Genomic DNA, 72,089 nt, shown 5'->3' with positions numbered 1-72,089 from the left:
ATTCGAGCCGTTTCTATTTGACTTCATTCGATTGAAGTGAATGCCGTAACCCAATTAAATGTAATTCGCATCGGAATACACATAATAGCCTACACTGTCAACGTGAAATAAAAATATATAGAGGTTTAAATCGATCCTGTATTCGGACATTTGTTATGATGGCTGGTGCAACGGGCATTTTCGGTACCGTTGACCATAATCGAATGCTAGCATTTATATCATTACACTGACCAAGTCCTGTTAAAAAGCACATTTTTGGTTCCTTTGTGGAAACAGTGAAGTTGTCTACACAATCTGTTCTACTCACAGACTAACTGCGTCGCTGTAACTTCCCCCCATTTCTGATACGGCGATTCAATTAATTGGCAGAAAGTGGTACTTTCATTTTTTTCTTCCTTCAAGTGATTTTTCAACGATAGGTTTTTGTTTTTTTCTAGCGAGCCAGTAGGCATAACGATGTATGATTTACAGCTGCAGCCTACGTGACAAAATGTATTGACAACACCCAGCCCGACGTTTCTTTGCATCTATTTTCATTACATGAATTGAATAACTAAAATAAATATGAAAGACATTTAAAGACTTAAAGACAGGCTTTAACTGGCAGGAGAGTATCATATTTTTAAAAGATTAACACATGAAGTCAAAAAGAAACTTTAGCGTCTGAGGTGGCTCTGCTCGAACGCTGTGTTAACAAGAGACCGTTTTGTTCAACAAAGGTATCACATGCAGGTCGTTGCGAGATGACACGCACGGGCTAACAGCAGCCAGTCCACTGTCTGTGTGAGTCAAAAAACAGGTCAGCTACGTTGGTTTACATGAATAGAAAACTTTCAGTTAAATCGCCAGCTATGTTAGTTTATTAGGCTTGTCATTAAACACGAATTAAGAGAACATACAATTTCGCTAGGAATGGTAAATTAATATGAAAATACTGTATTGAGGGCAGAGAGTTGGCATCTCTTTTAGATTTGGCTGAACAAATGCGTTTCAGGCAGCATAATTACCAGTGAAATGGAAAAGAATGATGCTGGTTAACTAGACGTTTCGTGCAATATTATCCGACACTTCGTAGAGAAATTATTAAACCAAGATAAAAGGAGACATTTGGCCAATAGATGGCGTACGTGTATAAGAGGGCAGTAGAGCTTAATGGTTCAGACAGTGGATTAAGACATGCAAGGTCCGCGGTTCCATCCCCGGTGCGGCCACAATAAAGTTGAATAGTTTCTTTACGCCAATGGTTTTATTTTGAGTGCATATTTATAACCGAATGACTTCTCAAGCGTAAATTCTGCCTCCCGCTGTAAAATCTATTGAAATTAATTAATCTCTGCTCTCTATACAGGACTGGAGCATATTATTACAATGTGCAAGCAAGAAGTAATTTTTGTTTCATTCTACATTGTCTGATGTGGCAGAAACTTCACACATGTTCATTTTTGGAGTGTAATCTCATCCATATACCAAGAAAGGCTCAATGGCATAGCGCCACCATCTGGCAAAAGGAAGTGGCTTTAATTTTACTTGACATCTTCCAATTTGGCTGAAAATGTACAAATATGTTAATTATTGGAGTGTAATCAAATCCATAAACCATACACGGCTCAATATTATAGCGCCACCATCTGGCAACAGGAAGTGGCTTAAATTTTACTTGACATCTTCCATTTTGGCTGAAAATGTACAAATATGTTAATTATTAGAGTGTAATCAAATCCATGAACCATACACGGCTCAATATTATAGCGCCACCATCTGGCAATAGGAAGTGAGGCTTATATCATTGATGCATTCCAATAGCAGCAGCAACATCTTCATTGATCAAAGGGGAATTCCTGTGCACACTATACGTTGTCCAGGAAGGTGATTATTTCCAAAGTGTGTACATATTGTGAAACATGTCATTGGCACAACTATGCCACCAAGGAGGTTGCGCCCATGGTGCTTGGGCCCGTTCATTGCTGCTTGCAGCTATATTTAGGGCCCAAGCACCGTAGGGTGCGAAGGACCCTATTGTTATTGGAAGGATTATTATTATTATTATTATTATTATTATTATTATTATTATTATTATTCTTTCTCTTCCGTCAAATGAGCATTTTTGAGGGCCTTGCCCTGGCTAAAAAGTCTTGAAATTTTGCAGACACATCAGAAGTGGTGGCCGTCAGGATGTATCAGATGCTCAGACCTGGGTTTGGCCGAGGGACTCCACAGCGCCCCCTATTGCGCTAACCCCCCCCCCCCCCCCCGCATTGTTGTCTATTGTGGGCAGGCACTTTGAGCTACCTTCACCAAATTTAGTACGGATATAGCACTCCTCGGACCAAACACATTTCTAATTCGCATTGATGCAAATATGCGAACAGGAAGTCAGCCATTTTGAATTTTGTGCGTTTTCACATGTACTACACTTTTAAGTACTCCTCCTAGGCGGTTCATCGCATTCACACCAAATGGGGTACGAATGGTCTCAAGATAGTCATGATTCTAAATTGCCAGGATATTTTTGATATCTCAAACGGTATGGTCATGGCGAGGCGTACAATTTTTATGTCACGCCGCGCCAAAAGGAAGTGGCCATAATTTTGTGGTTTACATTGTCTGATCTGGCTGATATTTTACAAATATTTTCATGGTGTGAGTATACTCACATCCATGTCCCAAGAAGAAGTCAATGTTATAGCGCCACCATCTGGCAACAGGAAGTGAGGTTTTTATCATATTTGTATGTGTTCCTGCTAGGGTATTCATCACATTCACACCAAATGAAGTCAGCATGATCTCAGGATAGTCCTGACCCTAAAAGCCAAACGGATTTTTGATATCTCCAATGGTTTGGCAATGGCGAGGCGTACAATACACACGTTACGAGCGAAAACAGGAAGTGGGCTTAATTCCGTTCTACATTGTCTGATTGGGCTGAAATTTTACAGATATATTCACTGTTGGAGTGCAATCACATCCATATCCACATACATCTGGGCGTGGCTACGCAGCGCCCCCTATGGTTCTTTTCTAATATTGTGGACATATACTTTCACGTAAATTCACCGAATATGGTATGCATATGGGTCTCCTCAAGACACACACATTTCTCATTTGCATCCCTTAACGTTTCTAAACAGGAAGTGAGCTATTCTGGATTTTGTGTGTTTTTAAGTTTTTTTACACGTACCAAACTCTGAAATACTCCTCCTAGGGAGTTCATCACATTCACACCAAATGTGGTGAGAATGGTCTCAGGATAATCCTGATGCTAAATTGAAAGGATATTTCTGATATGTCAAACGGTACGGCTATGGCGAGGCGTACAATTTGAGGTCTCGCCGCGGCAACAGGAAGTGTTCGTAATTTCATTCTAGATGGTCTGATCTGGTTGATATTACACAGATATGTTCGTTGTGGGAGTATAATCTAATCCATATCCCAAAAATTACTCAATGTTATAGCGCCACCATCTGGCAACAGGAAGTGGCTTTAATTTCACTCGACATCTTCCGATGTGGCCGAAAATTTAGAAATATGTATATTGTTGGAGTGTAATTAAATCCATATTCCAAAAATGACTCAATGTTATAGCGCCACCATCTGGAAACTAGAACATTGAATTGACCTTAATTTCACTCAACATCTTCCGATGTGGCTGAAAATTTTGAAATAGATTTATTATTGGAGTGTAATCAAATAATACACGGCTCAATATTATAGCGCCACCATCTGGCAACAGGAAGTGAGTCTTATATCATTGATGCATTCCAATAGCAACACCAACATCTTCATTGATAAAAGGGGAATTCCTGTGCACACTATACATTGCCAAGGAAGGTGATTATTTCCAAAGTGGGTACATATTGTTAAACATGTCATTGGCACAACTATGCCACCAAGGCGGTTGCGCCCATGGTGCTTGGGCCCGTTCATTGCTGCTTGCAGCTATATTTAGGGCCCAAGCACCGTAGGGTGCGAAGGACCCTATTGTTATTGTAAAGATTATTATTATTATTATTATTATTATTATTATTATTATTATTATTCTTTCTCTTCCGTCAAATGGGCATTTTTGAGGGCCTTGCCATGGCTAAAAAGTCTTGAAATTTTGCACACACATGAGAAGTGGTGGCCGTCAGGATGTATCAGATGCTCAGACCTGGGTGTGGCCGAGGGACTCCACAGCGCCCCCTATTGCGCTGACCCCCCCCCCCCCCGCATTGTTGTCTATTGTGGGCAGGCACTTTGAGCTACATGAACCTAATTTGGTAAGCATGTGTGGCTCCTCAGTTGAAACACATTTCTCATTCGCATTGATGCAAATATGCGAACAGGAAGTGAGCTATTTTGGATTTTGTGTGTTTTACACGTACTACACTTTTACGTACTCCTCCTAGGGGGTTCATCGCATTCACACCCACTGTGGTCAGAATGGTCTCAGGATATTCATGATGCTAAATTGCCAGGATATTTTTGATAGCTCAAACGGGATGGTCATGGCGAGGCGTGCAATTTTTATGTCACGCCGCGCCAACAGGAAGTGGCCATAATTTCATGGTCTACATCGTCTGATCTGGCTGATATTTTAGAAATATGTTTAGTGTTGGAGTATAATCACATCCATATCCCAAGAACGGGTCAATGTTATAGCGCCACCATCTGGCAACAGGAAGTGAGGTCTTTTTCATATTTGTATGCCTTCCTGCTAGGGCATTCATCACATTCACACGAAATGTGGTCAGCATGATCTTACGATAGTCATGACCATAAGCTGTGAAGGGATTTTTTATATCTCAAACAGTATGGAAATGGCGAGTCGTACAGTACACATATTTCGTGCAAAAAAATGACTTTTTTTTCGACATCGTCCGATCTGGCTGATATTTTACAAATATGTTCACTGTTGGAGTACAATATGAAATATATACATATCAATCGGAGCGTGGCTAGACAGCGCCCCCTATAATTATTATTCTCTTTTTTTTCAATGTATTTTGCATTTTTGAGGTGCTTGCCATGGATGGAAACTGACGGAATTTTGCACACACATGAGAAGTGTTGGCTGTCAGGATGTATCAGATGCTCAGACCTGGGCGTGGCCGAGGGACTCCACAGCGCCCCCTAATGCTTTGTCTTCTATTGTGGACAGGCACTTTGAGCTACCTTCACCTAATTTGGTATGCATGTGGGGCTCCTCTGGACAAACACATTTCTCTTTCGCATCGAATCAAATATGTGAACAGGAAGTCAGCCATTTTGAATTTTGTGCATTTTACACGTACTACACTTTTAAGTACTCCTCCTAGGGGGTTCATTGCATTCACACGAAATGTGGTCAAAGTGGTCTCAGGATAGTCATGATACTAATTCCAAAGGATATTTTTGATATCTCAAACGGTATGGTCATGGCGAGGCGTACAATTTTCATGTCACGCCGTGCCAACAGGAAGTAGCCATAAATTCATGGTCTACATTGTCTGATCTGGCTGATATTTTACAAATATGTTCACTGTTAGAGTGTAATCACATCCAAATACCAAGAAGAAATCAATGTTATAGCGCCACCATCTGGCAACGGAAGTGAGGTTTTTATCATGTTTGTATGCGTTCCTGCTAGGGTATTCATCACATTCACACCAAATGTAGTCATCATGATCTTAGAATAGTCCTGACCCTAAATGACGAAAGGATTTTTGATATCTCAAATGACTCTCCCATTTCTAATACGCGACTGCCATCTACTGGCAAAAGTTGGTATTGTTTCTCTTTTTCTTGGATGAAGTGATTTCTCAATGAAAAGTTTTGTTTCTTTTTGCGAGCCAGTAACCATAACGATGTATGAGTAACAGCGGCAGCCTACGTGACAAAATGTACTGACAACACCCAGCCCACAGCAACGTTTTTTCTCATCTACCTTAATTATATGGATTGAATAACTAAAATAAAAGACAGGCTTTTAATGGCAGGAAAGTATCATATATTTAAAAGATTAACACATATAATGCATATCTTGCAATGACGTTCAATGTTATTTGGTTTTAAAAAAACCGTGTTGTAGCATTTTAAGGACTCAATACAAAACAGCTGTTCGGAAAGTTGGCTTGAAAACCAAGAAGCGTTATTAAGGAATTCGAGCCGTTTCTATTTGACTTCATTCGATTGAAGTGAATGCCGTAACCCAATTAAATGTAATTCGCGTCGGAATACACATAATAGCCTACACTGTGAACGTGAAATAAAAATATATAGAGGTTTAAATCGATCCTGTATTGGGACATTTGTTATGATGGCTGGTGCAACAGGCATTTTCGGTACCGTTGACCACCATAATCGAATGCTAGCATTTATATCATTACACTGACCAAGTCCTGTTAAAAAGCACATTTTTGGTTCCTTTGTGGAAACAGTGAAGTTGTCTACACAATCTATTCTACTCACAGACTAACTGCGTGGCTGTAACTTCCCCCCATTTCTGATACGGGGATTCCATTTATTTGCAGAAAGTGGTACTTTTATTTTTTTCTTCCTTCAAGTGATTTTTCAACGATAGGTTTTTGTTTTTTTCTAGCAGCAGTAGGCATAACGATGTATGATTTACAGCTGCAGCCTACGTGACAAAATGTATTGACAAGACCCAGCCCGACGTTTCTTTGCATCTATTTTCATTATATGAATTGAATATCTGAAATAAATATTAAAGACATTTAATGACAGTCGTTAACTGGCAGGAGAGTATCATATATTTAAAAGAGTAACACATGAAGTCAAAAAGAAACGTGAGCGTTTGAGGTGGCTCTGGTCTTACTCTGTGTTAACATGAAACCGTTATGTTCAACAAAGGTATCGCATGCAGGTCCTTGCGAGATGACAGGCTTGGGCTAACAGCAGCCAGCCTGTCCACTGTCTGTGTGAGTCAAAAAACAGGTCAGCTACGTTGGTTTACAAGAATAGAAAACTTTCAGTTAAATCGCCAGATATGTTAGTTTATTTTGCTTGTCATTAAACACGAATTAAGAGAACATACAATTTTGCGAGGAATTTTTGACTTAATATGAAAATACCGGATTCAGGGCAGAGACTTGGCATCTCCTTTAGATTTGGCTGAACAAATGCGTTTCAGGCAGCATAATTACCGGTGAAATGGAAAAGAATGATGCTGGCTAACGAGACGTTTAATGCAATATTATCAGACACTTCATAGAGAAATTATTTAACCAAGATAAAAGGAAACATACAACTTTTGGCCAATAAATGGCGTACGTGTATAAGAGGGCAGTATAGTTTAATGGTTCAGGCAGTGGATTAAGACATGCAAGGTCCGCGGTTCCATCCCCGGTGCGGCCACAATAAAGTTGAATAGTTTCTTTAAGCCAATGGTTTTATTTTGAGTGCATATTTATAACCGAATGACTTTTCAAGCATAAATTGTGCCTCCCGCTGTAAAATCTATGGAAATTAATTCATCTCTGCTCTCCATACAGGACTGTAGCATGTTATCACAATGTGCAAGCAAGAAGTTGTTTTTGTTTCATTCTACATTGTCTGATGTGGCAGAAACTTCACACATGTTCATTTTTGGAGTGTAATCTCATCCATATACCAATAAAGGCTCAATGGCATAGCGCCACCATCTGGCAACAGGAAGTGGCCTTAATTTCACTCGACATCTTCCGATGTGGCTGAAAATGTAGAAATATTTTTATTATTGGAGTGTAATTAAATCCATATACCAAAAATTGCTCAATGTTATAGCGCCACCATCTGGCAACAGGAAGTGGCTTTAATTTTACTCGACATCTTCCAATTTGGCTGAAAATGTACAAATATGTTAATTTTTGGAGTGAAATCAAATACATAAACCATACCCTGCTCAATATTATAGCGCCACCATCTGGAAATAGGAAGTGAGGCTTATATCATTGATGCATTCCAATAGCAGCAGCAACATCTTCATTGATCAAAGGGGAATTCCTGTGCACACTATACGTTGTCCAGGAAGGTGATTATTTCCAAAGTGTGTACATATTGTGAAACATGTCATTGGCACAACTATGCCACCAAGGCGGTTGCGCCCATGGTGCTTGGGCCCGTTCATTGCTGCTTGCAGCTATATTTATTATTATTATTCTTTTTTCTATATGCAAATGGGCCTTTTTGAGGTGCTTGCCATGCATAAAAAGTCTGGGAATTTTGCACACACATCAGAAATGAGGACCTTCAGGATCGATTAGATGCTCAGACCTGGGCGTGGCCGAGGGACTCCACAGCGCCCCCTATCGCATTGTCATCTATTGTGGGCAGGCACTTTGTGCTACCTTCACCAAATTTAGTACGCATATAGCACTCCTCGGACCAAACACAATTCTAATTTGCATCTAATCAAATATACAAACAGGAAGTCAGCCATTTTGGATTTTGTGCGTTTTACACGTACTGCACTTTTAAGTACTCCTCCTAGGGGGTTCATCACATTCACACCACCTGTGGTCAGAATGGTCTCCGGATATTCATGATGCTAAATTGCCAGGATATTTTTGATAGCTCAAACGGGACAGTCATGGGGAGGAGTACAATTTTTATGTCACGCCGCGCCAACAGGAAGTGGCCGTAATTTCATGGTCTACATTGTCTGATCTGGCTGATATTTTAGAAATACGTTTATTGTTGGAGTATAATCACATCCATATCCCAAGAACGAGTCAATGTTATAGCGCCACCATCTGGCAACAGGAAGTGAGGTCTTTATCATATTTGTATGCCTTCCTGCTAGGGCTTTCATCACATTCACACGAAATGTGGTCAGCATGATCTTAGGATAGTTATGACCATAAGCTGTGAAGGGATTTTTGATATCTCAAACGGTATGGAAATGGCGAGTCGTACAGTACACATATTGCGTGCAAAAAAAAGACATTTTTTTTGGACATCGTCCGATCTGGCTGATATTTTATAAATATGTTCACTGTTGGAGTACAATATGAAATGTATACATATCAATCGGGGCGTGGCTAGACAGCGCCCCCTATAATTATTATTCTCTTTTTTTTCAATGTATTTTGCATTTTTGAGGTGCTTGCCATGGATGAAATCTCACGGAATTTTGCACACACATGAGAAGTTTTGGCTGTCAGGATGTATCAGATGCTCAGACCTGGGCGTGGCCGAGGAACTCCACAGCGCCCCCTAATGCTTTGTCTTCTATTGTGGACAGGCACTTTGAGCTACCTTCACTTAATTTGGTATGCATGTGGGCCTCCTCTGGAAAAACACAATTGTCATTCACATCGAATCAAATATGTGAACAGGAAGTCAGCCATTTTGAATTTTGTGCATTTTACATGTACTACACTTTTAAGTACTCCTCCTAGGGGGTTCATTACATTCACACGAAATGTGGTTAAAGCGGTCTCAGGATAGTCATGATACTAATTCCAAAGGATATTTTTGATATCTCAAACGGTATGGTCATGGCGAGGCATACAATTTTCATGTCACGCCGCGCCAACAGGAAGTAGCCATAAATTCATGGTCTACATTGTCTGATCTGGCTGATATTTTAGAAATACGTTTATTGTTGGAGTATAATCACATCCATATCCCAAGAACGGGTCAATATTATAGCGCCACCATCTGGCAACGGAAGTGAGGTTTTTATCATGTTTGTATGCGTTCCTGCTAGGGTATTCATCACATTCACACCAAATGTAGTCATCATGATCTTAGAATAGTCCTGACCCTAAATGACGAAAGGATTTTTGATATCTCAAACGGTTTGGCAATGGCGAGGCGTATAATACACACGTTACGCCCAAAAACAGGAAGTGGGCTTAATTCCGTTCTACATCATCTGATCGGGCTGATATTTTACAAATATATTCACTTTTGGAGTGCAATCACATCCATATCCACATTCATCTGGGCGTGGCTACACGGCGCCCCCTATGGCTTTTTTCTAATATTGTGGACATATACTTTCACGTAAATGCACCACGTCTGGTAGGCATAAGGGTCTCCTCAAGACACACACATTTCTCATTTGCATCCCTTAACTTTTCCCAACAGGAAGTGAGCTATTTTGGATTTTGTGTGTTTTTAAGTGTTTTTTCACGTACCAAACTTTGAAATACTCTTCCTAGGGGGTTCATCACATTCACACAAAATGTGGTCAGCATGATATTATAGCCCTGACACACAACTATCAACTGATTTTTAATATCTTGGAATGGTATGGCTAAGGTCAGCCTTAAAATTAACTTGTAATGCTGCCCAAACAGTTCATGTTTTAATACAATTATGTATTAAATAATTTCAAAAAGGTATTAAATTCTACATTGCCTGATTTTGAGGCTACAACTTTTCACATATGTTCATTGTTGGAGTGTCATCACATCCATTAAGCAATAATAGTTCACTATTTTCGCTGGAGACTCATTATATCCAGTCTTAAAACTTCAACTCAAGTCGCAAATGACTCTCCCATTTCTAATACGCGACTGCCATCTACTGGCAAAAGTTGGTATTGCATATATCTTGCAATGACGTTCAATGTTATTTGGTTTTAAAAAAAACCGTGTTGTAGCATTTTAAGGACTCAATACAAAACAGCTGTTCGGAAAGTTGGCTTGAAAACCAAGAAGCCTTATTAAGGAATTCGAGCCGTTTCTATTTGACTTCATTCGGTTGAAGTGAATGCCGTAATGCCGAATGCCGGAATACACATAATAGCCTACACTGTCAACGTGAAATAAAAATATATAGAGGTTTAAATCGATCCTATATTGGGACATTTGTTATGATGGCTGGTGCAACGGGCATTTTCGGTACCGTTGACCATAATCGAATGCTAGCATTTGTATCATTACACTGACCAAGTCCTGTTAAAAAGCACATCACCTTTGTGGAAACAGTGAAGTTGTCTACACAATCTATTCTACTCACAGACTAACTGCGTCGCTGTAACTTCCCCCCATTTCTGATACGGGGATTCCATTTATTGGCAGAAAGTGGAACTTTTATATTTTTCTTCCTTCAACAGATTTTTCAACGATAGGTTTTTGTTTTTTTTCTAGCGAGCCAGTAGGCATAACGATGTATGATTTACAGCTGCAGCCGACGTGACAAAATGTATTGACAACACCCAGCCCGACGTTTCTTTGCATCTATTTTCATTTTTGAATAGAATATCTGAAATAAATATTAAAGACATTTAATGACTGTCTTTAACTGGCAGGAGAGTAGCATTTATTTAAAAGAGTCAAAAGTCAAAAAGAAACGTTAACGTTTGAGATGGCTCTGGTCGAACTCTGTGTTAACATGAGACCGTTATGTTCAACAAAGGTATGGCATGCAGGTCGTTGCGAGATGACGCGCATTGGCTAACAGCAGCCAGCCTGTCCACTGTCTGTGTGAGTCAAAAAAACAGGTCAGCTACGTTTGTTTACATGAATAGAAAACTTTCAGTTAAATCGCCAGATATGTTAGTTTATTTTGCTTGTCATTAAACACGAATTAAGAGAACATACAATTTCGCTAGGAATTTTTGACTTAATATGAAAATACCGGATTGAGGGCAGAGACTTGGCATCTCCTTTAGATTTGGCTGAACAAATGCGTTTCAGGCAGCATAATTACCGGTGAAATGGAAAAGAATGATGCTGGCTAACTCGACGTTTAATGCAATATTATCCGACACTTCGGAGAGAAATTATTTAACCAGGATTAAAGGAAACATACAACTTTTGGCCAATAGATAACGTACGTGTATAAGAGGGCAGTATAGATTAATGGTTCAGACAGTGGATTAAGACATGCAAGGTCCGCGGTTCCATCCCCGGTGCGGCCACAATAAAGATGAATAGTTTCTTTACGCCAATGGTTCTATTTTGAGTGCATATTTATAACCGAATGACTTCTCAAGCGTAAATTGTGCCTCCCGCTGTAAAATCTATTGAAATTAATTAATCTCTGCTCTCCATACAGGACTGGAGCATATTATTACACTGTGCAAGCAAGAAGTAATTTTTGTTTCATTCTACATTGTCTGATGTGGCAGAAACTTCACACATGTTCATTTTTGGAGTGTAATCTCATCCATATACCAAGAAAGGCTCAATGGCATAGCGCCACCATCTGGCAACAGGAAGTGGATTTAATTTTACTTGACATCTTCCAATTTGGCTGAAAATGTACAAATATGTTAATTATTGGAGTGTAATCAAATCCATGAACCATACACGGCTCAATATTATAGTGCCACCGTCTGGCAACAGGAAGTGGCTTAAATTTTACTCGACATCTTCCAATTTGGCTGAAAATGTACAAATATGTTCATTTTTGGAGTGAAATCAAATCCATAAACCATACACAGCTCAATATTATAGCGCCACCATCTGGCAATAGGAAGTGAGGCTTATATCATTGATGCATTCCAATAGCAGCAGCAACATCTTCATTGATCAAAGGGGAATTCCTGTGCACACTATACGTTGTCCAGGAAGGTGATTATTTCCAAAGTGTGTACATATTGTGAAACATGTCATTGGCACAACTATGCCACCAAGGCGGTTGCGCCCATGGTGCTTGGGCCCGTTCATTGCTGCTTGCAGCTATATTTAGGGCCCAAGCACCGTAGGGTGCGAAGGACCCTATTGTTATTGGAAGGATTATTATTATTATTATTATTATTATTATTATTATTATTATTATTCTTTCTCTTCCGTCAAATGGGCATTTTTGAGGGCCTTGCCATGGCTAAAAAGTCTTGAAATTTTGCAGACACATTAGAAGTGGCGGCCGTCAGGATCTATCAGATGCTCAGACCTGGGTGTGGCCGAAGGACTCCACAGCGCCCCCTATTGCGCTGACCCCCCCCCCCCATTGCATTGTTGTCTATTGTGGGCAGGCACTTTGAACTACATGAAACTAATTTGGTAACCATGTGTGGCTCCTCAATTTAAACACATTTCTCATTCGCATTGATGCAAATATGCGAACAGGAAGTGAGCTATTTTGGATTTTGTGTGTTTTACACGTACTACACTTTTAAGTACTCCTCCTAGGGGGTTCATCGCATTCACACCAACTGTGGTCAGAATGGTCTCAGGATATTCATGATGCTAAATTGCCAGGATATTTTTGATAGCTCAAACGGGATGGTCATGGCGAGGCGTGCAATTTTTATGTCACGCCGCGCCAACAGGAAGTGGTCATAATTTCATGGTCTACATCGTCTGATCTGGCTGATATTTTAGAAATATGTTTAGTGTTGGAGTATAATCACATCCATATCCCAAGAACGGGTCAATGTTATAGCGCCACCATCTGGCAACAGGAAGTGAGGTCTTTATCATATTTGTATGCCTTCCTGCTAGGGCATTCATCACATTCACACGAAATGTGGTCAGCATGATCTTAGGATCGTCATGACCATAAGCTGTGAAGGGATTTTTGATATCTCAAACGGTATGGAAATGGCCAGTCGTACAGTACACATATTTCGTGCAAAAAAATGACTTTTTTTTCGACATCGTCCGATGTGGCTGATATTTTACAAATATGTTCACTGTTGGAGTACAATATGAAATATATACATATCAATCGGGGCGTGGCTAGACAGCGCCCCCTATAATTATTATTCTCTTTTTTTTCAATGTATTTAGCATTTTTGAGGTGCTTGCCATGGATGGAAACTCACGGAATTTTGCACACACATGAGAAGTGTTGGCTTTCAGGACGTATCAGATGCTCAGACCTGGGCGTGGCCGAGGGACTCCACAGCGCCCCCTAATGCTTTGTCTTCTATTGTGGACAGGCACTTTGAGCTACCTTCACCTAATTTGGTATGCATGTGGGCCTCCTCTGGACAAACACATTTCTCTTTCGCATCGAATCGAATATGTGAACAGGAAGTCAGCCATTTTGAATTTTGTGCATTTTACACGTACTACACTTTTAAGTACTCCTCCTAGGGGGTTCATTGCATTCACACGAAATGTGGTCAAAGTGGTCTCAGGATAGTCATGATACTAATTCCTAAGGATATTTTTGATATCTCAAACGGTATGGTCATGGCGAGGCGTACAATTTTCATGTCACGCCGCGCCAACAGGAAGTAGCCATAAATTCATGGTCTACATTGTCTGATCTGGCTGATATTTTACAAATATGTTCACTGTTAGAGTGTAATCACATCCATATACCAAGAAGAAATCAATGTTATAGCGCCACCATCTGGCAACGGACGTGAGGTTTTTATCATGTTTGTATGCGTTCCTGCTAGGGTATTCATCACATTCACACCAAATGTAGTCATCATGATCTTAGAATAGTCCTGACCCTAAATGACGAAAGGATTTTTGATATCTCAAACGGTTTGGCAATGGCGAGGCGTATAATACACACGTTACACCCAAAAACAGGAAGTGGGCTTAATTCCGTTCTACATCATCTGATCGGGCTGATATTTTGCAAATATATTCACTTTTGGAGTGCAATCACATCCATATCCACATTAATCTGGGCGTGGCTACACAGCGCCCCCTATGGCTTTTTTCTAATATTGTGGACACATACTTTCACGTAAATGCACCACGTCTGGTAGGCATAAGGGTCTCCTCAAGACACACACATTTCTCATTTGCATCCCTTAACTTTTCCCAACAGGAAGTGAGCAATTTTGGATTTTGTGTGTTTTTAAGTGTTTTTTCACGTACCAAACTTTGAAATACTCTTCCTAGGGGGTTCATCACATTCACACAAAATGTGGTCAGCATGATATTATAGCCCTGACACACAACTATGAACTGATTTTTAATATCTTGGAATGGTATGGCTATGGTCAGCCTTAAAATTAACTTGTAATGCTGCCCAAACAGTTCATGTTTTAATACAATTATGTATTAAATAATTTCAAAAAGGTATTAAATTCTACATTGCCTGATTTTGAGGCTACAACTTTTCACATATGTTCATTGTTGGAGTGTCATCACATCCATTAAGCAATAATAGTTCACTATTTTCGCTGGAGACTCATTATATCCAGTCTTAAAACTTCAACGCAAGTCGCAAATGACTCTCCCATTTCTAATACGCGACTGCCATCTACTGGCAAAAGTTGGTATTGCATATATCTTGCAATGACGTTCAATGTTATTTGGTTTAAAAAAAACCGTGTTGTAGCATTTTAAGGACTCAATACAAAACAGCTGTTCGGAAAGTTAGCTTGAAAACCAAGAAGACTTATTAAGGAATTCGAGCCGTTTCTATTTGACTTCATTCGGTTGAAGTGAATGCCGTAACCCAATTAAATGTAATTCGCGTCGGAATACACATAATAGCCTACACTGTCAACGTGAAATAAAAATATATAGAGGTTTAAATCGATCCTATATTGGGACATTTGTTATGATGGCTGGTGCAACGGGCATTTTCGGTACCGTTGACCATAATCGAATGCTAGCATTTATATCATTACACTGACCAAGTCGTGTTAAAAAGCACATCACCTTTGTGGAAACAGTGAAGTTGTCTACACAATCTATTCTACTCAGAGACTAACTGCGTCGCTGTAACTTCCCCCCATTTCTGATACGGGGATTCCATTTATTCGCAGAAAGTGGAACTTTTATATTTTTCTTCCTTCAACTGATTTTTCAACGATAGTTTTTTTTTTTTTTCTAGCGAGCCAGTAGGCATAACGATGTATGATTTACAGCTGCAGCCTACGTGACAAAATGTATTGACAACACCCAGCCCGACGTTTCTTTGCATCTATTTTCATTTTTGAATAGAATATCTGAAATAAATATTAAAGACATTTAATGACTGTCTTTAACTGGCAGGAGAGTAGCATATATTTAAAAGAGTCAAAAGTCAAAAAGAAACGTTAACGTTTGAGATGGCTCTGGTCGAACTCTGTGTTAACATGAGACCGTTATGTTCAACAAAGGTATGGCATGCAGGTCGTTGCGAGATGACGCGCATTGGCTAACAGCAGCCAGCCTGTCCACTGTCTGTGTGAGTCAAAAAAACAGGTCAGCTACGTTTCTTTACATGAATAGAAAACTTTCAATTAAATCGCCAGATATGTTAGTTTATTTTGCTTGTCATTAAACATGAATTAAGAGAACATACAATTTCGCTAGGAATTTTTGACTTAATATGAAAATACCGGATTGAGGGCAGAGACTTGGCATCTCCTTTAGATTTGGCTGAACAAATGCGTTTCAGGCAGCATAATTACCGGTGAAATGGAAAAGAATGATGCTGGCTAACTAGACGTTTAATGCAATATTATCCGACACTTAGGAGAGAAATTATTTAACCAAGATAAAAGGAAACATACAACTTTTGGCCAATAGATGGCGTACGTGTATAAGAGGGCAGAATAGCTTAATGGTTCAGACAGTCGATTAAGACATGCAAGGTCTGCAGTTCCATCCCCGGTGCGGCCACAATAAAGTTGAATAGTTTCTTTACGCCAATGGTTTTATTTTGAGTGCATATTTATAACCGAATGACTTCTCAAGCGTAAATTGTGCCTCCCGCTGTAAAATCTATTGAAATTAATTCATCTCTGCTCTCCATACAGGACTGGAGCATATTATTACAATGTGCAAGCAAGAAGTAATTTTTGTTTCATTCTACATTGTCTGATGTGGCAGAAACTTCACACATGTTCATTTTTGGAGTGTAATCTCATCCATATACCAAGAAAGGCTCAATGGCATAGCGCCACCATCTGGGAACAGGAAGTGGCTTTAATTTTACTTGACATCTTCCAATTTGGCTGAAAATGTACAAATATGTTAATTATTGGAGTGTAATCAAATCCATGAACCATACACGGCTCAATCTTATCGCGCCACCATCTGGCAAAAGGAAGTGGCTTTAATTTTACTCGACATCTTCCAATTTGGCTGAAAATGTACAAATATGTTCATTTTTGGAGTGAAATCAAATCCATAAACCATACACAGCTCAATATTATAGCGCCACCATCTGGCAATAGGAAGTGAGGCTTATATCATTGATGCATTCCAATAGCAGCAGCAACATCTTCATTGCTCAAAGGGGAATTCCTGTGCACACTATACGTTGTCAAGGAAGGTGATTATTTCCAAAGTGTGTACATATTGTGAAACATGTCATTGGCACAACTGTGCCACCAAGGCGGTTGCGCCCATGGTGCTTGGGCCCGTTCATTGCTGCTTGCAGCTATATTTAGGGCCCAAGCACCGTAGGGTGCGAAGGACCCTATTGTTATTGTAAAGATTATTATTATTATTAGGGCCCAAGCACCGTAGGGTGCGAAGGACCCTATTGTTATTGTAAGGATTATTATTATTATTATTATTATTATTATTATTATTATTATTCTTTCTCTTCCGTCAAATGGGCATTTTTGAGGGCCTTGCCATGGCTAAAAAGTCTTGAAATTTTGCAGACACATCAGAAGTGGTGGCCGTCAGGATTTATCAGATACTCAGACTTGGGTGTGGCCGAGGGACTCCACAGCGCCCCCTATTGCGCTGACCCCCCCCCCCCCCTGCATTGTTGTCTATTGTGGGCAGGCACTTTGAGCTACATGAACCTAATTTGGAATGCATGTGTGGCTCCTCAATTGAAACACATTTCTCATTCGCATTGATGCAAATATGCGAACAGGAAGTCAGCCATTTTGAATTTTGTGCGTTTTCACATGTACTACACTTTTAAGTACTCCTCCTAGGCGGTTCATCGCATTCACACCAAATGGGGTAAGAATGGTCTCAAGATAGTCATGATTCTAAATTGCCAGGATATTTTTGATAGCTCAAACGGTATGGTCATGGCGAGGCGTACAATTTTTATGTCACGCCGCGCCAAAAGGAAGTGGCCATAATTTTGTGGTTTACATGCTCTGATCTGGCTGATATTTTACAAATATGTTCATTGTGTGAGTATACTCACATCCATGTCCCAAGAAGAAGTCAATGTTATAGCGCCACCATCTGGCAACAGGAAGTGTGGTTTTTATCATATTTGTATGTGTTCCTGCTAGGGTATTCATCACATTCACACCAAATGTAGTCAGCATGATCTTAGAATAGTCCTGACCCTAAAAGCCAAACGGATTTTTGATATCTCAAACGGTTTGGCAATGGCGAGGCGTACAATACACACGTTACAAGCGAAAACAGGAAGTGGGCTTAATTCCGTTCTACATCGTCTGATCGGGCTGATATTTTACAGATATATTCACTGTTGGAGTGCAATCACATCCATATCCACATAAATCTGGGCGTGGCTACGCAGCGCCCCCTATGGTTCTTTTCTAATATTGTGGACATATACTTTCACGTAAATTCACCGAATATGGTATGCATATGGGTCTCCTCAAGACACACACATTTCTCATTTGCATCCCTTAACTTTTCCAAACAGGAAGTGAGCTATTCTGGATTTTGTGTGTTTTTAAGTGTTTTTACACGTACCAAACTCTGAAATACTCCTCCTAGGGGGTTCATCACATTCACACCAAATGTGGTGAGAATGGTCTCAGGATAATCCTGATGCTAAATTGAAAGGATATTTCTGATATGTCAAACGGTACGGCTATGGCGAGGCGTACAATTTGAGGTCTCGCCGCGGCAACAGGAAGTGGTCGTAATTTCATTCTAGATGGTCTGATCTGGTTGATATTACACAGATATGTTTGTTGTGGGAGTGTAATCACATCCATAACCCAAAAATGACTCAATGTTATAGCGCCACCATCTGGCAACAGGAAGTGGCCTTAAGTTTACTCGACATCTTCTGATGTGGCCGAAAATTTAGAAATATGTATATTGTTGGAGTGTAATTAAATCCATATTCCAAAAACGACTCAATGTTATAGCGCCACCATCTGGAAACTAGAACATTGAATTGACCTTAATTTCACTCAACATCTTCCGATGTGGCAGAAAATTTTGAAATAGGTTTATTATTGGAGTGTAATCAAATTCAAAAACCATACATGGCTCAATGTTATAGCGCCACCATCTGGCAACAGGAAGTGAGTCTTATATCATTGATGCATTCCAATAGCAACACCAACATCTTCATTGATCAAAGGGGAATTCCTGTGCACACTATACGTTGCCAAGGAAGGTGATTATTTCCAAAGTGTGTACATATTGTTAAACATGTCATTGGCACAACTATGCCACCAAGGCGGTTGCGCCCATGGTGCTTGGGCCCGTTCATTGCTGCTTGCAGCTATATTTATTATTATTATTCTTTTTTTTTCAATGTTTTGTGCATTTTTGAGGTGCTTGCCATGAATGAAAACTCACGGAATTTTGCACACACATCAGAAGTGGTGGCTGTCAGGATATCTCAGATGCTCAGACCTGGGCGTCGCTGAGGGACTCCACAGCGCCCCCTATCGCATTGTCTTCTATTGTGGGCAGGCACTTTGAGCTACCTGCACCATATTTAGTATGCATATAGCACTCCTCAGGCCAAACACATTTTAAATTCGCATCTAATCAAATATGCGAACAGGAAGTCAGCCATTTTGGATTTTGTGCGTTTTACACGTTCTACACTTTTAAGTACTCCTCCTAGGGGGTTCATCGCATTCACACCAACTGTGGTCAGAATGGTCTCAGGATAGTCATGATACTAAATTGCCAGGATATTTTTGATAGCTCAAACGGGACAGTCACGGGGAGGATTACAATTTTTATGTCACGCCACGCCAACAGGAAGTGGCCGTAATTTCATGGTCGACATCGTCTGATCTGGCTGATATTTTAGAAATACGTTTATTGTTGGAGTATAAACACATCCATATCCCAAGAACGGGTCAATGTTATAGCGCCACCATCTGGCAACAGGAAGTGTGGTCTTCATCATATTTGTATGCCTTCCTGCTAGGGCATTGATCACATTCACACCAAATGTGGTCAGCATGATCTTAAGATAGTCCTTACACTAAATTGCGAAGGGATTTTTGATATCTCAAACAGTATGGAAATGGCGAGTCGTAGAGTAGACATAGTGCGTGCAAAAAAATGACTTTTTTTTTGATATCGTCCGATCAGGCTGATATTTTAGAAATATGTTCACTCTTGGAATACAATATCAAATATATACATATCAATCGGGGCGTGGTTAGACAGCGCCCCCTATAATTATTATAATCTTTTTTTTCTATGTTTTGTGCATTTTTGAGGTGCTTGCCATGGATGAAAACTCACGGAATTTTGCACACACATGAGAAGTGGTGTCTCTCAGGAACTGTCAGATGCTCAGACCTGGGCGTGGCCAAGGGACTCCACAGCGCCCCCTATTGCTTTGTCTTCTATTGTGGACAGGCACTTTGAGCTACCTTCACCTAATTTTGTAGGGTTGAGGGGCTCCTCTGCCCAAACACAATTCTCATTCGCATCGAATCAAATATGTAAACAGGAAGTCAGCCATTTTGAATTTTGTGCGTTTTACACGTACTACACTTTTAAGTACTCCTCCTAGGAGGTTCATCACATTCACACCACATGTGGTCAAAGTGGTCTGAGGATAGTTATGATACTAATTCCGAAGGATATTTTTGATATCTCAAACGGTATGGTCATGGCGAGGAGTACAATTTTCATGTCACGCCACGCCAACAGGAAGTAGCCATAAATTCATGGTCTACATTGTCTGATCTGGCTGATATTTTACAAATATGTTCACTGTTAGAGTGTAATCACATCCATATACCAAGAAGAAGTCAATGTTATAGCGCCACCATCTGGCAACAAAAAGTGAGGTTTTTATCATATTTGTATGCCTTCCTGCTAGGGTATTCTTCACATTCACACCAAATGGAGTAATCATGATCTGAGAATAGTCCTGACCCTAAATGACGAAAGGATTTTTGATATCTCAAACGGTTTGGCAATGGCGAGGCGTATAATACACACGTTACGCCCAAAAACAGGAAGTGGGCTTAATTCCGTTCTACATCATCTGATCGGGCTGATATTTTACAAATATATTCACTTTTGGAGTGCAATCACATCCATATCCACATTCATCTGGGCGTGGCTACACAGCGCCCCCTATGGCTCTTTTCTAATATTGTGGACATATACTTTCACATAAATGCACCACGTCTGGTAGGCATAAGGGTCTCCTCAAGACACACACATTTCTCATTTGCATCCCTTAACTTTTCCCAACAGGAAGTGAGCTATTTTGGATTTTGTGTGTTTTTAAGTGTTTTTTCACGTACCAAACTTTGAAATACTCTTCCTAGGGGGTTCATCACATTCACACAAAATGTGGTCAGCATGATATTATAGCCCTGACACACAACTGTGAACAGATTTTTAATAACTTGGAATGGAATGGCTATGGTCAGCCTTAAAATTAACTTGTAATGCTGCCCAAACAGGAAAATTATGTATTAAATCATTTCAAAAAGGTATTAAATTCTACATTGCCTGATTTTGAGGCTACAACTTTTCACATATGTTCATTGTTGGAGTGTCATCACATCCATTAAGCAATAATAGTTCACTATTTTCGCTGGAGACTCATTATATCCAGTCTTAAAACTTCAACGCAAGTCGCAACTGGCTCTCAAATTTATAATACGCGACTGCCATCTACTGGCAAAAGTTGGTATTGTTTCTCAAGTAATTCATCAATGACAAGTTTTGTTTCTTTTTGCGAGCCAGTAACCATAACGATGTATGAGTAACAGCGGCAGCCTACGTGAGAAAATGTACTGACAACACCCAGCCCATAGCAACGTTTTTTTCATCTACCTTAATTATATGGATTGAATAACTAAAATAAAAGACAGGCTTTTACTGGCAGGAAAGTATCATATATTTAAAAGATTAACACATATAATGCAGATCTTGCATTGAAGTTCAATGTTATTTGGTTTAAAAAAAAACGTAGTGTAGCATTTTAAGGACTCAACACAAAACAGCTGTTCGGAAAGTTGGGTTGAAAACCAAGAAGCCTTATTAAGGAATTCGAGCCGTTTCTATTTGACTTCATTCGATTGAAGTGAATGCCGTAACCCAATTAAATGTAATTCGCGTCGCAATACACACAATCGCCTACACTGTCAACGTGAAATAAAAATATATAGAGGTTTAAATCGATCCTATATTGGGACATTTGTTATGATGGCTGGTGCAACGGGCATTTTCGGTACCGTTGACCATAATCGAATGCTAGCATTTATATCATTAAACTGACCAAGTCCTGTTAAAAAGCACATTTTAGACTCCTTTGTGGAAACAGTGAAGTTGTCTACACAATATATTCTACTCACAGACTAACTGCGTCGCTGTAACTTCCCCCCCATTTCTGAAACGGGGATTCCATTTATTGGCAAAAAGTGGTACTTTCATTTTTTTCTTCCTTCTAGTGATTTTTCAACGATAGGTTTTCGTTTTTTATATCGAGCCAGTAGGCATAACGATGTATGATTTACAGCTGCAGCCTACGTGACAAAATGTATTGACAACACCCAGCCCGACGTTTCTTTGCATCTATTTTCATTATTTTAATTGAATATCTAAAATAAATATTAAAGACATTTAATGACTGTCTTTAACTGGCAGGAGAGTGTCATATATTTAAAAGAGTAACACATGAAGTCAAAAAGAAACGGTAGCGTTTGAGGTGGCTCTGCTCGAACGCTGTGTTAACAAGAGACCGTTATGTTCAACAAAGGTATCGCATGCACGTGGTTGCGTAGCCTTTCCACTGTCTGTGTGAGTCAAAAAACAGGTCAGCTACGTTGGTTTACATGAATAGAAAACTTTCAGTTAAATCGCCAGCTATGTTCGTTTATTTTGCTTGTCATTAAACACGAATTAAGAGAACATACAATTTCGCTAGGAATTTTTGACTTAATATGAAAATACCGGATTGAGGGCAGAGACTTGGCATCTCCTTTAGATTTGGCTGAACAAATGCGTTTCAGGCAGCATAATTACCGGTGAAATGGAAAAGAATGATGCTGGCTAACTAGACTTTTAATGCAATATTATCCGACACTTCGGCGAGAAATTATTTAACCAAGATGAAAGGAAACATACAACATTTGGCCAGTAGATGACGCCCGTGTATAAGAGGGCAGTATACCTTAATGGTTTAGGCAGTGGATTAAGACATGCAAGGTCGGCGGTTCTATCCCCAGTGCGGTCACAATGAAGTTGAATAGTTTGTTTAAGCCAATGGTTTTATTTTGAGTGCATATTTATAACCGAATGACTTTTCAAGCATAAAATGTGCCTCTCGCTGTAAAATCTATGGAAATTAATTCATCTCTGCTCTCCATACAGGACTGTAGCACGTTATCACAATGTGTTTGTTGTTTTTGTTTCATTCTACATTGTCTGATGTGGCTGAAACTTCACACATGTTCATTTTTGGAGTGTAATCTAATCCATATACCAATAAAGGCTCAATGGCATAGCGCCACCATCTGGCAACAGGAAGTGGCCTTAATTTCACTCGACATCTTCCGATGTGGCTGAAAATGTAGAAATATTTTTATTATTGGAGTGTAATTAAATCCTTATACCAAAAATGGCTCAATGTTATAGCTCCACCATCTGGCAAAAGGAAGTGACTTTAATTTTACTCGACATCTTCCAATTTGGCTGAAAATGTACAAATATGTTAATTATTGGAGTGTAATCAAATCCATAAACCATACATGGCTCAATATTATAGCGCCACCATCTGGCAACAGGAAGTGAGGCTTATATCATTGATGCATTCCAATAGCAGCAGCAACATCTTCATTGATCAAAGGAGAATTCCTGTGCACACTATACGTTGTCCAGGAAGGTGATTATTTCCAAAGTGTGTACATATTGTGAAACATGTCATTGGCACAACTATGCCACCAAGGCGGTTGCGCCCCTGGTGCTTGGGCCCGTTCATTGCTGCTTGCAGCTATATTTAGGGCCCAAGCACCGTAGGGTGCGAAGGACCCTATTGTTATTGGAAGGATTATTATTATTATTATTATTATTATTATTATTATTAGGGCCCAAGCACCGTAGGGTGCGAAGGACCCTATTGTTATTGTAAAGATTATTATTATTATTATTATTATTATTATTATTATTATTATTATTATTATTATTCTTTTTTCTATATGCAAATGGGCCTTTTTGAGGTGCTTGCCATGCATAAAAAGTCTGGGAATTTTGCACACACATCAGAAATGAGGACCTTCAGGATCGATTAGATGCTCAGACCTGGGCGTGGCCGAGGGACTCCACAGCGCCCCCTATCGCATTGTCATCTATTGTGGGCAGGCACTTTGTGCTACCTTCACAAAATTTAGTCCGCATATAGCACTCCTCAGGCCAAACACATTTCTAATTCGGATCTAATCAAATATGCAAACAGGAAGTCAGCCATTTTGGATTTTGTGCGTTTTACACGTACTGCACTTTTAAGTACTCCTCCTAGGGGGTTCATCACATTCACACCACCTGTGGTCAGAATGGTCTCAGGATATTCATGATGCTAAATTGCCAGGATATTTTTGATAGCTCAAACGGGACGGTCCTGGGGAGGAGTACAATTTTTATGTCACGCCACGCCAACAGGAAGTGGCCGTAATTTCATGGTCTACATCGTCTGATCTGGCTGATATTTTAGAAATACGTTTAGTGTTGGAGTATAATCACATCCATATCCCAAGAACGGGTCAATGTTATAGCGCCACCATCTGGCAACAGGAAGTGAGGTCTTTATCATATTTGTATGCCTTCCTGCTAGGGCATTCAACACATTCACACGAAATGTGGTCCGCATGATCTTAGGATAGTCATGACCATAAGCTGTGAAGGGATTTTTGATATCTCAAACGGTATGGAAATGGCGAATCGTACAGTACACATATTGCGTGCAAAAAAATGACTTTTTTTTTGACATCGTCCGATCTGGCTGATATTTTACAAATATGTTCACTGTTGGAGTACAATATGAAATATATACATATCAATCAGGGCGTGGCTAGACAGCGCCCCCTATAATTATTATTCTCTTTTTTTTCAATGTATTTTGCATTTTTGAGGTTCTTGCCATGGATGAAAACTCACAGAATTTTGCACACACATGAGAAGTGTTGGCTGTCAGGATGTATCAGATGCTCTGACCTGGGCGTGGCCGAGGGACTCCACAGCGCCCCCTAATGCTTTGTCTTCTATTGTGGACAGGCACTTTGAGCTACCTTCACCTAATTTGGTATGCATGTGGGCCTCCACTGGACAAACACATTTCTCATTCAGATCGAATGAAATATTTGAACAGGAAGTCAGCCATTTTGAATTTTGTGCATTTTATAAGTACTACACTTTTAAGTACTCCTCCTAGGGGGTTCATTGCATTCACACGAAATGTGGTCAAAGTGGTCTCAGGATAGTCATGATACTAATTCCAAAGGATATTTTTGATATCTCAAACGGTATGGTCATGGCGAGGCGTAAAATTTTCATGTCACGCCGCGCCAACAGGAAGTTGCCATAAATTCATGGTCTACATTGTTTGATCTGGCTGATATTTTACAAATATGTTCACTGTTAGAGTGTAATCACATCCATATACCAAGAAGAAATCAATGTTATAGCGCCACCATGTGGCAACGGAAGTTAGGTTTTTATCATGTTTTTATGCGTTCCTGCTAGGGTATTCATCACATTCACACCAAATGTAGTCATCATGATCTGAGAATACTCCTGACCCTAAATAATGAAAGGATTTTTGATATCTCAAACGGTTTGGCAATGGCGAGGTGTATAATACACACGTTACGCCCAAAAACAGGAAGTGGGCTTAATTCCGTTCTACATCATCTGATCGGGCTGATATTTTACAAATATATTCACTTTTGGAGTGCAATCACATCCATATCCACATTCATCTGGGCGTGGCTACACAGCGCCCCCTATGGCTTTTTTCTAATATTGTGGACATATACTTTCACGTAAATGCACCACGTCTGGTAGGCATAAGGGTCTCCTCAAGACACACACATTTTTCATTTGCATCCCTTAACTTTTCCCAACAGGAAGTGAGCTATTTTGGATTTTGTGTGTTTTTAAGTGTTTTTTCACGTACCAAACTTTGAAATACTCTTCCTAGGGGGTTCATCACATTCACACATAATGTGGTCAGCATGATATTATAGCCCTGACACACAACTATGAACTGATTTTTAATATCTTGGAATGGTATGGCTATGGTCAGCCTTAAAATTAACTTGTAATGCTGCCCAAACAGTTCATGTTTTAATACAATTATGTATTAAATAATTTCAAAAAGGTATTAAATTCTACATTGCCTGATTTTGAGGCTACAACTTTTCACATATGTTCATTGTTGGAGTGTCATCACATCCATTAAGCAATAATAGTTCACTATTTTCGCTGGAGACTCATTATATCCAGTCTTAAAACTTCAACGCAAGTCGCAAATGACTCTCCCATTTCTAATACGCGACTGCCATCTACTGGCAAAAGTTGGTATTGTATATATCTTGCAAAGACGTTCAATGTTATTTGGTTTAAAAAAAACCGTGTTGTAGCATTTTAAGGACTCAATACAAAACAGCTTTTCGGAAAGTTGGCTTGAAAACCAAGAAGCGTTATTAAAGAATTCGAGCCGTTTCTATTTGACTTCATTCGATTGAAGTGAATGCCGTAACCCAAGTAAATGTAATTCGCGTCGGAATACACATAATAGCCGACACTGTGAACGTGAAATAAAAATATATAGAGGTTTAAATCGATCCTGTATTGGGACATTTGTTATGATGGCTGGTGCAACGGGCATTTTCGGTACCGTTGACCATAATAGAATGCTAGCATTTATATCATTACACTGACCAAGTCCTGTTAAAAAGCACATTTTTGGTTCCTTTGTGGAAACAGTGAAGTTGTCTACACAATCTATTCTACTCACAGACTAACTGCGTCGCTGTAACTTCCCCCCATTTCTGATACGGGGATTCCATTTATTTCCAGGAAGTGGAACTTTTATTTTTTTCTTACTTCAAGTGATTTTTCAACGATAGGTTTTTGTTTTTTTCTAGCAGCAGTAGGCATAACGATGTATGATTTACAGCTGCAGCCTACGTGACAAAATGTATTGACAACACCCAGCCCGACGTTTCTTTGCATCTATTTTCATTATATGAATAGAATATCTGAAATAAATATTAAAGACATTTAATGACTGTCTTTAACTGGCAGGAGAGTAGCATATATTTAAAAGAGTCAAAAGTCAAAAAGAAACGTTAACGTTTGAGATGGCTGTGGTCGAACTCTGTGTTAACATGAGACCGTTATGTTCAACAAAGGTATGGCATGCAGGTCGTTGCGAGATGACGCGCATTGGCTAACAGCAGCCAGCCTGTCCACTGTCTGTGTGGGTCAAAAAACAGGTCAGCTACGTTTGTTTACATGAATAGAAAACTTTCAGTTAAATCGACAGACATGTTAGTTTATTTTGCTTGTCATTAAACACGAATTAAGAGAACATACAATTTCGCTAGGAATTTTTCACTTAATATGAAAATACCGGATTGAGGGCAGAGACTTGGCATCTCCTTTAGATGTGGCTGAACAAATGCGTTTCAGGCAGCATAATTACCGGTGAAATGGAAAAGAATGATGCTGGCTAACTAGACGTTTAATGCAATATTATCCGACACTTAGGAGAGAAATTATTTAACCAAGATAAAAGGAAACATACAACTTTTGGCGAATAGATGGCGTACGTGTATAAGAGGGCAGTATAGCTTAATGGTTCAGACAGTGGATTAACACATGCAAGGTCCGCGGTTCCGCCCCCGGTGCGGCTACAATAAAGTTGAATAGTTTCTTTACGCCAAATGGTTTTATTTTGAGTGCATATTTGTAACCGAATGACTTCTCAAGCGTAAATTGTGCCTCCCGCTGTAAAATCTATGGAAATTAATTCATCTCTGCTCTCCATACAGGACTGGAGCATATTATTACAATGTGCAAGCAAGACGTAATTTTTGTTTGATTCTACATTGTCTGATGTGGCAGAAACTTCACACATGTTCATTTTTGGAGTGTAATCTCATCCATATACCAAGAAAGGCTCAATGGCATTGCGCCACCATCTGGCAACAGGAAGTGGATTTAATTTTACTTGACATCTTCCAATTTGGCTGAAAATGTACAAATATGTTAATTATTGGAGTGTAATCAAACCCATAAACCATACACGGCTCAATATTAAAGCGCCACCATCTGGCAACAGGAAGTGGCTTTAATTTTACTCGACATCTTCCAATTTGGCTGAAAATTTACAAATATGTTCATTTTTGGAGTGAAATCAAATCCATTAACCATACACAGCTCAATATTATAGCGCCACCATCTGGCAATAGGAAGTGAGGCTTATATCATTGATGCATTCCAATAGCAGCACCAACATCTTCATTGATCAAAGGGGAATTCCTGTGCACACTATACGTTGCCAAGGAAGTTGATTATTTCCAAAGTGTGAACATATTGTGAAACATGTCATTGGCACAACTGTGCCACCAAGGCGGTTGCGCCCATGGTGCTTGGGCCCGTTCATTGCTGCTTGCAGCTATATTTATTATTATTATTCTTTTTTCTATATGCAAATGGGCCTTTTTGAGGTGCTTGCCATGGATAAAAAGTCTGGGAATTTTGCACACACATCAGAAATGAGGACCTTCAGGATCGATTAGATGCTCAGACCTGGGCGTGGCCGAGGGACTCCACAGCGCCCCCTATCGCATTGTCATCTATTGTGGGCAGGCACTTTGAGCTACCTTCACAAAATTAAGTACGCATATAGCACTCCTCGGAACAAACACATTTCTAATTTGCATCTAATCAAATATACAAACAGGAAGTCAGCCATTTTGGATTTTGTGCGTTTTACACGTACTGCACTTTTAAGTACTCCTCCTAGGGGGTTTATCACATTCACACCACCTGTGGTCAGAATGGTCTCCGGATATTCATGATGCTAAATTGCCAGGATATTTTTGATAGCTCAAACGGGACAGTCATGGGGAGGAGTACAATTTTTATGTCACGCCGCGCCAACAGGAAGTGGCCGTAATTTCATGGTCTACATTGTCTGATCTGGCTGATATTTTAGAAATACGTTTATTGTTGGAGTATAATCACATGCATATCCCAAGAACGAGTCAATGTTATAGCGCCACCATCTGGCAACAGGAAGTGAGGTCTTTATCATATTTGTATGCCTTCCTGCTAGGGCATTCATCACATTCACACGAAATGTGGTCAGCATGATCTTAGGATAGTTATGACCATAAGCAGTGAAGGGATTTTTGATATCTCAAACGGTATGGAAATGGCGAGTCGTACAGTACACATATTGCGTGCAAAAAAATGACTTTTTTTTCGACATCGTCCGATCTGGCTGATATTTTATAAATATGTTCACTGTTGGAGTCCAATATGAAATATATACATATCAATCGGGGCGTGGCTAGACAGCGCCCCCTATAATTATTATTCTCTTTTTTTTCAATGTATTTTGCATTTTTGAGGTGCTTGCCATGGATGAAAACTCACGGAATTTTGCACACACATGAGAAGTTTTGGCTCTCAGGATGTATCAGATGCTCAGACCTGGGCGTGGCCGAGGGACTCCACAGCGCCCCCTAATGCTTTGTCTTCTATTGTGGACAGGCACTTTGAGCTACCTTCACCTAATTTGGTATGCATGTGGGCCTCCTCTGGAAAAACACATTTGTCATTCGCATCGAATCAAATATGTGAACAGGAAGTCAGCCATTTTGAATTTTGTGCATTTTACATGTACTACACTTTTAAGTACTTCTCCTAGGGGGTTCATTACATTCACACGAAATGTGGTGAAAGCGGTCTCAGGATAGTCATGATACTAATTCCAAAGGATATTTTTGATATCTCAAACGGTATGGTCATGGCGAGGCGTACAATTTTCATGTCACGCCGCGCCAACAGGAAGTAGCCATAAATTCATGGTCTACATTGTCTGATCTGGCTGATATTTTGCAAATAAGTTCACTGTTAGAGTGTAATCACATCCATATACCAAGAAGAAATCAATGTTATAGCGCCACCATCTGGCAACGGAAGTGAGGTTTTTATCATGTTTGTATGCGTTCCTGCTAGGGTATTCATCACATTCACACCAAATGTAGTCATCATTTTCTTAGAATAGTCCTGACCCTAAATGACGAAAGGATTTTTGATATCTCAAACGGTTTGGCAATGGCGAGGCGTATAATACACACGTTACGCCCAAAAACAGGAAGTGGGCTTAATTCCGTTCTACATCATCTGATCGGGCTGATATTTTACAAATATATTCACTTTTGGAGTGCAATCACACCCATATCCACATTCATCTGGGCGTGGCTACACAGCGCCCCCTATGGCTTTTTTCTAATATTGTGGACATATACTTTCTCGTAAATGCACCACGTCTGGTAGGCATAAGGGTCTCCTCAAGACACACACATTTCTCATTTGCATCCCTTAACTTTTCCCAACAGGAAGTGAGCTATTTTGGATTTTGTGTGTTTAAGTGTTTTTTCACGTACCAAACTTTGAAATATTCTTCCTAGGGGGTTCATCACATTCACACAAAATGTGGTCAGCATGATATTATAGCCCTGACACACAACTATGAACTGATTTTTAATATCTTGGAATGGTATGGCTATGGTCAGCCTTAAAATTAACTTGTAATGCTGCCCAAACAGTTCATGTTTTAATACAATTATGTATTAAATAATTTCAAAAAGGTATTACATTCTACATTGCCTGATTTTGAGGCTACAACTTTTCACATATGTTCATTGTTGGAGTGTCATCACATCCATTAAGCAATAATAGTTCACTATTTTCGCTGGAGACTCATTATATCCGGTCTTAAAACTTCAACGCAAGTCGCAAATGACTCTCCCATTTCTAATACGCGACTGCCATCTACTGGCAAAAGTTGGTATTGCATATATCTTGCAATGACGTTCAATGTTATTTGGTTTAAAAAAAACCGTGTTGTAGCATTTTAAGGACTCAATACAAAACAGCTGTTCGGAAAGTTAGCTTGAAAACCAAGAAGCCTTATTAAGGAATTCGAGCCGTTTCTATTTGACTTCATTCGATTGAAGTGAATGCCGTAACCCAATTAAATGTAATTCGCGTCGGAATACACATAATAGCCTACACTGTCAACGTGAAATAAAACTATATAGAGGTTTAAATCGATCCTATATTGGAACATTTGTTATGATGGCTGGTGCAACGGGCATTTTCGGTACCGTTGACCATAATCGAATGCTAGCATTTGTATCATTACACTGACCAAGTCCTGTTAAAAAGCACATTTTTGGTTCCTTTGTGGAAACAGAGAAGTTGTCTACACAATCTATTCTACTCGCAGACTAACTGCGTCGCTGTAACTTCCCCCCATTTCTGATACGGGGATTCCATTCATTGGCAGAAAGTGGAACTTTTATATTTTTCTTCCTTCAAGTGATTTTTCAACGATATGTTTTTGTTTTTTTTCTAGCGAGCCAGTAGGCATAACGATGTATGATTTACAGCTGCAGCCTACGTGACAAAATGTATTGACAACACCCAGCCCGACGTTTCTTTGCATCTATTTTCATGATATGAATAGAATATCTGAAATAAATATTAAAGACATTTAATGACTGTCTTTAATTGGCAGGAGAGTAGCATATATTTAAAAAAGTCAAAAGTCAAAAAGAAACGTTAACGTTTGAGATGGCTCTGGTCGAACTCTGTGTTAACATGAGACCGTTATGTTCAACAAAGGTATGGCATGCAGGTCGTTGCGAGATGACGCGCATTGGCTAACAGCAGCCAGCCTGTCCACTGTCTGTGTGAGTCAAAAAACAGGTCAGCTACGTTTGTTTACATGAATAGAAAACTTTCAGTTAAATCGCCAGCTATGTTAGTTTATTTTGCTTGTCATTAAACACGAATTAAGAGAACATACAATTTCGCTAGGAATTTTTGACTTAATATGAAAATACCGGATTGAGGGCAGAGACTTGGCATCTCCTTTAGATTTGGCTGAACAAATGCGTTTCAGGCAGCATAATTACCGGTGAAATGGAAAAGAATGATGTTGGCTAACGAGACGTGTAATGCAATATTATCCGACACTTCGGAGAGAAATTATTTAACCAAGATAAAAGGAAACATACAACTTTTGGCCAATAGATGGCGTACGTGTATAAGAGGGCAGTATAGCTTAATGGTTCAGACAGTGGATTAAGACATGCAAGGTCCGCGGTTCCATCCCCGGTGCGGCCACAATAAAGTTGAATAGTTTCTTTACGCCAATGGTTTTATTTTGAGTGCATATTTATAACCGAATGACTTCTCAAGCGTAAATTGTGCCTCCCGCTGTAAAATCTATTGAAATTAATTCATCTCTGCTCTCCATACAGGACTGGAGCATATTATTACAATGTACAAGCAAGAAGTAATTTTTGTTTCATTCTACATTGTCTGATGTGGCAGAAACTTCACACATGTTCATTTTTGGAGTGTAATCTCATCCATATACCAATAAAGGCTCAATGGCATAGCGCCACCATCTGGCAACAGGAAGTTTCCATAATTTCACTCGACATCTTCCGATGTGGCTGAAAATGTACAAATATGTTAATTATTGGAGTGTAATCAAATCCATAAACCACATACGGCTCAATATTATAGTGCCACCATCTGGCAATAGGAAGTGAGGCTTATATCATTGATGCATTCCAATAGCAGCAGCAACATCTTCATTGATCAAAGGGGAATTCCTGTGCACACTATACGTTGTCCAGGAAGGTGATTATTTCCAAAGTGTGTACATATTGTGAAACATGTCATTGGCACAACTATGCCACCAAGGCGGTTGCGCCCATGGTGCTTGGGCCCGTTCATTGCTGCTTGCAGCTATATTTAGGGCCCAAGCACCGTAGGGTGCGAAGGACCCTATTGTTATTGGAAGGATTATTAGGGCCCAAGCACCGTAGGGTGCGAAGGACCCTATTGTTATTGGAAGGATTATTATTATTATTATTATTATTATTATTATTATTCTTTTTCTTCAGGCAAATGGGCTTTTTTGAGGGCCTTGCCATGCGTAAAAAGTCTTGACATTTTTCACACACATCAGAAGTGGTTGCTGTCAGGAGCTCTCAGATGCTCAGACCTGGGCGTGGCCGTGGGACTCCACAGCGCCCCCTATCGCATTGTCTTCTATTGTGGGCAGGCACTTTGAGCTACCTGCACCTAATTTGGTGGCCAAATAGCGCTCCTCGGTCCAAACACATTTCTCATTCGGATCTAATCAAATATCCAAACAGGAAGTCAGCCATTTTGGATTTTCTGAGTTTTACACGTACTACACTTTTAAGTACTCCTCCTAGGGGGTTCATCGCATTCACACCAACTGTGGTCAGAATGGTCTCAGGATAGTCATGATGCTAAATTGCCAGGATATTTTTGATAGCTCAAACGGGAGAGTCACGGGGAGGATTACAATTTTTATGTCACGCCACGCCAACAGGAAGTGGCCATAATTTCATGGTCTACATTGTCTGATCTGGCTGATATTTTAGAAATTTGTTTATTGTTGGAATGTAATCACATCCATATCCCAAGAACAGGTCAGTGTTATAGCGCCACCATCTGGCAATAGGAAGTGAGGTCTTTAACATATTTTTATGCATTCCTGCTAGGGCATTCAGCACATTCACACCAAATGCGGTCAGCATGATCGTAAGATAGTCCTTACACTAAGTTGTGAAGGGATTTTTGATATCTCAAACGGTATGGAAATGGCGAGTCGTACAGTACACATATTGCGTGCAAAAAAATGACTTTTTTTTCGACATCGTCCGATCTGGCTGATATTTTACACATATGTTCACTGTAGCAGTACAATATCAGATATATACATATCAATCGGGGCGTGGCTAGACAGCGCCCCCTATAATTATTATTCTCTTTTTTTTCAATGTATTTTGCATTTTTGAGGTGCTTGCCATGGATGGAAACTCACAGAATTTTGCAGACATATGAGAAGTGTTGGCTGTCAGGATGTATCAGATGCTCAGACCTGGGCGTGGCCAAGGGACTCCACAGCGCCCCCTAATGCTTTGTCTTCTATTGTGGACAGGCACTTTGAGCTACCTTCACCTAATTTGGTATGCATGTGGGACTCCTCTGGACAAACACATTTCTCATTCGCATCGAATCAAATATGTAAACAGGAAGTCAGCCATTTTGAATTTTGTGCATTTTACACGTACTACACTTTTAAGTACTCCTCCAGGGGGTTCATTGCATTCACACGAAATGTGGTGAAATTGGTCTCAGGATAGTCATGATACTAATTCCAAAGGATATTTTTGATATCTCAAACGGTATGGTCATGGCGAGGCGTACAATTTTCATGTCACGCCGCGCCAACAGGAAGTTGCCATAAATTCATGGTCTACATTGTCTGATCTGGCTGATATTTTACAAATATGTTCACTGTTAGAGTGTAATCACATCCAAATACCAAGAAGAAATCAATGTTATAGCGCCACCATCTGGCATCGGACGTGAGGTTTTTATCATGTTTGTATGCGTTCCTGCTAAGGTATTCATCACATTCACACCAAATGTAGTCATCATGATCTTAGAATAGTCCTGACCCTAAATGACGAAAGGATTTTTGATATCTCAAACGGTTTGGCAATGGCGAGGCGTATAATACACACGTTACGCCCAAAAACAGGAAGTGGGCTTAATTCCGTTCTACATCATCTGATCGGGCTGATATTTTACAAATATATTCACTTTTGGAGTGCAATCACATCCAGATCCACATTCATCTGGGCGTGGCTACACAGCGCCCCCTATGGCTTTTTTCTAATATTGTGGACATATACTTTCACGTAAATGCACCACGTCTGGTAGGCATAAGGGTCTCCTCAAGACACACACATTTCTCATTTGCATCCCTTAACTTTTCCCAACAGGAAGTGAGCTATTTTGGATTTTGTGTGTTTTTAAGTGTTTTTTCACGTACCAAACTTTGAAATACTCTTCCTAGGGGGTTCATCACATTCACACAAAATGTGGTCAGCATGATATTATAGCCCTGACACACAACTATGAACTGATTTTTAATATCTTGGAATGGTATGGCTATGGTCAGCCTTAAAATTAACTTGTAATGCTGCCCAAATAGGAAAATTATATATTAAATAATTTCAAAAAGGTATTAAATTCTACATTGCCTGATTTTGAGGCTACATCTTTTCACATATGTTCATTGTTGGAGTGTCATCACATCCATTAAGCAATAATAGTTTACTATTTTCGCTGGAGACTTATTATCTCCAGTCTTAAAACTTCAACTCAAGTCGCAACTGACTCTCCCATTTCTAATACGCGACTGCCATCTAGTGGCAAAGGTTAGTATTCTTTCTATTTTTCGGTATTGTTTCTCTTTTTCTTGGATAAAGTGATTTCTCAACGACAAGTTTTGTTTCTTTTTGCGAGCCAGTAACCATAACGATGTATGAGTAACAGCGGCAGCCTACGTGACAAAATGTACTGAAAACACCCAGCCCACAGCAACGTTTTTTCTCATCTATCTTAATTAACTCAATTGAATAACTAAAATAAAAAACAGGCTTTTACTGGCAGGAAAGTATCATATATTTAAAAGATTAACACATATAATGCATATATTGCTTTGACATTCAATGTTATTTGGATTTTTAAAAAACCGTATTGTAGCATTTTAAGGACTCAATACAAAACAGCTGTTCGGAAAGTTGGCTTGAAAACCAAGAAGCCTTATTAAGGAATTTGAGCCGTTTCTATTTGACTTCATTCGATTGAAGTGAATGCCGTAACCCAATTAAATGTAATTCGCGTCGGAATACACATAATAGCCTACACTGTCAACGTGAAATAAAAATATATAGAGGTTTAAATCGATCCTGTATTGGGACATTTGTTATGATGGCTGGTGCAACGGGCATTTTCGGTACCGTTGACCATAATCGAATGCTAGCATTTATATCATTACACTGACCAAGTCCTGTTAAAAAGCACATTTTTGGTTCCTTTGTGGAAACAGTGAAGTTGTCTACACAATCTGTTCTACTCACAGACTAACTGCGTCGCTGTAACTTCCCCCCATTTCTGATACGGCGATTCAATTTATTGGCAGAAAGTGGTACTTTCATTTTTTTCTTCCTTCAAGTGATTTTTCAACGATAGGTTTTTGTTTTTTTCTAGCGAGCCAGTAGGCATAACGATGTATGATTTACAGCTGCAGCCTACGTGACAAAATGTATTGACAACACCCAGCCCGACGTTTCTTTGCATCTATTTTCATTACATGAATTGAATAACTAAAATAAATATTAAAGACATTTAAAGACTTAAAGACAGGCTTTAACTGGCAGGAGAGTATCATATTTTTAAAAGATTAACACATGAAGTCAAAAAGAAACTTTAGCGTCTGAGGTGGCTCTGCTCGAACGCTGTGTTAACATGAGACCGTTTTGTTCAACAAAGGTATCACATGCAGGTCGTTGCGAGATGACACGCACGGGCTAACAGCAGCCAGCCAGTCCACTGTCTGTGTGAGTCAAAAAACAGGTCAGCTACGTTGGTTTACATGAATAGAAAACTTTCAGTTAAATCGCCAGCTATGTTAGTTTATTAGGCTTGTCATTAAACACGAATTAAGAGAACATACAATTTCGCTAGGAATGGTAAATTAATATGAAAATACTGTATTGAGGGCAGAGAGTTGGCATCTCTTTTAGATTTGGCTGAACAAATGCGTTTCAGGCAGCATAATTACCAGTGAAATGGAAAAGAATGATGCAGGTTAACTAGACGTTTCGTGCAATATTATCCGACACTTCGTAGAGAAATGATTAAACCAAGATAAAAGGAGACATTTGGCCAATAGATGGCACCCGTGTATAAGCGGGCAGTATAGCGTAATGGTTAGGGCGGTGGATTAAGGCACGCAAATTCAGCCGTTCTATCCCCGCTGCAGCCACAATGAATTTGAATAGTTTCTTGAAGCCAATTGTTTTCATTTTGAGTGCATGTTTATGGCCTAATGACTTTTCAAGCATAAATTGTGCCTCCCCGTGTAAAAACTATGGAAATTAATTAATCTCTGCTCTCCATACAGGACTGTAGCATGTTATCACAATGTGCAAGCAAGACGTTATTTTTATTTCATTCTACATTGTCTGATGTGGCTGAAACTTCACACGTTCATTTTTGGAGTGTAATCTCATCCATTTTCCAATAAAGGCTAAATGGCAAAGCGCCACCCGCTGGCAACAGGAAGTGAGCCTTATATTGCATTCTTAAGCATTATTTTTCAATGGGTTCATGACATTCACGGTAAATGTGGTCAGCATGATGCTAGGATGGTCCTGACAAAACAGATTTTTGATTTACTGGGATGATATAGCTATGGTCAGGCACATAAAAAACACATCATGCCAGACAAACAGGAAGTGGTCATACTTAAATTCTCCAATGTCTGATGTGACTGCAACTTTACACAGATGCTCAGTGTTGGAGTGTAATCAAATCCATATTCCAAAAACGACTCAATGTTATAGCAGCATCATCTGGAAACAGGAATTGACCTTAATTTCGCTGAACATCTTCCGATGTGGCTGAAAATGTACAAATATGTTTATTTCTGGAGTGTAATCAAATTCAAAAAACATACACGGATCAATAATATAGCGCCACCATCTGGCAACAGGAAGTGAGGCTTATATCATTGATGCATTCCAATAGCAGCGCCAACATCTTCATTGATCAAAGGGAAATTCCTGTGCACACTATACGTTGTCCAGGAAGGTGATTATTTCCAAAGTGTGTACATGTTGTGAAACATGTCATTGGCAGAACTATGCCACCAAGGCGGTTGCCCCCATGGGGCTTGGGCCCGTTCATTGCTGCTTGCAGCTATATTTATTATTATTATTATTATTATTATTCTTTTTCTTCAGGCAAATGGGATTTTTTGAGGGCCTTGCCATGCGTAAAAAGTCTTGACATTTTGCACACACATCAGAAGTGGTTGCTGTCAGGAGCTCTCAGATGCTCAGACCTGGGCGTGGCCGAGGGACTCCACAGCGCCCCCTATCGCATTGTCTTCTATTGTGGTCAGGCACTTTGAGCTACCTGCACCTAATTTGGTGGCCAAATAGCGCTCCTCGGTCCAAACACATTTCTCATTCGGATCTAATCAAATATCCAAACAGGAAGTCAGCCATTTTGGATTTTCTGAGTTTTACACGTACTACACTTTTAAGTACTCCTCCTAGGGGGTTCATCGCATTCACACCAACTGTGGTCAGAATGGTCTCAGGATAGTCATGATGCTAAATTGCCAGGATATTTTTGATAGCTCAAACGGGACGGTCATGGGGAGGAGTACAATTTTTATGTCACGCCGCGCCAACAGGAAGTGGCCATAATTTCATGGTCTACATTGTCTGATCTGGCTGATATTTTAGAAATTTGTTTATTGTTGGAGTGTAATCACATCCATATCCCAAGAACAGGTCAATGTTATAGCGCCACCATCTGGCAATAGGAAGTGTGGTCTTTAACATATTTGTATGCATTCCTGCTAGGGCATTCAGCACATTCACACCAAATGCGGTCAGCATGATCTTAAGATAGTCCTTACGCTAAGTTGTGAAGGGATTTTTGATATCTCAAACGGTATGGAAATGGCGAGTCGTACAGTACACATATTGCGTGCAAAAAAATGACTTTTTTTCCGACATCGTCCGATCTGGCTGATATTTTACAAATATGTTCACTGTAGCAGTTCAATATCAGATATATACATATCAATCGGGGCGTGGCTAGACAGCGCCCCCTATAATTATTATTCTCTTTTTTTTCAATGTATTTTGCATTTTTGAGGTGCTTGCCATGGATGGAAACTCACAGAATTTTGCACACACATGAGAAGTGTTGGTTCTCAGAATGTGTCAGATGCTCAGACCTGGGCGTGGCCAAGGGACTCCACAGCGCCCCCTAATGCTTTGTCTTCTATTGTGGACAGGCACTTTGAGCTACCTTCACCTAATTTGGTAGGCATGTGGGGTTCCTCTGGACAAACACATTTCTCATTCGCATCGAATCAAATATGTGAACAGGAAGTCAGCCATTTTGAATTTTGTGTATTTTACACGTACTACACTTTTAAGTACTCCTCCTAGGGGGTTCATTGCATTCACACGAAATGTGGTCAAAGTGGTCTCAGGATAGTCATGATACTAATTCCAAAGGATATTTTTGAGATCTCAAACGGTATGGTCATGGCGAGGCGTACAATTTTCATGTCACGCCGCGCCAACAGGAAGTAGCCATAAATTCATGGTCTACATTGTCTGATCTGGCTGAAATTTTACAAATATGTTCACTGTTAGAGTGTAATCACATCCAAATACCAAGAAGAAATCAATGTTATAGCGCCACCATCTGGCAACGGAAGTGAGGTTTTTATCATGTTTGTATGCGTTCCTGCTAAGGTATTCATCACATTCACACCAAATGTAGTCATCATGATCTTAGAATAGTCCTGACCCTAAATGACGAAAGGATTTTTGATATCTCAAACGGTTTGGCAATGGCGAGGCGTATAATACACACGTTACGCCCAAAAACAGGAAGTGGGCTTAATTCCGTTCTACATCATCTGATCGGGCTGATATTTTACAAATATATTCACTTTTGGAGTGCAATCACATCCATATCCACATTCATCTGGGCGTGGCTACACAGCGCCCCCTATGGCTTTTTTCTAATATTGTGGACATATACTTTCACGTAAATGCACCACGTCTGGTAGGCATAAGGGTCTCCTCAAGACACACACATTTCTCATTTGCATCCCTTAACTTTTCCCAACAGGAAGTGAGCTATTTTGGATTTTGTGTGTTTTTAAGTGTTTTTTCACGTACCAAACTTTAAAATACTCTTCCTAGGGGGTTCATCACATTCACACAAAATGTAGTCAGCATGATATTATAGCCCTGACACACAACTATGAACTGATTTTTAATATCTTGGAATGGTATGGCTATGGTCAGCCTTAAAATTAACTTGTAATGCTGCCCAAATAGGAAAATTATATATTAAATAATTTCAAAAAGGTATTAAATTCTACATTGCCTGATTTTGAGGCTACATCTTTTCACATATGTTCATTGTTGGAGTGTCATCACATCCATTAAGCAATAATAGTTTACTATTTTCGCTGGAGACTCATTATCTCCAGTCTTAAAACTTCAACGCAAGTCGCAAATGACTCTCCCATTTCTAATACGCGACTGCCATCTACTGGCAAAAGTTGGTATTGCATATATCTTGCAATGACGTTCAATGTTATTTGGTTTTAAAAAAACCGTGTTGTAGCATTTTAAGGACTCAATACAAAACGGCTGTTCGGAAAGTTAGCTTGAAAACCAAGAAGCCTTATTAAGGAATTCGAGCCGTTTCTATTTGACTTCATTCGGTTGAAGTGAATGCCGTAACCCAATTAAATGTAATTCGCGTCGGAATACACATAATAGCCTACACTGTCAACGTGAAATAAAAATATATAGAGGTTTAAATCGATCCTGTATTGGGACATTTGTTATGATAGCATTTATATCATTACACTGACCAAGTCCTGTTAAAAAGCATTTTTGGTTCCTTTGTGGAAACAGTGAAGTTGTCTACACAATCTGTTCTACTCACAGACTAACTGCGTCGCTGTAACTTCCCCCCATTTCTGATACGGCGATTCAATTTATTGGCAGAAAGTGGTACTTTCATTTTTTTCTTCCTTCAAGTGATTTTTCAACGATAGGTTTTTGTTTTTTTCTAGCGAGCCAGTAGGCATAACGATGTATGATTTACAGCTGCAGCCTACGTGACAAAATGTATTGACAACACCCAGCCCGACGTTTCTTTGCATCTATTTTCATTACATGAATTGAATAACTAAAATAAATATTAAAGACATTTAATGACTGTCTTTAACTGGCAGGAGAGTATCATATATTTAAAAGAGTAAGACATGAAGTCAAAAAGAAACGTGAGCGTTTGAGGTGGCTCTGGTCGAACTCTGTGTTAACATGAGACCGTTATGTTCAACAAAGGTATGGCGTGCAGGTCGTTGCGAGATGACGCGCATTGGCTAACAGCAGCCAGCCTGTCCACTGTCTGTGTGAGTCAAAAAACAGGTCAGCTACGTTTGTTTACATGAATAGAAAACTTTCAGTTAAATCGCCAGCTATGTTAGTTTATTTTGCTTGTCATTAAACACGAATTAAGAGAACATACAATTTCGCTAGGAATTTTTGACTTAATATGAAAATACCGGATTGAGGGCAGAGACTTGGCATCTCCTTTAGATTTGGCTGAACAAATGCGTTTCAGGCAGCATAATTACCGGTGAAATGGAAAAGAATGATGCTGGCTAACGAGACGTTTAATGCAATATTATCAGACACTTCATAGAGAAATTATTTAACCAAGATAAAAGGAAACATACAACTTTTGGCCAATAAATGGCGTACGTGTATAAGAGGGCAGTATAGTTTAATGGTTCAGGCAGTGGATTAAGACATGCAAGGTCCGCGGTTCCATCCCCGGTGCGGCCACAATAAAGTTGAATAGTTTCTTTAAGCCAATGGTTTTATTTTGAGTGCATATTTATAACCGAATGACTTTTAAAGCATAAATTGTGCCTCCCGCTGTAAAATCTATGGAAATTAATTCATCTCTGCTCTCCATACAGGAATGTAGCATGTTATCACAATGTGCAAGCAAGAAGTTGTTTTTGTTTCATTCTACATTGTCTGATGTGGCTGAAACATCACACATGTTCATTTTTGGAGTGTAATCTCATCCATATACCAATAAAGGCTCAATGGCATAGCGCCACCATCTGGCAACAGGAAGTGGCCTTAATTTCACTCGACATCTTCCGATGTGGCTGAAAATGTAGAAATATTTTTATTATTGGAGTGTAATTAAATCCATATACCAAAAATTGCTCAATGTTATAGCGCCACCATCTGGCAACAGGAAGTGGCTTTAATTTTACTCGACATCTTCCAATTTGGCTGAAAATGTACAAATATGTTAATTTTTGGAGTGAAATCAAATACATAAACCATACCCGGCTCAATATTATAGCGCCACCATCTGGAAATAGGAAGTGAGGCTCATATCATTGATGCATTCCAATAGCAGCAGCAACATCTTCATTGATCAAAGGGGAATTCCTGTGCACAGTATACATTGTCCAGGAAGGTGATTATTTCCAAAGTGTGTACATATTGTGAAACATGTCATTGGCACAACTATGCCACCAAGGCGGTTGCGCCCATGGTGCTTGGGCCCGTTCATTGCTGCTTGCAGCTATATTTATTATTATTATTCTTTTTTTTTCAATGTTTTGTGCATTTTTGAGGTGCTTGCCATGGATGAAAACTCACAGAATTTTGCACACACATCAGAAGTCGTGGCTGTCAGGTTGTCTCAGATGCTCAGACCTGGGCGTGGCTGAGGGACTCCACAGCGCCCCCTATCGCATTGTCATCTATTGTGGGCAGGCACTTTGAGCTACCTTCACAAAATTTAGTAACCATATAGCACTCCTCGGTCCAAACACATTTCTCATTCGCATCTAATCAAATATACAAACAGGAAGTCAGCCATTTTGGATTTTGTGCGTTTTACACGTACTGCACTTTTAAGTACTCCTCCTAGGGGGTTCATCACATTCACACCACCTGTGGTCAGAATGGTCTCAGGATATTCATGATGCTAAATTGGCAGGATATTTTTGATAGCTCAAACGGGACGGTCCTGGGGAGGCGTAGAATTTTTATGTCACGCCACGCCAACAGGAAGTGGCCGTAATTTCATGGTTTACATGGTCTGATCTGGCTGATATTTTAGAAATACGTTTATTGTTGGAGTATAATCACATCCATATCCCAAGAACGGGTCAATGTTATAGCGCCACCATCTGGCAACAGGAAGTGAGGTCTTTATCATATTTGTATGCCTTCCTGCTAGGGCATTCATCACATTCACACGAAATGTGGTCCGCATGATCTTAGGATAGTCATGACCATAAGCTGTGAAGGGATTTTTGATATCTCAAACGGTATGGAAATGGCGAGTCGTACAGTACACATATTGCGTGCAAAAAAATGACTTTTTTTTTGACATCGTCCGATCTGGCTGATATTTTACAAATATGTTCACTGTTGGAGTACAATATGAAATATATACATATCAATCGGGGCGTGGCTAGACAGCGCCCCCTATAATTATTATTCTCTTTTTTTTCAATGTATTTAGCATTTTTGAGGTGCTTGCCATGGATGAAAACTCACGGAATTTTGCACACACATGAGAAGTGTTGGCTGTCAGGAGGTATCAGATGCTCAGACCTGGGCGTGGCCGAGGGACTCCACAGCGCCCCCTAATGCTTTGTCTTCTATTGTGGACAGGCACTTTGAGCTACCTTCACCTAATTTGGTATGCATGTGGGCCTCCTCTGGACAAACACATTTGTCATTCGCATCGAATCAAATATGTAAACAGGAAGTCAGCCTTTTTGAATTTTGTGCATTTTACACGTACTACACTTTTAAGTACTTCTCCTAGGGGGTTTATTGCATTCACACGAAATGTGGTCAAAGTGGTCTCAGGATAGTCATGATACTAATTGCAAAGGATATTTTTGATATCTCAAACGGTATGGTCATGGCGAGGCGTAAAATTTTCCTGTCAAGCCGCGCCAACAGGAAGTAGCCATAAATTCATGGTCTACATTGTCTGATCTGGCTGATATTTTACAAATATGTTCACTGTTAGAGTGTAATCACATCCATATACCAAGAAGAAATCAATGTTATAGCGCCACCATCTGGCAACGGAAGTGAGGTTTTTATCATGTTTGTATGCGTTCCTGCTAGAGTATTCATCACATTCACACCAAATGTAGTCATCATGATCTGAGAATAGTCCTGACCCTAAATGACGAAAGGATTTTTGATATCTCAAACGGTTTGGCAATGGCGAGGCGTATAATACACACGTTACGCCCAAAAACAGGAAGTGGGCTTAATTCCGTTCTACATCATCTGATCGGGCTGATATTTTACAAATATATTCACTTTTGGAGTGCAATCACATCCATATCCACATTCATCTGGGCGTGGCTACACAGCGCCCCCTATGGCTTTTTTCTAATATTGTGGACATATTCTTTCACGTAAATGCACCACGTCTGGTAGGCATAAGGGTCTCCTCAAGACACACACATTTCTCATTTGCATCCCTTAAGTTTTCCCAACAGGAAGTGAGCTATTTTGGATTTTGTGTGTTTTTAAGTGTTTTTTCACGTACCAAACTTTGAAATACTCTTCCTAGGGGGTTCATCACATTCACACAAAATGTGGTCAGCATGATATTATAGCCCTGACACACAACTATGAACTGATTTTTAATATCTTGGAATGGTATGGCTATGGTCAGCCTTAAAATTAACTTGTAATGCTGCCCAAATAGGAAAATTATATATTAAATAATTTCAAAAAGGTATTAAATTCTACATTGCCTGATTTTGAGGCTACATCTTTTCACATATGTTCATTGTTGGAGTGTCATCACATCCATTAAGCAATAATAGTTTACTATTTTCGCTGGAGACTCATTATCTCCAGTCTTAAAACTTCAACTCAAGTCGCAACTGACTCTCCCATTTCTAATACGCGACTGCCATCTAGTGGCAAAGGTTAGTATTCATTCTAATTTTCGGTATGGTTTCTCTTTCTTGGATAAAGTGATTTCTCAACGACAAGTTTTGTTTCTTTTTGCGAGCCAGTAACCATAACGATGTATGAGTAACAGCGGCAGCCTACATGACAAAATGTACTGAAAACACCCAGCCCACAGCAACGTTTTTTCTCATCTATCTTAATTAACTCGATTGAATAACTAAAATAAAAAACAGGCTTTTACTGGCAGGAAAGTATCATATATTTAAAAGATTAATACATATAATGCATATATTGCTTTGACGTTCAATGTTATTTGGATTTTTAAAAAACCGTATTGTAGCATTTTAAGGACTCAATACAAAACAGCTGTTCGGAAAGTTGGCTTGAAAACCAAGAAGCCTTATTAAGGAATTCGAGCCGTTTCTATTTGACTTCATTCGATTGAAGTGAATGCCGTAACCCAATTAAATGTAATTCGCGTCGGAATACACATAATAGCCTACACTGTCAACGTGAAATAAAAATATATAGAGGTTTAAATCGATCCTGTATTGGGACATTTGTTATGATGGCTGGTGCAACGGGCATTTTCGGTACCGTTGACCATAATCGAATGCTAGCATTTATATCATTACACTGACCAAGTCCTGTTAAAAAGCACATTTTTGGTTCCTTTGTGGAAACAGTGAAGTTGTCTACACAATCTGTTCTACTCACAGACTAACTGCGTCGCTGTAACTTCCCCCCATTTCTGATACGGCGATTCAATTTATTGGCAGAAAGTGGTACTTTCATTTTTTTCTTCCTTCAAGTGATTTTTCAACGATAGGTTTTTGTTTTTTTCTAGCGAGCCAGTAGGCATAACGATGTATGATTTACAGCTGCAGCCTACGTGACAAAATGTATTGACAACACCCAGCCCGACGTTTCTTTGCATCTATTTTCATTACATGAATTGAATAACTAAAATAAATATTAAAGACATTTAAAGACTTAAAGACAGGCTTTAACTGGCAGGAGAGTATCATATTTTTAAAAGATTAACACATGAAGTCAAAAAGAAACTTTAGCGTCTGAGGTGGCTCTGCTCGAACGCTGTGTTAACAAGAGACCGTTTTGTTCAACAAAGGTATCACATGCAGGTCGTTGCGAGATGACACGCACGGGCTAACAGCAGCCAGCCAGTCCACTGTCTGTGTGAGTCAAAAAACAGGTCAGCTACGTTGGTTTACATGAATAGAAAACTTTCAGTTAAATCGCCAGCTATGTTAGTTTATTAGGCTTGTCATTAAACACGAATTAAGAGAACATACAATTTCGCTAGGAATGGTAAATTAATATGAAAATACTGTATTGAGGGCAGAGAGTTGGCATCTCTTTTAGATTTGGCTGAACAAATGTGTTTCAGGCAGCATAATTACCAGTGAAATGGAAAAGAATGATGCTGGTTAACTAGACGTTTCGTGCAATATTATCCGACACTTCGTAGAGAAATTATTAAACCAAGATAAAAGGAGACATTTGGCCAATAGATGGCACCCGTGTATAAGCGGGCAGTATAGCGTAATGGTTAGGGCGGTGGATTAAGGCACGCAAATTCAGCCGTTCGATCCCCGCTGCAGCCACAATGAATTTGAATAGGTTCTTGAAGCCAATTGTTTTCATTTTGAGTGCATATTTATGGCCGAATGACTTCTCAAGCGTAAATTGTGCCTCCCCGTGTAAAAACTATGGAAATTAATTAATCTCTGCTCTCCATACAGGACTGTAGCATGTTATCACAATGTGCAAGCAAGAAGTAATTTTTGTTTCATTCTACATTGTCTGATGTGGCAAAAACTTCACACATGTTCATTTTTGGAGTGTAATCTCATCAATATACCAAGACAGGCTCAATGGCATAGGCCACCATCTGGCAACAGGAAGTGGCTTTAATTTTACTTGACATCTTCCAATTTGGCTGAAAATGTACAAATATGTTAATTATTGGAGTGTAATCAAATCCATAAACCATACACGGCTCAATATTATAGCGCCACCATCTGGCAACAGGAAGTGGCTTTAATTTTACTCGACATCTTCCAATTTCGCTGAAAATGTACAAATATGTTCATTTTTGGAGTGAAATCAAATCCATAAACCATACACAGCTCAATATTATAGCGCCACCATCTGGCAATAGGAAGTGAGGCTGATATCATTGATGCATTCCAATAGCAGCAGCAACATCTTCATTGATCAAAGGGGAATTCCTGTGCACACTATTCGTTGTCCAGGAAGGTGATTATTTCCAAAGTGTGTACATATTGTGAAACATGTCATTGGCACAACTGTGCCACCAAGGCGGTTGCGCCCATGGTGCTTGGGCCCGTTCATTGCTGCTTGCAGCTATATTTATTATTATTATTCTTTTTTCTATATGCAAATGGGCCTTTTTGAGGTGCTTGCCATGCATAAAAAGTCTGGGAATTTTGCACACACATCAGAAATGAGGACCTTCAGGATTGATTAGATGCTCAAAGCTGGGCGTGGCCGAGAGACTCCACAGCGCCCCCTATCGCATTGTCATCTATTGTGGGCAGGCACTTTGAGCTACCTTCACAAAATTTAGTACGCATATAGCACTCCTCGGAACAAAAACATTTATAATTTGCATCTAATCAAATATATAAACAGGAAGTCAGCAATTTTGGATTTTGTGCGTTTTACATGTACTGCACTTTTAAGTACTCCTCCTAGGGGGTTCATCACATTCACACCACCTGTGGTCAGAATGGTCTCAGGCTATTCATGATGCTAAATTGCCAGGATATTTTTGATAGCTCAAACGGGACGGTCCTGGGGAGGCGTAGAATTTTTATGTCACGCCGCGCCAACAGGAAGTGGCCGTAATTTCATGGTCTACATTGTCTGATCTGGCTGATATTTTAGAAATACGTTTATTGTTGGAGTATAATCACATCCATATCCCAAGAACGGGTCAATGTTATAGCGCCACCATCTGGCAACAGGAAGTGAGGTCTTTATCATATTTGTATGCCTTCCTGCTAGGGCATTCATCACATTCACACGAAATGTGGTCCGCATGATCTTAGCATAGTCATGACCATAAGCTGTGAAGGGATTTTTGATATCTCAAACGGTATGGAAATGGCGAGTCGTACAGTACACATATTGCGTGCAAAAAAAAGACTTTTTTTTTGACATCGTCCGATCTGGCTGATATTTTACAAATATGTTCACTGTTAGAGTACAATATGAAATATATACATATAAATCGGGGCGTGGCTAGACAGCGCCCCCTATAATTATTATTCTCTTTTTTTTCAATGTATTTTGCATTTTTGAGGTGCTTGCCATGGATGAAAACTCACGGAATTTTGCACACACATGAGAAGTGTTGGCTGTCAGGATGTATCAGATGCTCAGACCTGGGCGTGGCCGAGGGACTCCACAGCGCCCCCTAATGCTTTGTCTTCTATTGTGGACAGGCACTTTGAGCTACCTTCACCTAATTTGGTATGCATGTGGGCCTCCTCTGGACAAACACATTTCTCATTCGCATCGACTCAAATATGTGAACAGGAAGTCAGCCATTTTGAATTTTGTGCATTTTACACGTACTACACTTTTAGGTACTCCTCCTAGGGGGTTCATTGCATTCACAGGAAATGTGGTCAAAGTGGTCTCAGGATAGTCATGATACTAATTCCAAAGGATATTTTTGATATCTCAAACGGTATGGTCATGGCGAGGCGTAAAATTTTCATGTCACGCCGCGCCAACAGGAAGTAGCCATAAATTCATGGTCTACATTGTCTGATCTGGCTGATATTTTACAAATATGTTCACTGTTAGAGTGTAATCACATCCATATACCAAGAAGAAATCAATGTTATAGCGCCACCATCTGGCAACGGAAGTGAGGTTTTTATCATGTTTGTATGCGTTCCTGCTAGGGTATTCATCACATTTACACCAAATGTAGTCATCATGATCTTAGAATAGTCCTGACCCTAAATGACGAAAGGATTTTTGATATCTCAAACGGTTTGGCAATGGCGAGGCGTATAATACACATGTTACGCCCAAAAACAGGAAGTGGGCTTAATTCCGTTCTACATCATCTGATCGGGCTGATATTTTACAAATATATTCACTTTTGGAGTGCAATCACATCCATATCCACATTCATCTGGGCGTGGCTACACAGCGCCCCCTATGGCTTTTTTCTAATATTGTGGACATATACTTTCACGGAAATGCACCACGTCTGGTTGGCATAAGGGTCTCCTCAAGACACACACATTTCTCATTTGCATCCCTTAACTTTTCCCAACAGGAAGTGAGCTATTTTGGATTTTGTGTGTTTTTAAGTGTTTTTTCACGTACCAAACTTTGAAATACTCTTCCTAGGGGGTTCATCACATTCACACAAAATGTGGTCAGCATGATATTATAGCCCTGACACACAACTATGAACTGATTTTTAAAATCTTGGAATGGTATGGCTATGGTCAGCCTTAAAATTAACTTGTAATGCTGCCCAAACAGTTCATGTTTTAATACAATTATGTATTAAATAATTTTAAAAAGGTATTCAATTCTACATTGCCTGATTTTGAGGCTAACACTTTTCACATATGTTCATTGTTGGAGTGTCATCACATCCATTAAGCAATAATAGTTCACTATTTTCGCTGGAGACTCATTATATCCAGTCTTAAAACTTCAACGCAAGTCGCAAATGACTCTCCCATTTCTAATACGCGACTGCCATCTACTGGCAAAAGTTGGTATTGTTTCTCAAGTAATTCGTCAATGACAAGTTTTGTTTCTTTTTGCGAGCCAGTAACCATAACGATGTATGAGTAACAGCGGCAGCCTACGTAACAAAATGTACTGACAACACCCAGCCCACAGCAACGTTTTTTCTCATCTACCTTAATTATATGGATTGAATAACTAAAATAAAAGACAGGCTTTTACTGGCAGGAAAGTAGCATATATTTCAAAGATTAACACATATAATGCATATCTTGCAATGACGTTCAATGTTATTTGGTTTAAAAAAAATCGTGTTGTAGCATTTTAAGGACTCAATACAAAACAGCTGTTCGGAAAGTTAGCTTGAAAACCAAGAAGCCTTATTAAGGAATTCGAGCCGTTTCTATTTGACTTCATTCGATTGAAGTGAATGCCGTAACCCAATTAAATGTAATTCGCGTCGGAATACACATAATAGCCTACACTGTCAACGTGAAATAAAAATATATAGAGGTTTAAATCGATCCTATATTGGGACATTTGTTATGATGGCTGGTGCAACGGGCATTTTCGGTACCGTTGACCATAATCGAATGCTAGCATTTATATCATTAGACTGACCAAGTCCTGTTAAAAAGCACATTTTTGGTTCCTTTGTGGAAACAGTGAAGTTGTCTACACAATCTATTCTACTCACAGACTAACTGTGTCGCTGTAACTTCCCCCCATTTCTGATACGGGGATTCCATTTATTGGCAGAAAGTGGAACTTTTATATTTTTCTTCCTTCAAGTGATTTTTCAACGATAGGTTTTTTTTTTCTTTTTCTAGCGAGCCAGTAGGCATAACGATGTATGATTTACAGCTGCAGCCTACGTGACAAAATGTATTGACAACACCCAGCCCGACGTTTCTTTGCATCTATTTTCATTTTTGAATAGAATATCTGAAATAAATATTAAAGACATTTAATGACTGTCTTTAACTGGCAGGAGAGTAGCATATATTTAAAAGAGTCAAAAGTCAAAAAGAAACGTTAACGTTTGAGATGGCTCTGGTCGAACTCTGTGTTAACATGAGACCGTTATGTTCAACAAAGGTATGGCATGCAGGTCGTTGCGAGATGACGCGCATTGGCTAACAGCAGCCAGCCTGTCCACTGTCTGTGTGAGTCAAAAAACAGGTCAGCTACGTTTGTTTACATGAATAGAAAACTTTCAGTTAAATCGCCAGATATGTTAGTTTATTTTGCTTGTCATTAAACACGAATTAAGAGAACATACAATTTCGCTAGGAATTTTTGACTTAATATGAAAATACCGGATTGAGGGCAGAGACTTGGCATCTCCTTTAGATTTGGCTGAACAAATGCATTTCAGGCAGCATAATTACCGGTGAAATGGAAAAGAATGATGCTGGCTAACTCGACGTTTAATGCAATATTATCCGACACTTCGGAGAGAAATTATTTAACCAGGATAAAAGGAAACATACAACTTTTGGCCAATAGATGGCGTACGTGTATAAGAGGGCAGTATAGCTTAATGGTTCAGACAGTGGATTAAGACATGCAAGGTCCGCGGTTCCATCCCCGGTGCGGCCACAATAAAGTTGAATAGTTTCTTTACGCCAATGGTTTTATTTTGAGTGCATATTTATAACCGAATGACTTCTCAAGCGTAAATTGTGCCTCCCGCTGTAAAATCTATTGAAATTAATTCATCTCTGCTCTCCATACAGGACTGGAGCATATTATTACACTGTGCAAGCAAGAAGTAATTTTTGTTTCATTCTACATTGTCTGATGTGGCTGAAACTTCACACATGTTCATTTTTGGAGTGTAATCTCATCCATATACCAAGAAAGGCTCAATGGCATAGCGCCACCATCTGGGAACAGGAAGTGGCTTTAATTTTACTTGACATCTTCCAATTTGGCTGAAAACGTACAAATATGTTAATTATTGTAGTGTTATCAAATCCATGAACCATACACGGCTCAATATTATAGCGCCACCATCTGGCAATAGGAAGTGAGGCTTATATCATTGATGCATTCCAATAGCAGCAGCAACATCTTCATTGATCAAAGGGGAATTCCTGTGCACACTATACGTTGTCCAGGAAGGTGATTATTTCCAAAGTGTGTACATATTGTGAAACATGTCATTGGCGCAACTATGCCACCAAGGCGGTTGCGCCCATGGTGCTTGGGCCCGTTCATTGCTGCTTGCAGCTATATTTAGGGCCCAAGCACCGTAGGGTGCGAAGGACCCTATTGTTATTGTAAAGATTATTATTATTATTATTATTATTATTATTATTATTATTATTATTATTATTATTATTCTTTTTTCTATATGCAAATGGGCCTTTTTGAGGTGCTTGCCATGCATAAAAAGTCTGGGAATTTTGCACACACATCAGAAATGAGGACCTTCAGGATTGATTAGATGCTCAAAGCTGGGCGTGGCCGAGAGACTCCACAGCGCCCCCTATCGCATTGTCATCTATTGTGGGCAGGCACTTTGAGCTCCCTTCACAAAATTTAGTACGCATATAGCACTCCTCGGAACAAAAACATTTATAATTTGCATCTAATAAAATATATAAACAGGAAGTCAGCAATTTTGGATTTTGTGCGTTTTACACGTACTACACTTTTAAGTACTCCTCCTAGGGGGTTCATCACATTCACACCACCTGTGGTCAGAATGGTCTCAAGATAGTCATGATGCTAAATTGCCAGGATATTTTTGATATCTCAAACGGGACAGTCACGGGGAGGATTACAATTTTTATGTCACGCCACGCCAACAGGAAGTGGCCATAATTTCATGGTCTACATTGTCTGATCTGGCTGATATTTTAGAAATTTGTTTATTGTTGGAGTGTAATCACATCCATATCCCAAGAACAGGTCAGTGTTATAGCGCCACCATCTGGCAATAGGAAGTGAGGTCTTTAACATATTTGTATGCCTTCCTGCTAGGGCATTCAGCACATTCACACCAAATGCAGTCAGCATGATCTTAAGATAGTCCTTGCGCTAAGTTGTGAAGGGATTTTTGATATCTCAAACGGTATGGAAATGGCGAGTCGTACAGTACACATATTGCGTGCAAAAAAATGACTTTTTTTCCGACATCGTCCGATCTGGCTGATATTTTACAAATATGTTCACTGTAGCAGTACAATATCAGATATATACATATCAATCGGGGCGTGGCTAGACAGCGCCCCCTATAATTATTATTCTCTTTTTTTTCAATGTATTTTGCATTTTTGAGGTGCTTGCCATGGATGGAAACTCACAGAATTTTGCAGACACATGAGAAGTGTTGGCTGTCAGGATCTTTCAGATGCTCAGACCTGGGCGTGGCCAAGGGACTCCACAGCGCCCCCTAATGCTTTGTCTTCTATTGTGGACAGGCACTTTGAGCTACCTTCACCTAATTTGGTATGCATGTGGGACTCCTCTGGACAAACACATTTCTCATTCACATCAAATCAAATATGTGAACAGGAAGTCAGCCATTTTGAATCTTGTGCGTTGTACACGTACTACACTTTTAAGTACTCCTCCTAGGGAGTTCATTGCATTCACACGAAATATGGTCCAAGTGGTCTCAGGATAGTCATGATACTAATTCCAAAGGATATTTTTGATATCTCAAACGGTATGGTCATGGCGAGGCGTAAAATTTTCATGTCACGCCGCGCCAACAGAAAGTAGCCATAAATTCATGGTCTACATTGTCTGATCTGGCTGATATTTTACAAATATGTTCACTGTTAGAGTGTAATCACATCCATATACCAAGAAGAAATCAATGTTATAGCGCCACCATCTGGCAACGGAAGTGAGGTTTTTATCATGTTTGTATGCGTTCCTGCTAGGGTATTGATCACATTCACACCAAATGTAGTCATCATGATCTTAGAATAGTCCTGACCCTAAATGACGAAAGGATTTTTGATATCTCAAACGGTTTGGCAATGGCGAGGCGTATAATACACACGTTACGCCCAAAAACAGGAAGTGGGCTTAATTCCGTTCTACATCATCTGATCGGGCTGATATTTTACAAATATATTCACTTTTGGAGTGCAATCACATCCATATCCACATTCATCTGGGCGTGGCTACACAGCGCCCCCTATGGCTTTTTTCTAATATTGTGGACATATACTTTCACGTAAATGCACCACGTCTGGTAGGCATAAGGGTCTCCTCAAGACACACACATTTCTCATTTGCATCCCTTAACTTTTCCCAACAGGAAGTGAGCTATTTTGGATTTTGTGTGTTTTTAAGTGTTTTTTCACGAACCAAACTTTGAAATACTCTTCCTAGGGGGTTCATCACATTCACACAAAATGTGGTCAGCATGATATTATAGCCCTGACACACAACTATGAACTGATTTTTAATATCTTGGAATGGTATGGCTCTGGTCAGCCTTAAAATTAACTTGTAATGCTGCTCAAACAGTTCATGTTTTAATACAATTATGTATTAAATAATTTCAAAAAGGTATTCAATTCTACATTGCCTGATTTTGAGGCTACAACTTTTCACATATGTTCATTGTTGGAGTGTCATCACATCCATTAAGCAATAATAGTTCACTATTTTCGCTGGAGACTCATTATATCCAGTCTTAAAACTTCAACGCAAGTCGCAAATGACACTCCCATTTCTAATACGCGACTGCCATCTACTGGCAAAAGTTGGTATTGCATATCTTGCAATGACGTTCAATGTTATTTGGTTTAAAAAAAAACGTGTTGTAGCATTTTAAGGACTCAATACAAAACGGCTGTTCGGAAAGTTAGCTTGAAAACCAAGAAGCCTTATTAAGGAATTCGAGCCGTTTCTATTTGACTTCATTCGGTTGAAGTGAATGCCGTAACCCAATTAAATGTAATTCGCGTCGGAATACACATAATAGCCTACACTGTCAACGTGAAATAAATATATATAGAGGTTTAAATCGATCCTGTATTGGGACATTTGTTATGATGGCTGGTGCAACGGGCATTTTCGGTACCGTTGACCATAATCGAATGCTAGCATTTATATCATTACACTGACCAAGTCCTGTTAAAAAGCACATCACCTTAGTGGAAACAGTGAAGTTGTCTACACAATCTATTCTACTCACAGACTAACTGTGTCGCTGTAACTTCCCCCCATTTCTGATACGGGGATTCCATTTATTGGCAGAAAGTGGAACTTTTATATTTTTCTTCCTTCAAGTGATTTTTCAACGATAGGTTTTTGTTCTTTTTCTAGCGAGCCAGTAGGCATAACGATGTATGATTTACAGCTGCAGCCTACGTGACAAAATGTATTGACAACACCCAGCCCGACGTTTCTTTGCATCTATTTTTATTTTTGAATAGAATATCTGAAATAAATATTAAAGACATTTAAAGACTTAAAGACAGGCTTTAACTGGCAGGAGAGTATCATATTTTTAAAAGATTAACACATGAAGTCAAAAAGAAACTTTAGCGTCTGAGGTGGCTCTGCTCGAACGCTGTGTTAACATGAGACCGTTTTGTTCAACAAAGGTATCACATGCAGGTCGTTGCGAGATGACACGCACGGGCTAACAGCAGCCAGCCAGTCCACTGTCTGTGTGAGTCAAAAAACAGGTCAGCTACGTTGGTTTACATGAATAGAAAACTTTCAGTTAAATCGCCAGCTATGTTAGTTTATTAGGCTTGTCATTAAACACGAATTAAGAGAACATACAATTTCGCTAGGAATGGTAAATTAATATGAAAATACTGTATTGAGGGCAGAGAGTTGGCATCTCTTTTAGATTTGGCTGAACAAATGCGTTTCAGGCAGCATAATTACCAGTGAAATGGAAAAGAATGATGCTGGTTAACTAGACGTTTCGTGCAATATTATCCGACACTTCGTAGATAAATTATTAAACCAAGATAAAAGGAGACATTTGGCCAATAGATGGCACCCGTGTATAAACGGGCAGTATAGCGTAATGGTTAGGGCGGTGGATTAAGGCACGCAAATTCAGCCGTTCGATCCCCGCTGCAGCCACAATGAATTTGAATAGTTTCTTGAAGCCAATTGTTTTCATTTTGAGTGCATATTTATGGCCTAATGACTTTTCAAGCATAAATTGTGCCTCCCCGTGTAAAAACTATGGAAATTAATTAATCTCTGCTCTCCATACAGGACTGTAGCATGTTATCACAATGTGCAAGCAAGACGTTATTTTTATTTCATTCTACATTGTCTGATGTGGCTGAAACTTCACACGTTCATTTTTGGAGTGTAATCTCATCCATTTTCCAATAAAGGCTAAATGGCAAAGCGCCACCCGCTGGCAACAGGAAGTGAGCCTTATATTGCATTCTTAAGCATTATTTTTCAATGGGTTCATGACATTCACGGTAAATGTGATCAGCATGATGCTAGGATGGTCCTGACAAAACAGATTTTTGATTTACTGGGATGATATAGCTATGGTCAGGCACATAAAAAACACATCATGCCAGACAAACAGGAAGTGGTCATACTTAAATTCTCCAATGTTTGATGTGACTGCAACTTTAAACAGATGCTCAGTGTTGGAGTCTAATCAAATCCATATTCCAAAAACGACTCAATGTTATAGCAGCATCATCTGGAAACAGGAATTGACCTTAATTTCGCTGAACATCTTCCGATGTGGCTGAAAATGTACAAATATGTTTATTTCTGGAGTGTAATCAAATTAAAAAAACATACACGGATCAATAATATAGCGCCACCATCTGGCAACATGAAGTGAGGCTTATATCATTGATGCATTCCAATAGCAGCGCCAACATCTTCATTGATCAAAGGGAAATTCCTGTGCACACTATACGTTGTCCGGGAAGGTGATTATTTCCAAAGTGTGTACATGTTGTGAAACATGTCATTGGCACAACTATGCCACAAAGGCGGTTGCCCCCATGGGGCTTGGGCCCGTTCATTGCTGCTTGCAGCTATATTTAGGGCCCAAGCACCGTAGGGTGCGAAGGACCCTATTGTTATTGGAAGGATTATTATTAGGGCCCAAGCACCGTAGGGTGCGAAGGACCCTATTGTTATTGGAAGGATTATTAGGGCCCAAGCACCGTAGGGTGCGAAGGACCCTATTGTTATTGGAAGGATTATTATTATTATTATTATTATTATTATTATTATTATTCTTTCTCTTCCGTCAAATGGGCATTTTTGAGGGCCTTGCCCTGGCTAAAAAGTCTTGAAATTTAGCAGACACATCAGAAGTGGTGGCCGTCAGGATGTATCAGATGCTCAGACCTGGGTTTGGCCGAGGGACTCCACAGCGCCCCCTATTGCACTGACCCCCCCCCCCCCCCTGCATTGTTGTCTATTGTGGGCAGGCACTTTGAGCTACATGAACCTAATTTGGTATGCATGTGTGGCTCCTCAATTGAAACACATTTCTCATTCGCATTGATGCAAATATGCGAACAGGAAGTCAGCCATTTTGAATTTTGTGCGTTTTCACATGTACTACACTTTTAAGTACTCCTCCTAGGCGGTTCATTGCATTCACACCAAATGGGGTAAGAATGGTCTCAAGATTGTCATGATTCTAAATTGCCAGGATATTTTTGATATCTCAAACGGTATGGTCATGGCGAGGCGTACAATTTTTATGTCACGCCGCGCCAAAAGGAAGTGGCCATAATTTTGTGGTTTACATCGTCTGATCTGGCTGATATTTTACAAATATGTTCATTGTGTGAGTATACTCACATCCATGTCCCAAGAAGAAGTCAATGTTATAGCGCCACCATCTGGCAACAGGAAGTGAGGTTTTTATCATATTTGTATGTGTTCCTGCTAGGGTATTCATCACATTCACACCAAATGAAATCAGCATGATCTTAGGATAGTCCTGACCCTAAAAGCCAAACAGATTTTTAATATCTCAAATGGTTTGGCAATGGCGAGGCGTACAATACACACGTTACGAGCGAAAACAGGAAGTGGGCTTAATTCCGTTCTACATCGTCTGATTGGGCTGATATTTTACAGATATATTCACTGTTGGAGTGCAATCACATCCATATCCACATACAACTGGGCGAGGCTACGCAGCGCCCCCTATGGTTCTTTTCTAATATTGTGGACATATACTTTCACGTAAATTCACCCAATATGGTATGCATATGGGTCTCCTTAAGACACACACATTTCTCATTTGCATCCCTTAACTTTTCCAAACAGGAAGTGAGCTATTCTGGATTTTGTGTGTTTTTAAGTGTTTTTACACGTACCAAACTCTGAAATACTCCTCCTAGGGAGTTCATCACATTCACACCAAATGTGGTGAGAATGGTCTCAGGATAATCCTGATGCTAAATTGAAAGGATATTTCTGATATGTCAAACGGTACGGCTATGGCGAGGCGTACAATTTGAGGTCTCGCCGCGGCAACAGGAAGTGGTCGTAATTTCATTCTAGATGGTCTGATCTGGTTGATATTACAGAGAAATGTTCTTTGTGGGAGTGTAATCACATCCATATCCCAAAAATGACTCAATGTTATAGCGCCACCATCTGGCAACAGGAAGTGGCCTTAATTTTACTCGACATCTTTCGATGTGGCCGAAAATTTAGAAATATGTATATTGTTGGAGTGTAATTAAATCCATATTCCAAAAACGACTCAATGTTATAACGCCACCATCTGGAAACTAGAACATTGAATTGACCTTAATTTCACTCAACATCTTCCGATGTGGCTGAAAATTTTGAAATAGGTTTATTATTGGAGTGTAATCAAATTCAAAAACCATACACGGCTCAATATTATAGCGCCACCATCTGGCAACAGGAAGTGAGTGTTATATCATTGATGCATTCCAATAGCAACACCAACATCTTCATTGATCAAAGGGGAATTCCTGTGCACACTATACGTTGCCAAGGAAGGTGATTATTTCCAAAGTGTGTACATATTGTTAAACATGTCATTGGCACAACTATGCCACCAAGGCGGTTGCGCCCATGGTGCTTGGGCCCGTTCATTGCTGCTTGCAGCTATATTTAGGGCCCAAGCACCGTAGGGTGCGAAGGACCCTATTGTTATTGGAAGGATTATTATTATTATTATTATTATTATTATTATTATTATTATTATTAGGGCCCAAGCACCGTAGGGTGCGAAGGACCCTATTGTTATTGGAAGGATTATTATTATTATTATTATTATTATTATTATTATTATTATTATTCTTTCTCTTCCGTCAAATGGGCATTTTTGAGGGCCTTGCCATCGCTAAAAAGTCTTGAAATTTTGCAGACACATCAGAAGTGGTGGCCGTCAGGATCTATCAGATGCTCAGACCTGGGTGTGGCCGAGGGACTCCACAGCGCCCCCTATTGCGCTGACCCCCCCCCCCCATTGCATTGTTGTCTATTGTGGGCAGGCACTTTGAACTACATGAAACTAATTTGGTAACCATGTGTGGCTCCTCAATTCAAACACATTTCTCATTCGCATTGATGCAAATATGCGAACAGGAAGTGAGCTATTTTGGATTTTGTGTGTGTTACACGTACTACTCTTTTACGTACTCCTCCTAGGGGGTTCATCGCATTCACACCAACTGTGGTCAGAATGGTCTCAGGATATTCATGATGCTAAATTGCCAGGATATTTTTGATAGCTCAAACGGGATGGTCATGGCGAGGCGTGCAATTTTTATGTCACGCCGCGCCAACAGGAAGTGGTCATAATTTCAAGGTCTACATCGTCTGATCTGGCTGATATTTTAGAAATATGTTTAGTGTTGGAGTATAATCACATCCATATCCCAAGAACGGGTCAATGTTATAGCGCCACCATCTGGCAACAGGAAGTGAGGTCTTTATCATATTTGTATGCCTTCCTGCTAGGGCATTCATCACATTCACACGAAATGTGGTGAGCATGATCTTAGCATAGTCATGACCATAACCTGTGAAGGGATTTTTGATATCTCAAACGGTATGGAAATGGCGAGTCGTACAGTACACATATTGCGTCCAAAAAAATGACTTTTTTTTCGACATCGTCCGATCTGGCTGATATTTTACAAATATGTTCACTGTTGGAGTACAATATGAAATATATACATATCAATCGGGGCGTGGCTAGACAGCGCCCCCTATAATTATTATTCACTTTTTTTTCAATGTATTTAGCATTTTTGAGGTGCTTGCCATGGATGGAAACTCACGGAATTTTGCACACACATGACAAGTCTTGGCGGTCAGGAACAATCAGATGCTCAGACCTGGGCGTGGCCGAGGGACTCCACAGCGCCCCCTAATGCTTTGTCTTCTATTGTGGACAGGCACTTTGAGCTACCTTCACCTAATTTGGTATGCATGTGGGGTTCCTCTGGACAAACACATTTCTCATTCGCATCGAATCAAATATGTGAACAGGAAGTCAGCCATTTTGAATTTTGTGCATTTTACACGTACTACACTTTTAAGTACTCCTCCTAGGGGGTTCATTGCATTCACACGATATGTGGTCAAAGCGGTCTCAGGATAGTCATGATACTAATTCCACAGGATATTTTTGATATCTCAAACGGTATGGTCATGGCGAGGCGTACAATTTTCATGTCACGCCGCGCCAACAGGAAGTAGCCATAAATTCATGGTCTACATTGTCTGATCTGGCTGATATTTTACAAATATGTTCACTGTTAGAGTGTAATCACATCCATATACCAAGAAGAAATCAATGTTATAGCGCCACCATCTGGCAACGGAAGTGAGGTTTTTATCATGTTTGTATGCGTTCCTGCTAGGGTATTCATCACATTCACACCAAATGTAGTCATCATGATCTTAGAATAGTCCTGACCCTAAATGACGAAAGGATTTTTGATATCTCAAACGGTTTGGCAATGGCGAGGCGTATAATACACACGTTACACCCAAAAACAGGAAGTGGGCTTAATTCCGTTCTACATCATCTGATCGAGCTGATATTTTACAAATATATTCACTTTTGGAGTGCAATCACATCCATATCCACATTCTTCTGGGCGTGGCTACACAGCGCCCCCTATGGCTTTTTTCTAATATTGTGGACATATACTTTCACGTAAATGCACCACGTCTGGTAGGCATAAGGGTCTCCTCAAGACACACACATTTCTCTTTTGCATCCCTTAACTTTTCCCAACAGGAAGTGAGCTATTTTGGATTTTGTGTGTTTTTAAGTGTTTTTTCACGTACCAAACTTGGAAATACTCTTCCTAGGGGGTTCATCACATTCACACAAAATGTGGTCAGCATGATATTATAGCCCTGACACACAACTATGAACTGATTTTTAATATCTTGGAATGGTATGGCTAAGGTCAGCCTTAAAATTAACTTGTAATGCTGCCCAAACAGTTCATGTTTTAATACAATTATGTATTAAATAATTTCAAAAAGGTATTAAATTCTACATTGCCTGATTTTGAGGCTACAACTTTTCACATATGTTCATTGTTGGAGTGTCATCACATCCATTAAGCAATAATAGTTCACTATTTTCGCTGGAGACTCATTATATCCAGTCTTAAAACTTCAACGCAAGTCGCAACTGACTCTCCCATTTCTAAAACGCGACTGCCATCTACTGGCAAAGGTTAGTATTCTTTCTAATTTTCTTGGATAAAGTGATTGCTCAATGACAAGTTTTGTTTCTTTTTGCGAGCCAGTAACCATAACGATGTATGAGTAACAGCGGCAGCCTACGTGACAAAATGTACTGACAACACCCAGCCCACAGCAACGTTTTTTCTCATCTACCTTAATTATATGGATTGAATAACTAAAATAAAAGACAGGCTTTTACTGGCAGGAAAGTATCATATATTTAAAAGATTAACACATATAATGCATATCTTGCAATGACGTTCAATGTTATTTGGTTTAAAAAAAACCGTGTTGTAGCATTTTAAGGACTCAATATAAAACAGCTGTTCGGAAAGTTAGCTTGAAAACCAAGAAGCCTTATTAAGGAATTCGAGCCGTTTCTATTTGACTTCATTCGATTGAAGTGAATGCCGTAACCCAATTAAATGTAATTCGAGTCGGACTACACATAATAGCCTACACTGTCAACGTGAAATAAAAATATATAGAGGTTTAAATCGATCCTATATTGGGACATTTGTTATGATGGCTGGTGCAACGGGCATTTTCGGTACCGTTGACCATAATCGAATGCTAGCATTTATATCATTACACTGACCAAGTCCTGTTAAAAAACACATTTTTGGTTCCTTTGTGGAAACAGTGAAGTTGTCTACACAATCTATTCTACTCACAGACTAACTGCGTCGCTGTAACTTCCCCCCATTTCTGATACGGGGATTCCATTCATTGGCAGAAAGTGGAACTTTTATATTTTTCTTCCTTCAAGTGATTTTTCAACGATAGGTTTTTGTTTTTGTTTCTAGGGAGCCAGTAGGCATAACGATGTATGATTTACAGCTGCAGCCTACGTGACAAAATGTATTGACAACACCCAGCCCGACGTTTCTTTGCATCTATTTTCATTCTATGAATTGAATATCTGAAATAAATTTTAAAGACATTTAATGACTGTCTTTAACTGGCAGGAGAGTAGCATATATTTAAAAGAGTCAAAAGTCAAAAAGAAACGTTAACGTTTGAGATGTCTCTGGTCGAACTCTGTGTTAACATGAGACCGTTATGTTCAACAAAGTTATCGCATGCAGGTCGTTGCGAGATGACGCGCATTGGCTAACAGCAGCCAGCCTGTCCACTGTCTGTGTGAGTCAAAAAACAGGTCAGCTACGTTTGTTTACATGAATAGAAAACTTTCAGTTAAATCGCCAGATATGTTAGTTTATTTTGCTTGTCATTAAACACGAATTAAGAGAACATACAATGTCGCTAGGAATTTTTCACTTAATATGAAAATACCGGATTGAGGGCAGAGACTTGGCATCTCTTTTAGATTTGGCTGAACAAATGCGTTTCAGGCAGCATAATTACCGGTGAAATGGAAAAGAATGATGCTGGCTAACTAGACGTTTAATGCAATATTATCCGACACTTAGGAGAGAAATTATTTAACCAAGATAAAAAGAAACATACAACTTTTGGCCATTAGATGGCCTACGTGTAAAAGAGGGCAGTATAGTTTAATAGTTCAGGCAGTGGATTAAACACAATAAAGCACAATAAAGTTGAATAGTTTCTTTAAGCCAATGGTTTTATTTTGAGTGCATATTTATAACCGAATGACTTCTCAAGCGTAAATTGTGCCTCCCGCTGTAAAATCTATGGAAATTAATTCATCTCTGCTCTCCATACAGGACTGGAGCATATTATTACAATGTGCAAGCAAGAAGTAATTTTTGTTTCATTCTACATTGTCTGATGTGGCAGAAACTTCACACATGTTCATTTTTGGAGCGTAATCTCATCCATATACCAAGACAGGCTCAATGGCATAGCGCCACCATCTGGCAAAAGGAAGTGGCTTTAATTTTACTTGACATCTTCCAATTTGGCTGAAAATGTACAAATATGTTAATTATTGGAGTGTGATCAAATCCATAAACCATACACGGCTCAATATTATAGCGCCAGCATCTGGCAACAGGAAGTGGCTTTAATTTTACTCGACATCTTCCAATTTGGCTTAAAATGTACAAATATGTTCATTTTTGGAGTGAAATCAAATCCATAAACCATACACAGCTCAATATTATAGCGCCACCATCTGGCAATAGGAAGTGAGGCTTATATCATTGATGCATTCCAATAGCAGCAGCAACATCTTCATTGATCAAAGGGGAATTCCTGTGCACACTATTCGTTGTCCAGGAAGGTCATTATTTCCAAAGTGTGTACATATTGTGAAAAATGTCATTGGCACAACTGTGCCACCAAGGCGGTTGCGCCCATGGTGCTTGGGCCCGTTCATTGCTGCTTGCAGCTATATTTAGGGCCCAAGCACCGTAGGGTGCGAAGGACCCTATTGTTATTGGAAGGATTATTATTATTATTATTATTATTATTATTATTATTATTATTCTTTTTCTTCAGGCAAATGGGCTTTTTTGAGGGCCTTGCCATGCGTAAAAAGTCTTGACATTTTGCACACACATCAGAAGTGGTTGCTGTCAGGACCTCTCAGATGCTCAGACCTGGGCGTGGCCGAGGGACTCCACAGCGCCCCCTATCGCATTGTCTTCTATTGTGGGCAGGCACTTTGAGCTACCTGCACTTAATTTGGTGGCCATATAGCGCTCCTCGGTCCAAACACATTTCTCATTCGGATCTAATCAAATATCCAAACAGGAAGTCAGCCATTTTGGATTTTCTGAGTTTTACACGTACTACACTTTTAAGTACTCCTCCTAGGGGGTTCATCGCATTCACACCAACTGTGGTCAGAATGGTCTCAGGATAGTCATGATGCTAAATTGCCAGGATATTTTTGATAGCTCAAACGGGACGGTCATGGGGTGGAGTACAATTTTTATGTCACGCCGCGCCAACAGGAAGTGGCCATAATTTCATGGTCTACATTGTCTGATCTGGCTGATATTTTAGAAATTTGTTTAGTGTTGGAGTGTAATCACATCCATGTCCCAAGAACAGGTCAATGTTATAGCGCCACCATCTGGCAATAGGAAGTGAGGTCTTTAACATATTTGTATGCATTCCTGCTAGGGCATTCAGCACATTCACACCAAATGCGGTCAGCATGATCTTAAGATAGTCCTTACGCTAAGTTGTGAAGGGATTTTTGATATCTCAAACGGTATGGAAATGGCGAGTCGTAAAGTACACATATTGCGTGCAAAAAAATGACTTTTTTTTCGACATCGTCCGATCTGGCTGATATTTTAAAAATATGTTCACTGTAGCAGTACAATATCAGATATATACATATCAATCGGGGCGTGGCTAGACAGCGCCCCCTATAATTATTATTCTCTTTTTTTTCAATGTATTTTGCATTTTTGAGGTGCTTGCCATGGATGGAAACTCACAGAATTTTGCACACACATGAGAAGTGTTGGCTGTCAGGATGTATCAGATGCTCAGACCTGGGCGTGGCCAAGGGACTCCACAGCGCCCCCTAATGCTTTGTCTTCTATTGTGGACAGGCACTTTGAGCTACCTTCACCTAATTTGGTATGCATGTGGGGCTCCTCTGGACAAACACATTTCTCATTGGCATCGAATCAAATATGTAAACAGGAAGTCAGCCATTTTGAATTTTGTGCATTTTACACGTACTACACTTTTAAGTACTCCTCCTAGGGGGTTCATTGCATTCACACGAAGTGTGGTCAAAGTGGTCTCAGGATAGTCATGATACTAATTCCAAAGGATATTTTTGATATCTCAAACGGTATGGTCATGGCGAGGCGTACAATTTTCATATCACGCCGCGCCAACAGGAAGTAGCCATAAATTCATGGTCTACATTGTCTGATCTGGCTGATATTTTACAAATATGTTCACTGTTAGAGTGTAATCACATCCAAATACCAAGAAGAAATCAATGTTATAGCGCCACCATCTGGCAACGGACGTGAGGTTTTTATCATGTTTGTATGCGTTCCTGCTAAGGTATTCATCACATTCACACCAAATGTAGTCATCATGATCTTAGAATAGTCCTGACCCTAAATGACGAAAGGATTTTTGATATCTCAAACGGTTTGGCAATGGCGAGGCGTATAATACACACGTTACGCCCAAAAATAGGAAGTGGGCTTAATTCCGTTCTACATCATCTGATCGGGCTGATATTTTACAAATATATTCACTTTTGGAGTGCAATCACATCCATATCCACATTCATCTGGGCGTGGCTACACAGCGCCCCCTATGGCTTTTTTCTAATATTGTGGACATATACTTTCACGTAAATGCACCACGTCTGGTAGGCATAAGGGTCTCCTCAAGACACACACATTTCTCATTTGCATCCCTTAACTTTTCCCAAGAGGAAGTGAGCTATTTTGGATTTTGTGTGTTTTTAAGTGTTTTTTCACGTACCAAACTTTGAAATACTCTTCCTAGGGGGTTCATCACATTCACACAAAATGTGGTCAGCATGATATTATAGCCCTGACACACAACTATGAACTGATTTTTAATATCTTGGAATGGTATGGCTATGGTCAGCCTTAAAATTAACTTGTAATGCTGCCCAAATAGGAAAATTATGTATTAAATAATTTCAAAAAGGTATTAAATTCTACATTGCCTGATTTTGAGGCTACATCTTTTCACATATGTTCATTGTTGGAGTGTCATCACATCCATTAAGCAATAATAGTTTACTATTTTCGCTGGAGACTCATTATCTCCAGTCTTAAAACTTCAACTCAAGTCGCAACTGACTCTCCCATTTCTAATACGCGACTGCCATCTAGTGGCAAAGGTTAGTATTCTTTCTAATTTTCGGTATGGTTTCTCTTTTTCTTGGATAAAGTGATTTCTCAACGACAAGTTTTGTTTCTTTTTGCGAGCCAGTAACCATAACGATGTATGACTAACAGCGGCAGCCTACATGACAAGATGTACTGAAAACACCCAGCCCACAGCAACGTTTTTTCTCATCTATCTTAATTAACTCGATTGAATAACTAAAATAAAAAACAGGCTTTTACTGGCAGGAAAGTATCATATATTTAAAAGATTAACACATATAATGCATATATTGCTTTGACGTTCAATGTTATTTGGATTTTAAAAAAACCGTATTGTAGCATTTTAAGGACTCAATACAAAACAGCTGTTCGGAAAGTTGGCTTGAAAACCAAGAAGCCTTATTAAGGAATTCGAGCCGTTTCTATTTGACTTCATTCGATTGAAGTGAATGCCGTAAGCCAATTAAATGTAATTCGCGTCGGAATACACATAATAGCCTACACTGTCAACGTGAAATAAAAATATATAGAGGTTTAAATCGATCCTGTATTGGGACATTTGTTATGATGGCTGGTGCAACGGGCATTTTCGGTACCGTTGACCATAATCGAATGCTAGCATTTATATCAATAGACTGACCAAGTCCTGTTAAAAAGCACATTTTTGGTTCCTTTGTGGAAACAGTGAAGTTGTCTACACAATCTGTTCTACTCACAGACTAACTGCGTCGCTGTAACTTCCCCCCATTTCTGATACGGCGATTCAATTTATTGGCAGAAAGTGGTACTTTCATTTTTTTCTTCCTTCAAGTGATTTTTCAACGATAGGTTTTTGTTTTTTTCTAGCGAGCCAGTAGGCATAACGATGTATGATTTACAGCTGCAGCCTACGTGACAAAATGTATTGACAACACCCAGCCCGACGTTTCTTTGCATCTATTTTCATTACATGAATTGAATAACTAAAATAAATATTAAAGACATTTAAAGACTTAAAGACAGGCTTTAACTGGCAGGAGAGTATCATATTTTTAAAAGATTAACACATGAAGTCAAAAAGAAACTTTAGCGTCTGAGGTGGCTCTGCTCGAACGCTGTGTTAACAAGAGACCGTTTTGTTCAACAAAGGTATCACATGCAGGTCGTTGCGAGATGACACGCACGGGCTAACAGCAGCCAGCCAGTCCACTGTCTGTGTGAGTCAAAAAACAGGTCAGCTACGTTGGTTTACATGAATAGAAAACTTTCAGTTAAATCGCCAGCTATGTTAGTTTATTAGGCTTGTCATTAAACATGAATTAAGAGAACATACAATTTCGCTAGGAATGGTAAATTAATATGAAAATACTGTATTGAGGGCAGAGAGTTGGCATCTCTTTTAGATTTGGCTGAACAAATGCGTTTCAGGCAGCATAATTACCAGTGAAATGGAAAAGAATGATGCTGGTTAACTAGACGTTTCGTGCAATATTATCCGACACTTCGTAGAGAAATTATTAAACCAAGATAAAAGGAGACATTTGGCCAATAGATGGCACCCGTGTATAAGCGGGCAGTATAGCGTAATGGTTAGGGCGGTGGATTAAGGCACGCAAATTCAGCCGTTCGATCCCCGCTGCAGCCACAATGAATTTGAATAGTTTCTTGAAGCCAATTGTTTTCATTTTGAGTGCATGTTTATGGCCTAATGACTTTTCAAGCATAAATTGTGCCTCCCCGTGTAAAAACTATGGAAATTAATTAATCTCTGCTCTCCATACAGGACTGTAGCATGTTATCACAATGTGCAAGCAAGACGTTATTTTTATTTCATTCTACATTGTCTGATGTGGCTGAAACTTCACACGTTCATTTTTGGAGTGTAATCTCATCCATTTTCCAATAAAGGCTAAATGGCAAAGCGCCACCCGCTGGCAACAGGAAGTGAGCCTTATATTGCATTCTTAAGCATTATTTTTCAATGGGTTCATGACATTCACGGTAAATGTGGTCAGCATGATGCTAGGATGGTCCTGACAAAACAGATTTTTGATTTACTGGGATGATATAGCTATGGTCAGGCACATAAAAAACACATCATGCCAGACAAACAGGAAGTGGTCATACTTAAATTCTCCAATGTCTGATGTGACTGCAACTTTACACAGATGCTCAGTGTTGGAGTGTAATCAAATCCATATTCCAAAAACGACTCAATGTTATAGCAGCATCATCTGGAAACAGGAATTGACCTTAATTTCGCTGAACATCTTCCGATGTGGCTGAAAATGTACAAATATGTTTATTTCTGGAGTGTAATCAAATTCAAAAAACATACACGGATCAATAATATAGCGCCACCATCTGGCAACAGGAAGTGAGGCTTATATCATTGATGCATTCCAATAGCAGCGCCAACATCTTCATTGATCAAAGGGAAATTCCTGTGCACACTATACGTTGTCCAGGAAGGTGATTATTTCCAAAGTGTGTACATGTTGTGAAACATGTCATTGGCAGAACTATGCCACCAAGGCGGTTGCCCCCATGGGGCTTGGGCCCGTTCATTGCTGCTTGCAGCTATATTTATTATTATTATTCTTTTTCTTCAGGCAAATGGGCTTTTTTGAGGGCCTTGCCATGCGTAAAAAGTCTTGACATTTTGCACACACATCAGAAGTGGTTGCTGTCAGGAGCTCTCAGATGCTCAGACCTGGGCGTGGCCGAGGGACTCCACAGCGCCCCCTATCGCATTGTCTTCTATTGTGGGCAGGCACTTTGAGCTACCTGCACCTAATTTGGTGGCCAAATAGCGCTCCACGGTCCAAACACATTTCTCATTCGGATCTAATCAAATATCCAAACAGGAAGTCAGCCATTTTGGATTTTCTGAGTTTTACACGTACTACACTTTTAAGTACTCCTCCTAGGGGGTTCATCGCATTCACACCAACTGTGGTCAGAATGGTCTCAGGATAGTCATGATGCTAAATTGCCAGGATATTTTTGATAGCTCAAACGGGACAGTCACGGGGAGGATTACAATTTTTATGTCACGCCACGCCAAAAGGAAGTGGCCATAATTTCATGGTCTACATTGTCTGATCTGGCTGATATTTTAGAAATTTGTTTATTGTTGGAGTGTAATCACATCCATATCCCAAGAACAGGTCAGTGTTATAGCGCCACCATCTGGCAATAGGAAGTGAGGTCTTTAACATATTTGTATGCATTCCTGCTAGGGCATTCAGCACATTCACACCAAATGCGGTCAGCATGATCTTAAGATAGTCCTTACGCTAAGTTGTGAAGGGATTTTTGATATCTCAAACGGTATGGAAATGGCGAGTCGTACAGTACACATATTGCGTGCAAAAAAATGACTTTTTTTTCGACATCGTCCGATCTGGCTGATATTTTACAAATATGTTCACTGTAACAGTACAATATCAGATATATACATATCAATCGGGGCGTGGCTAGACAGCGCCCCCTATAATTATTATTCTCTTTTTTTTCAATGTATTTTGCATTTTTGAGGTGCTTGCCATGGATGGAAACTCACAGAATTTTGCACACACATGAGAAGTGTTGGCTGTCAGGATGTTTCAGATGCTCAGACCTGGGCGTGGCCAAGGGACTCCACAGCGCCCCCTAATGCTTTGTCTTCTATTGTGGACAGGCACTTTGAGCTACCTTCACCTAATTTGGTATGCATGTGGGACTCCTCTGGACAAACACATTTCTCATTCGTATCAAATCAAATATGTAAACAGGAAGTCAGCCATTTTGAATTATGTGCATTTTACACGTACTACACTTTTAAGTACTCCTCCTAGGGGGTTCATTGCATTCACACGAAATGTGGTCAAAGTGGTCTCAGGATAGTCATGATACTAATTCCAAAGGATATTTTTGATATCTCAAACGGTATGGTCATGGCGAGGCGTAAAATTTTCATGTCACGCCGCGCCAACAGGAAGTAGCCATAAATTCATGGTCTACATTGTCTGATCTGGCTGATATTTTACAAATATGTTCACTGTTAGAGTGTAATCACATCCATATACCAAGAAGAAATCAATGTTATAGCGCCACCATCTGGCAACGGAAGTGAGGTTTTTATCATGTTTGTATGCATTCCTGCTAGAGTATTCATCACATTCACACCAAATGTAGTCATTATGATCTGAGAATAGTCCTGACCCTAAATGACGAAAGGATTTTTGATATCTCAAACGGTTTGGCAATGGCGAGGCGTATAATACACACGTTACGCCCAAAAACAGGAAGTGGGCTTAATTCCGTTCTACATCATCTGATCGGGCTGATATTTTACAAATATATTCACTTTTGGAGTGCAATCACATCCATATCCACATTCATCTGGGCGTGGCTACACAGCGCCCCCTATGGCTTTTTTCTAATATTGTGGACATATACTTTCACGTAAATGCACCACGTCTGGTAGGCATAAGGGTCTCCTCAAGACACACACATTTCTCATTTGCATCCCTTAACTTTTCCCAACAGGAAGTGAGCTATTTTGGATTTTGTGTGTTTTTAAGTGTTTTTTCACGTACCAAACTTTGAAATACTCTTCCTAGGGGGTTCATCACATTCACACAAAATGTGGTCAGCATGATATTATAGCCCTGACACACAACTATGAACTGATTTTTAATATCTTGGAATGGTATGGCTATGGTCAGCCTTAAAATTAACTTGTAATGCTGCCCAAACAGTTCATGTTTTAATACAATTATGTATTAAATAATTTCAAAAAGGTATTAAATTCTACATTGCCTGATTTTGAGGCTACAACTTTTCACATATGTTCATTGTTGGAGTGTCATCACATCCATTAAGCAATAATAGTTCACTATTTTCGCTGGAGACTCATTATATCCAGTCTTAAAACTTCAACGCAAGTCGCAAATGACTCTCCCATTTCTAATACGCGACTGCCATCTACTGGCAAAAGTTGGTATTGTATATATCTTGCAATGACGTTCAATGTTATTTGGTTTAAAAAAAACCGTGTTGTACCATTTTAAGGACTCAATACAAAACAGCTGTTCGGAAAGTTAGCTTGAAAACGAAGAAGCCTTATTAAGGAATTCGAGCCGTTTCTATTTGACTTCATTCGATTGAAGTGAATGCCGTAACCCAATTAAATGTAATTTGCGTCGGAATACACACAATCGCCTACACTGTCAACGTGAAATAAAAATATATAGAGGTTTAAATCGATCCTATATTGGGACATTTGTTATGATGGCTGGTGCAACGGGCATTTTCGTTACCGTTGACCATAATCGAATGCTAGCATTTATATCATTACACTGACCATGTCCTGTTAAAAAGCACATTTTTGGTTCCTTTGTGGAAACAGTGAAGTTGTCTACACAATCTATTCTACTCACAGACTAACTGCGTCGCTGTAACTTCCCCCCATTTCTGATACGGGGAATCCATTTATTGGCAGAAAGTGGTACTTTTATATATTTCTTCCTTCAGGTGATTTTTCAACGATAGGTTTTTGTTTTTTTTCTAGCGAGCCAGTAGGCATAACGATGTATGATTTACAGCTGCAGCCTACGTGACAAAATGTATTGACAACACCCAGCCCGACGTTTCTTTGCATCTATTTTCATTATATGAATAGAATATCTGAAATAAATATTAAAGACATTCAATGACTGTCTTTAACTGGCAGGAGAGTAGCATATATTTAAAAGAGTCAAAAGTCAAAAAGAAACGTTAACGTTTGAGATGGCTGTGGTCGAACTCTGTGTTAACATGAGACCGTTATGTTCAACAAAGGTATGGCATGCAGGTCGTTGCGAGATGACGCGCATTGGCTAACAGCAGCCAGCCTGTCCACTGTCTGTGTGAGTCAAAAAACAGGTCAGCTACGTTTGTTTACATGAATAGAAAACTTTCAGTTTAATCGCCAGATAAGTTAG

Source organism: Conger conger, chromosome 3, assembly GCF_963514075.1.
Source record: "Conger conger chromosome 3, fConCon1.1, whole genome shotgun sequence".
NCBI lineage: Eukaryota > Metazoa > Chordata > Actinopteri > Anguilliformes > Congridae > Conger > Conger conger.
The sequence above is the reverse complement of the archived record's forward strand: the minus strand, read 5'-3'. Positions refer to the sequence as shown.